Source organism: Elephas maximus, chromosome X, assembly GCF_024166365.1.
Source record: "Elephas maximus indicus isolate mEleMax1 chromosome X, mEleMax1 primary haplotype, whole genome shotgun sequence".
NCBI classification, from domain to species: Eukaryota; Metazoa; Chordata; class Mammalia; order Proboscidea; family Elephantidae; genus Elephas; species Elephas maximus.
In genome coordinates this window covers 48,713,499-48,785,587 of record NC_064846.1, presented here as the reverse complement: position 1 = coordinate 48,785,587, position 72,089 = coordinate 48,713,499, and positions in this window count along the sequence as shown.

Sequence of the window (72,089 nt, the reverse complement as noted above, 5' to 3'; positions counted from 1 at the left end):
CTTCTTTTGCAGCTAACTATTTGTTGTAGTTGTAGAGATAATTTTTTTTGTTTTAATTTTGGCCTTTTTTTCTTTTTGGATATGTGCATTTATTGCTACAAATTGACCTCTGAGCACCGCTTTTGCTGTGTCCAGAGGATCTGGTAGGAGGTGTTTTCATTCTCATTTGAGTCTATGAATTTCTTTATTCCATCCTTAATTTCTTCTATAACCCAATAGTTTTTGAACAAGGTGTTCAGTTTCCATATGTTAATTTTTTTTCCTTGTATTTTGTTACTGATTTCTACTTTTATGGCATTATGGTCAGAAAAGTTGCTTTGTAGTATTTCGATGTTTTGGATTCTGTTAAGCCTTGCTTTATGACCTAATATGTGGTCTATCCTGGAGAATGTTCCATGTGCATTAGAGAAGAAAGTATACTTGACTGCTGTTGGGTGGAGTGTTCTGTATATGTCTGTGAGGTCAAGTTGGTTGATTGTGGCATTTAGATCTTCTGAGTCTTTATTAAGCTTTTTTCTGTATGTTCTGTCCTTCACCAAAAGTGCTGTGTTGAAGTCTCCTACTATTATTGTGGAGCTGTCTATTTCTCTTTTCAATGCTGTTAGAGTTTGTTTTATGTATTTTGGAGCCCTGTCGTTGGATGTGTGAATATTTATTATGGGTGTATTCTCCTGGTTTATTGGCCCTTCAATCATTACATAGCATCCTTCCTTATTCTTTGTGGTAGATTTTACTTTAAAGTCTATTTTGTGAGAAATTAACATTGCCACTCCTACTCTTTTTTTTATTGCTTTTTGCTTAATACATTTTTTTACATCCTTGGAGTTTTTGTTTGTGTCTTTAAGTCTTAGGTTTGTCTCTTGTGGCAGCGTATAGACAGATTGTGTTTTTTAAATCCATTCTGCCAATCTCTGTCTCTTTATTGGTGCATTTAGTCCGTTTACATTCAGGGTAGTTATTGATAGGTATGAGTTTAGTGCTGTCATTTTGATGTCTTTTTTTGTGCGTTGTTGGATGTTTCTTTGTTCCACTTAATTTTCTGTGCTGAGTTGTTTTTCTTTATATATTTTCTTTTCCTCTTTTTCATTGTTGTTGATTTTGTATTTGCTGAGTCTTTACGTTTTTCTTGTTTATTTTGATGTGCAGGATTGTTAGTTTCCTTTGTGGTTACCTTAATATTTACTCCTATTTTCCTACCTTTAAACCAATCTTTTCTTTATATCGCCTTCACTTCCTTTCCATATGAAAGATCCATGACTACATTTTTTAGTCCCTCTTTATTGATTTAATGTTGTCATCTTTTACATAATGACATCTCCATCTCCCTGTTTTGAACATTTTAGCTTTAATTTATTTTTGTCATTTCCCTATCTGGGCTGATATCTGCTTGCTCTGTCCTGTGTTCTAGTCTTGGGTTGTTATCTGATGTTACTGACTTTCTAACTGGAGGGCTCTGTTTAGTATTTCTTGTAATTTTGGTTTGGTTTTTGCAAATTCCCTAAACTTTTGTTTTTCTGGAAAAGTCCTAATTTCACCTTTATATTTGAGAGACAGTTTTGCTGGATATATAATTCTTGGCTGGCAATTTTTTTCCTTCAAGGCTTTATATATGTCATCCCATTGCCTTCTTGCTTGCTTGCATGGTTTCTGCTGAGTAGTCTGAGCTTAATCTTTTTAATTTCCCTTTGTAGGTGACTTTTCATTTATCCCTAGCCACTCTTAAAATTCTCTTTGTCTTTGGTTTTGGCAAGTTTGATTATAGTATGTCTTGGTGACTTTCTCTTGGGATCTACCTTGAGTGGGGTTTGATAAGCATCTTGGATTGATATTTTCTCATCTTTCACAATATCAGGGAAATTTTCTGCCAACATATCTTCAACGATCCTCTCTGTATTTTCTGTTACCCCCTCGCCCCGTTCTGGTACTCCAGTTACTCATAGGTTATTTCTCTTGATGGATTCTCACATAATTCTTAGTGTTTCTTCATTTTTTAAATTCTTACATTTGATTTTTCCTCAAATAAGTTGGTGTCAAGTGTTTTATCTTCAGTGTCACTAATTCTGACTTCCATTTCTTCAGTTCTGCTCCTATGATTTTCTATTGAGTCGTTTAATTCTGAAATTTTATTGTTAGTCTCCTGGATTTCCATTTCCTGTCTCTGTATGGATTCTTATAGACTATTAAATTTGTCATTGTGTTTTTCTCTAATTTTCTTAAGTTACTCTAATGCCATGTCTGTGGGTTCTTTGGCTTGTTCTGCATTTCGCCTGATATTTTTCTCAATCTCTTGAAGAGTTCTGTATATTAATCTTTTGTATTCTACCTCTGGTAGTTCCAGGACGTTCTCCTCATTCAGAAGAGTCCTTTATTCATTGTTTTGGGAGCTCGCTGAAGCCATCATGGTCTGCTTCTTTATGTGATTTGATATTGACTGTTGTCTCCGAGCCATCAATAAGTTATTGTATTAATTTATTTTATGTTTGTGTACTGTGTCCTAGCTTCTTGTTTTGTTTTGTTTTGATATGCCCAAATAGGCTGCTTGAGTGAGCCAGTTTGATTATTTGTTCCTTTGAAGCTCTAACATCCTGTCACCAGGTGGTTAAAGCTATTACTAGGTATGAGTCCAGGAGTCTGTTTACTTTCCTTGTATGGATTCAGCTCTGGTGTCCAGTAGCCTGTCACCACTTCTGTGGTGCAGGGTGTCACCTACAGTCTCAGATGAGCAGGGGTGATTGGTGTAGGTGCAGGCTTCTGGCTGCAGTAGGGGGTCATGTGCTGAGCAAGATAGGGAACTAACAACCACCCCTGAGTGTCTGTGAGGAAAGTGTCCCTGTTTCCTAGGGTGTCTAGGTGGATGGATTTTGCAGCTGGACTATGGGGACCCAGTGCTGTTGGTTGTAAGGACTGGGAGGCACCACTTATCATCTGACCCTTGCTGTGGGTGGCTAAGTGACATGGGTGAACCACCAGTCCCCAGGCCCCTGGTGTGGGTAGATGAGGACCCTCCTTAATAGGCAGAGCAATGTCAAATATCGCAAACTTGCCTCTCTCCACCATATAGCTGAAACAGTTGAAGTTAGACTTTAAGTATATATCCTGTTGTACTGTGCTAATGAGGGCATAAGCTGTTTAAATGGGCCTACACAGGCCTATGCAGTGGTGAAAGGCATTCAAAGTCTGTGGACTGCTTATGCGTGTGCCTAGGCAACGGAGCCTTTTCTGCCCTGAGTTCCCACCTTAGGGGAGACAGCAGATTATTTTTCCCCCTAGTTTGTTGCTTTGTTCCTTCTCCAAGGCTGGGAGGATTGCTCAGGGTATGTGACCAGCCCTACTTCCAGCCCAGGGAAAGTGGCTATCACTGGAGGTAGCTCAGGACCCAGTGCAGAGCAGGGAGGGGTCAGTTAAATGGGAGTTTTTTTCCCGAAGGGGTGTTTTTTTCTTCACACTGTAGATTAGATGCAAGTACTTATCTTTTGCTGAGAGTGCCACTGTCTTAATCATCTCATGCTGCTCTAAAAGAAATAGTACAAGTGGATTGCTTTAACAAAGGTAAGTTTATTCTCTCACAGTCCAGTAAGCTAGAAGTCTGAATTCAGGGCACCGGCTCCAGGGGAAATCTTTCTCTGTCTGTCGGCTCTGGAGGAAGGTCATCGTCATCAGCCTTCCCTTGGTCTGGAGGCATCTCAGCTCAGGAACCTAAGATGCAAAGGACTCACTCTGCTCCAGCACTGCTTTCTTGGTGGTATGAGGTCCCCACTCTCTGCTTGCTTCCCTTTCCTTTTATCTCTTGTAAGATAAAAGGTGGTGCAGGCCACACTCCAGGGAAACGCCCTTTACATTGGATCAGGGATATGACCTTAGTAAGGGTGTTACAATCCCACGATAATTCTCTTTAACATGATGTCTTCAATTGCCTCATATGCACATGAAAGCTGGAGGATTGAAAAAGAATCGACACCTTTGAATTGTGGTGTTGGCAAAGAATATTGCTAGAAGACCAAACGAATCTGTCTTGGAAGAAGTACAATAGGAATGCTCCTCAGAAGCAAAAATGGTGAGACTGTGTCTCACATACTTTGGACATGTTATCAGGAGGGATCAGTCCCTGGAGAAGGGCATCATGCTTGGTAAAGTAGAGGGTGAGTGAAAAAGAGGAAGATTCTCAATCTGATGGATTGACGCAGTGGCTGCAACAATGGGTTCAAGCATAGCAACAATTGTGAGGATGGCACAGGACTGGGCATTGTTTCATTGTTTTTCATAGGGTCGCAATGAGTTGGAACTGACTCAACAGCACCTAACAATGACAACAGCAAACTCAGATCTATGGAGCCCTGGTGACATGGTGGTTAAGTGCTTGGCCACTAACTGAAAAGTTGGTGGTTCGAACCTGCCAGCCACTCTGCAGGAGAAAGAAGTGACAGTTTGCTTCTGTAAAGATTAGGTACAGCCTTGGAAACCCCAGGGGGCAGTTTTACTCTGTCGTATGAGGTCTCTATGACTTGGAATTGACTTGATTGCAATGGGTTTGGTTTTGGTTTTGTTTGACTCTATATCTATTGAATCATTCTCTGTTGAGGTGAGGCCCAGGAATCTGTAATTTTAGTAAGCTACCCAGTTGTTTCTGGGGCACACAAAAGTTGATGAACCACCAGCCTCTATGACAACAGTGGCAGCAAAATTAAGGAGAATAAAGGGAGAGAAAAAGTATCTTCTTCTCAAAAATTGGTCATAATTTAGAAATTTATTAGATGTGTGGAGCAAGGGGTTAAATGAGCTGAACATTACCCTAAGTTACCTCACTTGGGATGTAGAAAAATGATGAAATTTCCCACTTAGGACAGAAAAGTATAGCCTGGAAGAAGACACATAGGATAAATGTATGCTCATGCTGATGGCGACACTGAAAGGCATCTGCTAGATATCTTCTCAGTAAAGTAAATTCATTAAAAGTACAACTAAATGTGACTGAATTTTTCTGTCCTTGCCAGTCTTTATATGAATAATTCACAGATCAGAAAAAAACAATTCTTTTTCAGGCTATGCATGTGTCTCCTGATTTTTGGTGCAGAAAATATGGTTGCCTTAGTTATACAGGACTGAACTCAGGGATTAAGCTCAGAGCAGACAAGTAGTTTTGTGTGTCATCCACAGAGACGATAATTGAATCTAGGAGACAGATTGTATTGAACCTGGTACAGTAAACCCACCACATTCATAATTGTGCAATTTGGTGGTTTTAGAATTTCAGCAGAAGCTAATGCTATGGGCAATCAGCACGTAGCTGCTAATCTCTCTTGATAGCACTTTCAGCTTGGCCAATTTATTAACTCAGTGAAGGAAGAGGTACCTCTATCTCTCTTGTTGACATCTTTTAGAATAACTAATTTTTCTCCTCTTACCATAGTAAAAAGGTCTATAAGTACCTTTGATTTGGGGCTCTCTAACAGTCCCTCCAGGAACAGGCAGGGCCTCACTTGTATAGTAATAAAAAAGCCAAAATGGGAGTCTTAAGGCCAGTGGGAAATGCTTTGATGTGCAATTATGGACACAGATATTATAGAAGAAGCCAAAGATATGAGATGCAAACCAGATGAAGGCTGATATTTCTGAGGCCAGATTAGTGAGTGTGTTTAGGATTACGTAGTGATTCATGGTATTCATAGCAGCAAAAAAGTAGATGGTGATAAGGAGCAACTGTCCTTTGATGTGGCACTAAGATTTTCAATGACTTTATCGAGTCACATTGAGGGTAGGTAAAACCAAGGGTTTTAAATACATTGTATTAATAACTCACTCTAGAAATTTGGTGCTGAAAAATAGAAAAGGAATGAATGTTTATTGATGCTTACTATGTACCTGCCACTTTATATTTGTTATCTCATTCTCCCCTCACAATGAAGGAAGGTGAGGAAACTAAGGCCCCAGTAAGCTAAGTAACTAATACAAGGTTAGAACAGCTTGTTAGTGACAGAATTGGATTTGAACCTAATTCCTACTCCAAACCCTGCGTGCTTTTCCACTACGAGAGGCTGGTCACACAACATTTAACAGGATTTTGTGACTCAACAACTTTTTATCCTTTAGATCGTTAGTTTGGGCACAAGAGTAACAAACATCATCAGGGTCAAGGATAGCAGTCATGGGGGGTTGACTGACTGTAGGTTGGAGAAGGGTATGGAAAACCTTTACTTGTATTAACTCATTTTAGTCTCACAACAATCCTATGATATAGGTACTGTTATCACCCATTTTGCAGCTGAGGAAAAATGAAGTACAGAGCCTTGAAATAACTTATGCAAAGTCATCCAGCTAATACATACTTGGATTCAAACCAAGTTTGTTTGGCTCTAAAGCTCCTGTGTTTGTGCTATGCCATATTGCCTCAGAGAAATGAAGATGGAGGTCAGATGTTTACACGTTGAAAAAGAGGAATTAAAAGAGAATGAGGGCGAAAGATCCATTTCATTCCAAACTAATATCCCTCCTTGTGGTCATGAATCCATTCTCTTGTTTTCCCTGCCTGCCTGACTCTTGATCTTTATTGTATAATTCAATAAAATCCTTCCATCATCCCTCCCTGCATGCTATTGGCCCTATTCCCAACCTCACATTTCTGCAGCCCTCTCTTTAAGTCTAGTACCCTCACAGCATTCTCTTGCTACATCCCTTAAACCATCTCAGGTGGCTCATCATCTATCTTTGCTCCAATTCATTATGTAGAACAACCTCAAATCCCTTCCAAACCATGGAACCTATTTCATTTTACCTTTCCACTTCATCTTGCCAGATTAGACCTCTGGTTTGCTCCTGCAAACACAGATTTCTCTGCTGACTGACCAAGTAGGTCTTTTCAACTCAGTGGAAGTGAAGAAGAGGTGTGCCAGTGGCATACCCAGAGCTTCACCATAGTATGAACCATGAAATATCAGAGCTGAATGGGGACCTTACTGATAATTCATCCAGTCCTCCACCCTGCTCCATTCTTCAGATGATAAAAAGCAAGGTCAAGAGAATTTTCCTTAAGCTGCGTAGATCTCAAGGTTCATTCATGTACTAATGACTGTGATAGTCCAGACCCACTTCTCTCCTTGCCACCCCTTTATCACCTTCTCTTTTGTGGGTAACTAGCACCTACATGACCTTTTCCTCTCCACTTCTTCCTTTGCCATTTTTTCAGCAACATCAATGTTGAGCAGTCTATTAATAAATATTTTTGTTGGTGACCATCCAGATGCTAGAGATAGAGGAGTCATTGCTCTTCTAAACTTTGTTAATGTTTGCCTTCACACTACATTTGTCACTCACCAACAGTGATAGACCTTCCTTCAGCTCAGCTTAGTTTCAAAACATAATCTTCTTACAAGCACCCTGATTTCACTAGGACACTCAATTGCTCTGACTCCACTCACTTCATTCAGATCACTGATTCTCTTCATGCCATGCTAGGTGCCCTCTCTGGCCAGACCTCCTTCACTCATTCCTTTAACTTTTATAAAGTAATTGACTGCTAACTGAAAGGTCAGCAGTTTGAAACCACCAGCAGCTCTGGGGGATAAAGATGTGGCAGTCTGCTTCCATTGAGAGTTATAGCCTTGGAAAACCTATGGGGTCACTATGAGTTGGAATTGACTTGACGGCAGCGGGCTTGGTAGTGGGTTTTTTTTTTCTAGTTCTTGAGTCTTGTAACCCCCACTTCTTGTCTCAGTTACAAACTCTTGTCTCAAGGATCTTCTATAACAACCTCTACCTAAATACTATGCTCTTACCTGTTTGATTCTTCCTATCTGTGACCTCCTTCAACCTTGCCTGCCATGGTAATGTATCTCTGCTTATGTTTCTGATTTTTCCTGCTGGCTAAGCCTCTATGTAGGCCTTCATCCCTTTATTATCTGTTTGATGCTTGCCTGCCCACAAAGGGCCCATTGCCCCTAATTTGGGCAGGTATGCCACCTATCTGCCTAGAGTCTGCCCCATAGCAAAGTCCTGTAACCATCCAGATTATACTCTATACCAACTCTGCTACTTCCCTTGTCATCTTTTAAATATTATTTTATTGTGTTTTCAATGAAAGTTTAGCTAGTCATTTTTTTGTATTCTCTTACCCTACACATCTGCTTCTTTCGAGAGAAGAAAAAGAGTGGAAATGGTTAACATATTCTGGTTTAATATTGGCAATTTAATGGAGGAAACTGATGTCTGATAACAAAAGTCCTAATTGCTACTCATACGAATAATTTATATTCCATATAGTGTGCAGAGAAGTGAGGAAGATACTGCTAGTGATAAAATTTGTATTTATTGTCAGTTTGGCAGGTCAACCTAGACTAAGGAGTATTTGGTTTGGTGATAGCCAGATGACAGGCATGGACTGTTATGAATAGCCGTTAATGTCTTCCGTAGGGAGGAACAACTAGTAAATTCATGATTTGGACTTGAGGTTATGCTTGTAGTGTGAGAAATAATTATTTACTAGCTAAAGTTAATCGTTATGCCTTGATTAAAATCATCAATATATAAAATTGTTGACGAAACTTCTTATTCCTACTATGAAATAAAGGCACGTGAACTTCAAATATCGATGTAAATTTCAGAGATGCTTAATCATGGGAAGGAGTGACTTATATGAAGGCAAGTTCTCTTACTAAAATCAAACAAATAGGGGGCCAAGATGGCTGACTGGGTAGAAGCAACCTCGGATCCCACTTGCAACAAAAACTCGGAAAAACAAGTGAATCGATCACGTACATGGCAGTCTACGAACCCTGACCATCAAACACAGATCTAGAAAGTTGACCCAAGTGACAGGTGAGCGAAAAGCTGCACCCTGAACCACTGACCACTTCTGGAATGCGCGACCCACTCCACAGCCTTGAGCCCTCGCGGTTCCCTGGTGCCGAGCGGTGGGGCTGATAGCGGCTTGCTGAGGTGGGGCAGGCACGGGACGCAACCCTAACCCCTAGCCCCGTGGGGTAACCTCCGTACAGACTCAGCCAGCGCAAGCAGGCTGCACACTAACAGGGCTAACGAGAGAATGAGCCACCACGGGGAAGCAGCGACTGTTTTCGGAGCCTGGAGCCAGTGTCCCAGTCAGAAAACCTTGGTGCCGGGCTTTGGACTGGGCACAGGGGAGCTGAGCATGGCATCGTGAGACGGCACAAACACGGGACGCAACCCTAGCCCCCAGAAGTGACCTCAGGGGAAGCACAGCCAGTGCACGCAACCAGCACAGCGACACAGCTGACAGGAGGAGAAGTCACCGGGAGGCAGCGACTGGTTTTGGAGCCTGGATTGCGGCACCCCAGCCGGGGAAACTTGGTGCTGGGCTTTGGATTGGGAGTGGAGGAACTGACCATGGCTTCTGAGACAGCACATGCACAGGACGCGGGCCTGACCCTTGGGGGCAATCTTGACCCAGCCAATGCACACAGGCTACATGCCCCTCGGGAATCTCAGATAAAACAGTCCTCACCAAGCAAGATAAGTAACTTTGTCTATATTCCTGGGTGCTACTCTCCCTATCTATCTGATCCCTCCTCTCCCCTTCCCAGGTGGCTTCATTAATGTTGGAATTTCCGGGGCCAGAGAGTGAAGTGCTCTGCGTTTTTTTTGTTTTGTTTTGTTTTGTCTTTTCCTAACCCATTCTCCTGGCCTGAGAGAAGCAGCTACAAAAAACCCAGGGACCAAGAATCCTTCCCTGACTTCCCAGAATTGGAATAAAAATACAGAACCAGCTCCAGCCAAGCATATGAGATCCACAGTCTTGGGGATTCATCCCTACAGGGAACAAGGTGGCTATTATAATGCAAAGGCAATTCTGATAGTGATCTGACTGTAATTGTTTTAGCAGGTTACTGGAAAGACAAGTTTCCCAGGTCTGATATCTCTAGCTATTAAACAGAGCCCTCACTGACTCACAACAGGGAACTGAGGGCTGAAGCTCCACCCAAACCACCTAACCTCCTGCCATAGGGGTCTGAGGATAGTGACATCCTCCAGTCTGTAGAGGTACATGCATTGGGTGCCTCAGGTACAGCTGCAGAGCCCACCCGCCAAAGTGCGTTGGGAATAGAGACACACCTCACTGGCACTTGGGGGAAGCCTGTCAGCATTCTGCTGCCCCTGGAGTGTGACCCCCTGCTGCTACTAGAATCTGGTGCACACAACTATCACCACTACTCCTCTAAGTGAATAGGTGACAGTCTACCCCACACACTTGGTGACCCAAAATCAGATTATACTCAAGAATAGTCAATGGACTCTTAGGCTTATATTTCTGGTAACAGCCCAAACCAGCTGGTAAGAGGACATAAGTGATTCAAAGGCTAAAACAATCAAGACAGCACAATCTAGTAGCCCATCTACGTATACTGAAAGAAAACAAAACAAGATAAGACTCAGTGAGCAAATATAAAATAAATCATTACAATATCTTAGAGATGGCTTAGAGACAGCAGTCGCTATCAAACCACATAAAGAAGCAGACCATGATTACTTCTACAACTCCCCAAATTAAAGAATCAAAATCTTTCCCAAATGAAGGTACAATCCTGGAATTGCCAGATACAGAATATAAAAAAATAATTTACAGAATGCTTCAAGACATCAGGGATGACCTCAAAAATGAAATAAGGCAATCTACAGAAAAAGCCAAGGAACACACTGATAAAGCAGTTGAAGAAATCAAAAAGATTATTCAAGAGCATAATGGAAAAATTAATAAACTGCAAGAATCCATAGAGAGACAATATTCAGAAATCCAAAAGATTAACAGTAAAATTACAGAATTAGCTCAATAGGAAGTCAGAGGAGCAGAATTGAGCAATTGGAATGCAGGGTGGGGGAGCTGGAGGATAAGGCAACTGACACCAATAGAATTGAAGAAAAATCAGATAAAAGAATTAAAAAAAATGAAGAAACCCTAAGAATCATGTGGGACTCTATCAAGAAGAATAACTTGCGTGCGATTGGAGTTCCAGAACAAGGAGGGATAACAGAAAATACACAGAGAATAGTTGAAGATCTGTTGGCAGAAAACTTCCCTGACATCATGAAAGATGAAAGGATATCTATCCAAGATGCTCATCGAACCCCATATAAGATTGATCCAAAAAGAAAATCACCGAGACATATTATCATCAAACTTGCCAAAACCAAAGATAAAGAGAAAATTTTAAAAGCAGCCAGGGATAAAAGAAAGGTCTCCTACAAAGGAGAATCAATAAGAATAAGTTCAGACTACTCAGCAGAAACCATGCAGTCAAGAAGGCAATGGGATGACATATATAGAGCACTGAAGGAGAAAAACTGCCAGCCAAGGATCATATATCCAGCAAAACTCTCTCTCAAATATGAAGGCGAAATTAAAACATTTACAGATAAACACAAGCTTAGAGAATTTGTAAAAACCAAACCAAAGCTACAACAAATACTAAAGGAAATTGGTCAGAAAATCAATAACATCAGATACCAACACAACACAAGGTCACAGAACAGAACACCCTGATATCAACTCAAATAAGGAAATCACAAAAACAAAGTAAGATCAATTTTAAAAAGAAAAAATGCTTAAAACAGGGAATCATTGAAGGCATTACGTACAAGATCACAATAATCAAAAAGAGGAACTAAATACAGGAGGCATAGAACTGCCATATGGAGAGGAAAACAGGGCAATATAGGATGATACAAGTTAGGTTTTTACTTAGAAAAATAGGGGTAAATATTATGGTAACCACAAAGAGGTCTAACAATTTCATAACTCAAAATAAAAACCAAGAAAAACATAACAACTCAGCAAACATAAATTCAACTACTATGAAAATGAGGAACACACAATTTACAAAGAAAAAGTCTCAGCACAAAAAAGTTAGCGGAAAAATGAAATTGTCAACAACACACAAAAAGGCATCAAAATGACAGCAATAAATACATACTTATCTATAATTACGCTGAATCTAAATAGACTAAATGCACCAATAAAGAGAGAGAGAGTCTGAGACTGGATAAAGAAACACGATCCGTCTATATGCTGCCTACAAGAGACACGCTTTAGACTTAGAGACACAAACAAATGAAAACTCAAAGGATGGAAAAAGTATATCAAGCAAACAACAATCAAAAAACAGCAGGAGTGGCAATATTAATTTCTGACAAAATAGACTTTGAAGTTAAATCCTACATAATGATTAAAGGGACAATTGACCTTGAAGGCATAACCATATTAAATATTTATGCCCCCAGTGACAGGGCTGCAAGATACATAAAACAAACATTAACAGAACTGAAAAGTGAGATAGAAACCTCTACAATTATAGTAGGAGACTTCAACACACCACTTTCGGAGAAGGATAGGACTTCCAGTAAGTAGCTCAATGGAGACACAGAAGACCTAATTGCTACAGTCAACCAACTTGATCTCATAGACTTATACTGAACACTCCACCCAACAGCTGCAAAGTATACTTTTTTTTTCTAGCGCACATGGAACATTCTCTAGAATACATCACATATTAGGTCATAAAACAAATCTTTGGAGAATCCAAAACATCGAAATATTACAAAGCATCTTCTCAGACCATAAGGCCATAAAAGTGGAAATCAATAAGAGAAAAATCAGGGAAAAGAAATCAAATATTTGGAAACTGAACAGTACCCTGCTCAAAAAAGACTGGGTTATAGTAGACATTAAGGAAGGAATAAAGAAATTCATAGAATGCAACGAGAATGAAAACACTTCCTATCAAAACCTCTGGGACACAGCAAAAGCAGTTTATATCAATAAATGTACACATACATAAAGAAGAAAGAGCCAAAATCAGAGAACTGTCCCTACAACTTGAACAAATAGAAAGCGAGTAACAAAAGAATCCATCAGGCACCAGAAGAAAACAAATAATAAAAATTAGAGCTGAACTAAATGAATTGTTTTTCTCTAGAAGAGAAAAACAATAGAAAGAATTAACAAAGCCAAAAGCTGGTTCTTTGAAAAAATTAACAAAATCGATAAACCATTGGCAAGACTGACTAAAGAAATACAGGAAGGGAAACAAATAACCTGAATAAGAAATGAGATGGGCCATACCACAACAGACCCAACTGAAATTAAAAGAATCATATTAGATTATTATGAAAAGTTGTACTCTAACAAATTTGCAAACACAGAAGAAATGGATGAATTCCTAGGAAAACACTACCTACCTAAACTAACACAATCAGAAGTAGAACAACTAAATAGACCCATAACAAAAAAAGAGATTGAAATGGTAATCAAAAAACTCCCAACAAAAAAAGCCCTGGCCCGGACGGCTTCACTGCAAAGTTCTACCAAACTTTCAGAGAAGAGTTAACACCACTACTACTACAGGTATTTCAAAGCATAGAAAATGATGGAATACTACCTAACTCATTCTATGAAGCCACCATATCCCTGATACCAAAGCCAGGTAAAGACACCACAAAAAAAGAAAATTACAGACCTATATCCCTCATGAACATAGATGCAAAAATCCTCAACAAAATTCTACACAGTAGAATTCAACAACATATCAAAAAAAAAAATCCACCATGACCAAGTGGGATTTATACCAGGTATGCAAGGCTGGTTTAATATTAGAAAAACCATTAATGTAACCCACCATATAAATAAAACAAAAGACAAAAACCACACGATCTTATCAGTTGATGCAGAAAAGGCATTTGACAAAATCCAACACCCATTCATGATAAAAACTCTCAGCAAAATAGGAATTGAAGGAAAATTCCTCAACATAATAAAAGGCATCTATACAAAGCCAACAGCCAACATCATTCTAAATGGAGAGAGTCTGAAACCATTTCCCTTGAGAACGGGAACCAGACAAGGATGCCCTTTATCACCGCTCTTATTCAACATTGTGCTAGATGTCCTAGCCAGAGCAATTAGGCTAGACAAAGAAATAAATGGCATCCGGATTGGCAAGGAAGAATTAAAAGTATCTCTATTTGCAGATGACATGATCTTATACACAGAAAACCCTAAGGAATCCTCCAGAAAACTACTGAAACTAATAGAAGAGTTCGGCAGTCTCAGGTTACAAGATAAACATACAAAAATCACTTGGATTCCTCTACGTCAACAAAAAGAACATTGAAGAGGAAATAACCAAATCAATACCATTCATAGTAGCCCCCAAGAAGATAAAATACTTAGGAATAAATCTTACCAAAGATGTAAAAGACCTATACAAAGAAAACTACAAAATACTAGTGCAAGAAACTAAAAGGGACCTAAAAAAGTAGAAAAACATACCTTGCTCATGGATAGGAAGACTTAACGTACTAAAAATGTCTATTCTACCAAAAGCCATCTATACATACAATGCACTTCCGATCCAAATTCCAATGTTATTTTTTAAAGTGATGGAGAAACAAATCACCAACTTCATATGGAAGGGAAAGAAGCCCCCGATAAGTAAAGCATCATTGAAAAAGAAGAAGAAAGTGGGAGGCCTCACTCTACCTGATTTTAGAACCTATTATACAGCCACAGTAGTCAAAACAGCCTGGTACTGGCACAGCAACAGCACATAGACCAATGGAACAGAATTGAGAACCCAGATATAAATCCATCCACATATGAGCAGCTGATATTTGACAAAGGCCCAGTGTCAGTTAATTGGGGAAAAGATAGTCTTTTTAACAAATGGTGCTCGCATAACTGGATATCCATTTGCAAAAAAATGAAACAGGACCCATACCTCACACCATGCACAAAAACTAACTCCAAGTGGATCAAAGACCTAAACATAAAGACTAAAATGATAATGATCATGGAAGAAAAAATAGGGACAACATTAGGAGTCCTAATACAAGGCATAAACAGAATATAAAACATTACTAAAAATAATGAAGGGAAACCAGATAACTGGGAGCTCCTACAAATCAAACACCTATGCTCATCTAAAGACTTCACCAAAAGAGTAAAAAGACCACCTACAGACTGGGAAAAAATTGTCAGCTATGACATCTCTGACCAGCACCTGATCTCTAAAATCTATATGATTCTGTTAAAACTCAAACACAAAAAGACAAACAACCCAATCAAAAAGTCGGCAAAAGATATGAACACGCACTTCACTAAAGAAGATATTCAGGTAGCTTTAACAGGTACATGAGAAAATGCTCTCTCGATCATTAGCCATTAGAGAAATGCAAATTAAAACTACGATGAGATTCCATCTCGCTCCAACAAGGCTGGCATTAATCCAAAAACAGAAAATAATAAATGTTGGAGAGGCTGCGGAGAGATTGGAACTCTCATACACTGCTGGTGGGAATGGAAAATGGTACAACCACTTTGGAAATCTATCTGGCGTTTTCTTAAAAAGCTAGAAATAGAACTACCATACAACCTACAAATCCCGCTCCTCGGAATATACCCTAGAGAAATAAGAGCCTTGACACAAACAGATATATGCACAACCATGTTTATTGCGGCACTGTTTACAATAGCAAAAAGCTGGAAGCAACCAAGGTGTCCATCAACGGATGAATGGTTAAATAAATTATGGTATATTCACACAATGGAATACTACACATCGATAAAGAACAGTGACGAATCTGTGAAACATTTCATAACATGGAGGAACCTGGAAGGCATTATGCTGAGTGAAATTAGATGCAAAAGGACAAATACTATATAAGACCACTATTATAAGATCTTGAGAAATAGTATAAACTGAGAAGAACACATTCTTTTGTGGTTACGAGAGGGGGGAGGGAAGAAGGGTGGGAGAGGGTTATTTACTGATTAGTTAGTAGATAAGAACTACTTTAGGTGAAGGGAAGGACAATACTCAATACACGGAAGGCCAGCTCAACTGGACTGGACCAAAAGCAAAGAAGTTTCCTGAAGAAACTGAATGCTTCGAAGGTCAGCGGAGCAAGGGCAGGGGTTTGGGGACTATGGCTTAAGGGGACTTCTAAGTCAATTGGCAAAATAAATTGTATTATGAAAATATTCTGCATCCCACTTTGAAATGTGGCGTCTGGGGTCTTAAATGCTAACAAGGGGCCATCTAAGATGCATCAATTGGTCTCAACCCACCTGGGTCAAAGGAGAATGAAGAACACCAAGGTCACGCGATAACTCTGAGCCCGAGACAGAAAGGGCTCCATGAACTAGAGACTTACATCATCCTGAGACCAGAAGAACTAGATGGTTCCTGGCCACAACCGATGACTGCCCTGACAGGGAGCACAACAGAGAACCCCTGAGGGAGCAGGAGAACAGTGGGATGCAGACCCCAAATTCTCATAAAAAGACCAGACTTAATAGTCTGACTGAGACTAGAAGAATCCCAGCGGTCATGGTCCCCAAACCTTCTATTGGCCCACGACAGGAACCATTCCCGAAGACAACTCGTCAGACATGGAAGGGACTGGACAATGGGTTAGAGAGAGATGCTGATGAGGAGTGAGCTACTTGTATCAGGTGGACACTTGAGACTGTGTTGGCATCTCCTGTCTAGAGGGGAGATGGGAGGGTAGAGAGGGTTAGAAACTGGAAAAATGGTCATGAAATGAGAGACTGGAAGGAGGGAGCGGGCTGACTCATTAGGGGGAGAGTAAATGGTAGTATGCAGTAAGGTGTATATAAGCTTATATGTGACAGACTGACTTGATTTGTAAACTTTCACTTAAAGCACAATAAAAATTATTTTAAAAAAATCAAACAAATAAATGATCTTGGTAGTAAAAAGGGAGGCCCACCCTTGTGTATAAATTCATTAATCGCCCTTCAGTGGGAGGTGTGGTGATGGTTAACTGCATTGAAAGTCTCACCTCCTGTCATTTCTACTAAGGAAAAGAATATTATGTTTCTTAGCCCCCCATGCTTGAATGCTTCTGCCAAACTGAACCAATCCTTTGCCATTTCCTATAAAACCCAGAATTTTATTTCCTATACATGTATTTTTTTGTCTCTTATACGTATACATATAGGAAATATGTATTTCCTATACATATGCTTTAATATAGGTAGACCTTGGGAAGATTTCAGAGCTCCCATTTGTTCTCAAAAGCCACTTCAAAAAAATCCAATCTGTGGAACAAGGATGTGTTTTCTATGAAAAGGTAGCTTTGTCAGTTTAAGAGAAGTCACCTAGACCGTCCTTTCATCTGCATTGTTGTTGTTGTGAGGTGCTGTGAAGTCCACAACTCATAGCCTCATAGCGACCCTATAGGACAGAGTAGAACTGCCCCATAGGGTTACCACATTTTTCTCCCACAGAGCTGCTGGATGGGTTCAAACCGCCAACCTTTCCGTTAGCAGCTGAGTCCTTAACTGCTGCACCACCAGGGCTCCTTTTCCATCTAAATAACCCCCTAAATTCCTCCTGTATAAAATGTGTGGACCTGCCACTGCTTCTAGCAATGCTGATTCTATGATTTCAATAATCCCCCACTCCCAGCACAACCTGACCAACTTCTGCTCTTCGGTCAAGGACCACCTCAGGTGTTATTTTCTCTGAGACGTCTTCTTTGACCTTATAAACCCCTAAAAGTGAATTTTTATTTTTGTGATTTCATAATGTTTTGTTCAAGTTATAGCATCTCTAAATTTACATTACAATGATTTATTTACACAAATATAACCCACACTAGATTGTCAGCTTTCCATGTGAAAGGATGATGTATCTTATATCGTGAGCCCCTAGCATTCTAGCACAATGTCTGACATAGGTACTTCATTAATTATTTGATACTTGAATACGTTATAGTGTCAGTTTTGAAATCAATAATTGTAAAATCTATTAATAAGCACATTCTATTTAATGTAAATCATTTTTAAGTGCTCACAGTACTGAGTGGTGCACAGAATACATTACGAACTACTCAGGCATGAGGTACTCCATATAATCGAGACATGTAAAATCTCATGACTTCTGATTATACTAATTCAGAAACTGAGACAATCCAAATGCACCAGCCTCAAGATTATCTTGGTTAGAAATTCCTTTCTTCATTTTTGCAAATTAAGCTAACTTCATTCAAGCACCCTAGTACAATTTTAAGCATTTTATATAAAAATAATTGATATACTAATAGTCATTCTTGTCTATTTTTATTAAAGCAGATTCCCCCAAGGGCTTCTTTTAGGATACTTTCCTGAGACTAGATTTGGATGAGGGAAAATGTGGGCAAGAAAGCAACAAGTTTTGTTAGCCTACATTGAATTACAAATATGCTTGAGGGTAATGACACTTGAGAAAATAACTGGAAGCAGGAAAAGAGTGTAGAATTGAATTCGGACCATACCTGGAAGGAGGGTAGACACAGATCAAATTACATTTAGGCCAAGATTTACTGAAATCCCTTTCTTCAGTTTAAGTTCCAATATCTTAAAGACCTCTGTCTTAGTTACCTAGTGCTGCCATAATAGAAATACTAAAAGTGGGTGGCTTTAAATACCAGAAATTAATTTTCTCACAGTTCTGGGGGCTAGAAGTCCAAATTCAGGCATCAGCTCTAGGGGAAGGTCCTTCTTTATTTCTTTCAGCTTCTAGTAGCTGCCGACAATTCTTGGCATTCCTGGGCCTGTAGACACATCTGCCTGTGTAGCCATGTGACGTCTTCCCCCTGCGTGAGTGTGCCTGTGTCTATTCTGCTCTTTTTATAAGATACTACTCATAGAAGATTAGATTTAGGACCCACCCTACTCTGGTATGATCTCATTAAAATAACAAAAGAAAACCCTTGTTTCCCAACAGCGTCATATTTACAGGTACGGGGGTTAGGATGTCAACATAATTTTTTTGAAGGGGGGATGCAATTTAATCCATAACAACCACCAACACATTTGTTGCTTTCTTGCCCACATTTTCTCTCATACAAATCTATTCTCAAGGAAGTATATACAATAGTTTTAAAGAATGTTCCACATACCAGATCCCCACACTCTCAAATTTAATTTTAGTAGAGATCAGAACTTTAAAGTACAAAAATAAAGTTTTGGGTGTGTTTTCCAGTCAGATGATGAGGAAATACTTGGGTGAGGTGCAATAGGCCTTCCTTAGATCTGTGAAATCCCCCAATCATGGCTGTTGCTTTCTAACTCAACTGTGACTTTTCCTAGCCTTGCACTAGATGAAGGACAAAGGGCATCAGAATAGCAGGTTCACCTCCTTGAGGTGGTATACATATTTCTTTCCTGCTCTGACAAAAACTTGTGTCAAAGTTTCAGGTTTCATCCTTTATTATGAAGTGGGTAAACGTGTATTGTGCTGAAACCCTGTAGGCCTCCAGGACCTCTCCAGAAAAAAAACAAACTTTTATTTTCTAACATTTGACAAATATTGAGTGAGCATCTGCAATGAAATTTTTCCCAGAAATAGGCCTTCTGAGTAGCTTAGTCTCTTGGCTCAGCTAACCTTAAAATTTCAATGTGAATTTTCTGCTATTGAATAGGAGTCACTGTGCTTTTAATGTATGGTGCACCTTTCTGCCAGTGCTCCAGTTTAACCTTAATATAAATATATCTAATTGGTGACTGGTTTAACGATTGTGTAGTCCCTCTGGATTGGAGTAGAGAGCCAAAAACCCATTTTGGTTGTGGTTGACATCAAGATTGATCTTCCTCCAAGAGGAAACCAAATGTTAATTTTTTTAAGTATTTCATTGCATTTTAGGTGAAAGTTTACAGAGAAAATTAGTTGCTCATTCAGCAAACTGTACGCAAAGTGTTCCTTGACATTGGTTACAATTTCTACACTGTCAGCACTCTCCCCATTTCTGCCCTGGGTTCCCCATTTTCTTTCATCTGGTTTTCCTACCCCTTCCTGCCTTCTCAGCTTTACTTGGGAAAATGTTGCCTTTTTGGTTTCGTATAATTGTTTGTTCTATGAGGCACGTGATTTTCGAGTGTTATTGTTTATTTTATAGGCCTGTCTATTGTTTGGCTGGAAGGTGGTTTCTGGGAATGGCTTCAGTTCCAAGTCAGAAGGATGTCTCAAGGCCGTAGCCTCAGGGTTCCTCCAGTCACTATCAGGCCATTAGGTCTAGTCTTTTGCTGTGAATTTGATTTTTCATTCTACATTTTTCTCCCCCTCTGTCTGGGACCCTAAATTGTAATCCAGGTCAGAGCAGTTGATACTGGTAGCCAGGCACCATCTAGTTCTGGTCTTGGGATGGTGTTGGCTGTGGTACATGTGGTCCTTCAGTCCTTTGGACTAATTGCTCCCTTGAGTCTTTGGTTTTCTTCACTTCCCTTTACTCTGGATAGGAAGAGACCACCAGTTGTATCTCAGATGGCCTCTAGTAAGCTCTTAAGACCCAAGATGCTACTCACCAAAGTAGGATGTAGAACATTGTTTTTATGCAATATGTTATGCCGGTTGACATAGATGTCCCCCAACCTATGGTCCTTAGACTTCAAGCCTAGTATCTTTGTCCTGGGAGGTGTTTGATCCAAATGTTAATTTGCAGTCAAATTATATATAGACATGTGGTGGTTGGAGAGGATGGGGAAGGTGTGGAAGAGAGAGGAATTCACAGTAGAATCTGATATTAATGGAACACCAACAAAATCAGGGTAACGAGATTTAATTTCAGCTTTACTCTCTTAACTTGATTCATTGGTGTCCCTATGTGTTATAATTTTCTTCCCCTGCCTATCTGAAGGGGCTAGATGAGGATAAATGAGATATTTAGAGTATCGCCTTTAAAATGGCACTATTAAAATGTGTAAAGAATAACTGTCACTGTAAAGAAAAGACACAGAATAAAAGAGTTATTTGCAATTCATATACCTAACTTGCATGCAAAAGGTGGATGAAGAATAAGGAAGATAGAAGAAGAATTGACGACTTTGAATTGTGGTGTTGGCGAAGAATATTGAATATACCATGGACTGCCAAAGGAACAAACAAATCTGTCTTGGAAGAAGTACAGCCGGAAATGTTCCTTAGAAGTAAGGATGGCGAGACTATGTCTCACGTACTTTGGACATGTTATCAGGAGGACTCAGTCCCTGGAGAAGGACGTCATGCTTGGTAAAGTAGAGGGTCACCGAAAAAGAGGAAGACATTCAATGAGATGAATTGACACAGTGGCTGTAACCATGGGCTCAAGCATAGCAACGATTTTGAGTATGGTGAAGGACTGGGCAGTGTTTCGTTCTGTTGTACATAGGGTTGCTATGGGTCGGGACCAACTAGACGACACCTAGCAACAATAACATAGCTAACTAGGGACACATCCAGAATGTATAAAAAACACCTACAAATCAACAAAAAAGACAGTATGCCTAATAGAAAAATGGGTAAAAGATTTGAATAGGCACATCACAAAAGAGGCTATCTAAACAGTCAGTAAGTATATGAAAGATGCTCAATCTCATTAGTCATCAGAGAAATGCAAATGAAACCTGCAACTAGATACCACCACACACCTACCCAGAATGGCTAAAATGAGAAAGTCAGCAAATACCAAGAGCAATTGGAACTCCCATACAGTGCCGATAGGACTATAAATTGAGACAACAATTCTGGAAAACTCTGTCATAGTATCTACTAAAGTTGACCATTTTGCATACAGTATAGCCCAGCAATTTCACTGCTAGGTACTTAAAAAAAAAAAAGGTACTTACCCAACATAAATGCTCTTATATGATCAACAGAGATGTGTACAAGAATGCTCATAGCAGCACTATTCATAACAGCTTTAAAAAACTGGATTCAAATGCCCATCAACATTATGGATAAATACATTGCTATAAGCCAAAAGAGTACACGCTGTATGTGTACATACTGTATGATTCCATTATGTGAAGTACAAACATAGGCAAAACTAATATATGATGTTTTGAGTCAGTATAGTAGTTATCCTTTATGAAGGAATGACTGGAAGGAGACATGAAGGGGGCTTCTGGGATGCTAGTAATGTTTTAATCTGGGTGCTGTTACATGGGGACATTCAATTAATGAAAATTTACTGATCTGTTGTTGTTAGGTGCCATCAAGTTGGTTCTGATTCATAGCGACCCCATGCACAACAGAGCAAAACACTGTCTGGTCCTGTGCCATTCTCAAAATTGTTGCTATGTTTGAGACTATTGTTGCAGCCACTGTGTCAATCCATCTCGTTGAGGGTCTTCCTCTTTTTTGCTGGCCCTCTGCTTTACTAAGCATGAGGTCCTTCTCCAGGGACTGATTCCTCCTGATAACATGTACAAAGTAAGCAAGACAAAGTCTCACTACCCTCGCTTCTAAGGAGCACTCTGGTTGTACTTCTTCCAAGACAGATGTTTGTTCTACTGGCAGTCCATGGTATATTCAGTATTCTTTGCCAACACCATAATTCAAAGGCATCAATTCTTCTTCAGTCTTCCTTATTCATTGTCTAGCTTTCGTGTGCATATGAGGTGATTGAAAACATCATGGCTTGGGTCAGGCGCACCTTAGTCCTCAAAGTGACATCTTTGCTTTTTAACACCTTAAAGAGTTCTTTTGCACATTTGCCCAATGAAGTACATCTTTTGATTTCTTGACTGCTGCTTCTATGGGCATTGATCGTGGATCCCAGTAAAATCAAATCCTTGACAACATCAATATTTTCTCCATTTATCGCGATGTTGCTCATTGGTCCAGTTGTGAGGGTTTTTGTTTTCTTTATGTTGAGGTGTAGCCCATACTGAAGGCTGTGGCCTTTGACCTTCATCAGTAAGTGCTTCAAGTCCTCTTCACTTTCAGCGAGCAAGGCTGCGTCATCTGCATATCTCAGGTTGTTAATTAGTCTTCCTCCAATCCTGGTACCCTGTTCTTCATATAGTCCAGCTTCTCAGATTATTTGCTTAGTGTACAGATTGAATAAGTATGGTGAAAGGATACAACCCTGATGCACACCTTTCCTGATTTTAAATCAAGCAGTATCCTGTTGTTTTGTTCAAATGACTGCCTCTTGGTCTATGTACAGGTTCCTCATGAGCACAGTTAAGTGTTGTGAAATTCCCATTCTTCCCAATGTTATCCGTAATTTGTTATGATCCACGCAGTTGAATGCCTTTGTGTAGTCAATAAAACACAGGTAAACATCTTTCTGGTATTCTCTGCTTTCAGCCAAGATCCATCTCACATCACCAATGATATCCTTCATTCTGTGTCCTCTTCTGAATCCGGCTTGAATTTCTGGCAATTCCCTGTCGATGTACTGCTGCAACCATTTGTGCTTTATCTTCGACATAATTTTACTTGCATGTGATATTAATGATATTGTTTGATAATTTGTGCATTCCGTTGGATCTCCTTTCTTTGGAATGGACACAGATATGGGTCTCTTCCAGTCAATTTGCCAGGTAGCTGTCTTCTAAATTTCTTGGCATAGAGGAGTAAGCACTTCCAGCATTACAACTATTTGTTGAAACATTTCAATTAGTATTCTGTCAATTCCTGGAGCCTTATTTTTCACCAGTGCCTTCAGTGCAGGTTGGACTCCTTCCTTTAGTACCATCCGTTCTTGATCATACGCTACTTCCTGAAATGGTTGAATGTTGACCAGTTCTTTTTGGTACAGTTACCCTGTGTATTCCTTCCATCTTCTTTTGATGTTTCCTGCATCATTCAATTTTTTGCCCATAGAATCCTTCAATATTGCAACTTGAGGCTTGAATTTTTCCTTCAGTTTATTCCACTTGAGAAATGCCAAGCATGTTTTTCTCTTTTGGTTTCCTAAACCTTTTGCTTTGGTCTTCACACATTTCATTACAATACTTTTTCTTCTGGAGCCCCTCTTTGAAATCTTCTGTCCAGCTCTTTTACTTCCTTATTTCTTCCTTTTGCTTTAGCTACTGTACATTCAAAAGCAAGTTTCAGAGTCTTTTCTGTCATCCATTTTGTTGTTTTCTTTTCTATGTTTTTAATGACCTTTTTTATTCTTCATATCATTCCACAACTAGTCTGGTCTTCAGTTGTTAGTGTTCAAGGCATCAAATGTGTTCTTGAAATGGTCTCTAAATTCAAGTGGAATATACTTGTCCTATTTATCTAGTAGTGCTGCTATAACAGAAATACAATGAGTGGATGGCTTTAACAAATAGAAATTTATTCTCTCACAGTGTAGGAGACTAGAAGTCCAAAATCATGAAGCCAGCTCTAGGAGAAGGCTTTCTTCTCTGTTTGCTGGGGGGAAGGTCCTCATCAATCTTCCCGTGAGTCTAAGAGGGTCTCAGCACAGGGGCTCCAGGTCCAAAGGATGCACTCCGCACCCAGCTCTTCTTTCTTGGTGGTAGTAAGTCCCCATTCCAAGTTCCAGGATCCCATTTTCCCTATCAATGCCCTCACTTTAACTTCAGACACCATTTGAGGTTGGAAATTCATTGGCACTGGAATTCAGCCATTCTTATGATAAGAATCTGGGTATCAGCTCTGTTATTACAAGAAATAAGGCTTTCTTTCAGGGCCACAAGTGGCAACTTTGAGGTCATTTATGCAGCTCTTGAGCTGTGACTCTGAAGCCTGAGCTCATCTCTTTCTTTCACCACTTTGTCTAGCGAAAGTAGGACCAACCAACCAGCTTCCTTACACTTCTCATTCTGACAAAATTGTAGAAAAGTATCAAACATGCGATCACCCAGAGACTTGCCTCCACTGATGCTTGATCTATTGGTGGTGATATTTTGTGTATTTCTATTGCCATTTCACACAATGGATTAGCAGTGCCCTCTTTACTACTGGAAGCAGAGTCACCAACATCTTTAAGACTAACTAGACTTGAGAACCCATTTAGAAAACTCATCCTTACAATTTTGTTTCTTTAGAACCACTCTGGAAACCCTGGTGGCCTAGTGGTTAAGAGCTATGGCTCCTAATCAAAAGGTTGGCAGTTTAAATCCACCAGGCGCTCCTTGGAAACCCTATGGGGCAGTTCTACTCTGTTTTCTATAGGGTCACTATGAGTTAGAATCAACTTGATGACAACGGGTTTGGTTTTTTGGTTTGGTATTACATCTGGCAAGGTCTGTGAGTATGGTTGCCATTTATGTCTTTGAAAATAGGTAATTGCGATGAATAAATCATTAGTCTTGCAAAATTCTATCATTCTATCTCCCTTGTCATTTCTATCACCAAGGGAATATTTTCCAACTACCAATCCTTCTGTTTCCAACTTTCTAATTCCAATCACCGGTAATTATCAATGCATCTTGATTGCGTGCTTGATCAGTTTTAGACCACAGAAGTTGGTAGAAATCTTCAGTTTCTTCATCTTTGGCCTTAGTGGTTGGTGCATGAATTTGAATAATAGTCGTATTAACTGGTCTTCCTTGTCGGTGTATAGGTGTTATCCTATCACTGACAGAGTTGTACTTCATGATAGATTTCGAAATGTTCTTTTTGGTGATGAAACAATGCTATTCCTCTTCAATTTGTCATTCCTGGGATAATAGACCATATGATTATCCAATTCAAAATGGCCAATACCAGTCCATTTCAGCTCACTAGGATATTAATTTTTATGTGTTCCATTTTATTTTCAACAACTTCCAATTTCCCTTGATTCATACTTCATACCCTCCATGTTTCAATTACTAATGGATGTTTACAGATGTTTCTTCTCATTTTGAGTTGTGCCACATCAGCAAATGAAGGTCCCAAAAGCTTGACTCCATCCACGTCATTAAGGTCGACTCTACTTTGAGGAGGCAGCTTTTTCCCAGTGGTATTTTGAGTGCCTTCCAACCTGAGGGGCTCATTTTCTAGCACTATATGAGACAATGTTCTGCTGCTATTCATTAGGTTTTCACTGGCTAATTTTTTTCAGAAATAGACTGCCAGGTCCTTCTTCCCAGCCAGCCTTAGCCTGGAAGCACCACTGAAACTTGTCCACCATGGGTGACCCTGGTGTTTGGTATTTGAAATACTGGTGGCATAGCTTCCAGCACCACAGCAACATGTAAACCACCACGGTGTGACACATTGACAGATGAGTGGTGGTCATTGATCTGTACACTTAAGCTTTCTTCACTCTTCTGTCTGTTACATGTCGGTTAAACACAAAAAAGAATTAGTGACCTGCTTTATTAGGGCTCTGAGGTCCCTGGTTGGCTCTGATACTAGTTTGTTGTGTGCTAGAAAGTAGATTAATGTTTGCCTAGGGCTGGTGATCAGAGGTGGAGTGGGAGATGGGAGGGCTTATAGGGGAACTGGGAGAGTAATGGCTAAGGGGTGTGCAGTTTATTTTTGGGGTGATGAAATGTTCTCAGGTTGATTGTAGTGATTGATGGTTGTACAAATCTCTGAATATGCTAAAAGCCATTGTATTTTGCACATAAAAATGGATGAATTGTATGGTTTTTATATATCTCAATAAAATTGTTTAAAAATGATCTCTAATAAAGCAGAGAATACCAGAAAGATGTTTACCTGTGTTCTGTTGACCATGCAAAGGCACTCTAGCGTGTGCATCATAGCAAATTATGGATAACATTGCAAAGAATAGGAATTCCAGAACACTTAATTGTGCTATGCGGAACTTGTACATAGACCAAGAGGCAGTCGTTCAGCAAAGCAAAGGAATACTGTATGGTTTAAAATAGGGAAAGGTGTGCTTCAGGGTAGTATCCTTTAACTGTTCTTACTCAATCTGTATACTGAGCAAATAATCCAATATGCAGATGACACAACTTCGCTTGCTGAAAGTGAAGAGGACTTGAAGCACTTACTGATGAAGATCAAAGACTACAGCCTTCAGTATGGATTACACCTCAATATAAAGAAAACAAAAATACAACTGGACCAATAAGCAACATCATGATAAACGGAGAAAAGATGAACTTGCCAAGGACGTCATTTTACTTGGATCCACAATCAACACCCGTGGAAGCAGGAGTCAAGAAATCAAATGACGCATTGCATCAGGGAAATCTGCTATAAAATAACTTTTTAATGTGTTAAAAAGCAAAGATGTCACTTTGAGGACTAAGGTGCGCCTGACCTAAGCCATGGTGTTTTTATTCACCTCATATGCATGTGAAAGCTGTACAATGAATAAGGAAGACCAAAGGAGAATTGATGATTCGAATTATGGTATTTGCAAAGAATATGAATATTCTGTGGACTGCTGGAAGAACGAACAAGCCTGTCTTGGAAGAAATACAGCCAGATTGCTCCTTGGAAGCGAGAATAGCTAGACTACGTCTCATGTGCTTTGGACACGTGATCAGGAGAGACCAGTCCTTGGAGAAGAACATTGTGCTTGGTAGACTAGTGGGTCACCAAAAAAGAGGAAGACCCTCAAGGAGATGGATTAACACAGTGGCTGCAACAGTGGTCTCAAACATAGCAACGATTATGAAGATGATGCAGGACTGGGCAGTGTTTCGTTTCATTGTACACGTGGTCGGTATGAGTCGGAACTGACTCAACGACACCTAACAACAACAAAAAACATTGTTATTCAAATATGCACTTTCCTGATTGCTAATGTTACTAAAGATCCTTTTTTTAATTGTTGTTGAAAATATACACAGCAAAACATATAACAATTCAGCAATTTCTACGTGTACAATTCAGTGACATCGATTACAAAAATTGATGCCTTTGAGTTACGGAGTTGGCAAAGAATATTGAATACACCGTGGACTTCCAGAAGAACAAAAGAATCTGTCTTGGAAGAAGTATAGCGAGAATGCTCCTTAGAAGCAAGGATGGCAAGACTTTGTCTCATATACATTGGACATGTTATCAGGAGGGACCAGTCCCTGGAGAAGGACATCATGCATGGTAAAGTAGAGGGTCAGTGAAAAAGAGGAAGACCCTCAAGGAGATGGATTGATGCAGTGGCTGCAATAATGGGCTCAAGAACAATAACAATTGTGAGGATGGCGCAGGATCAGGCAGTGTTTGGTTCCGTTGTACATAGGGTCACTATGAGTTGGAACCAACTCTATGGTGCCTAACAACAACAGCAGTCCCTTATTTATGACGTATTTGAGTTAGGAACATCTGGGGCTTTTTTTTGCACATCTTATCGCCAGTAATATATGTCAAAAAATATCTGTAAGTTTATATGTAATATTTCCAACCCCAAAAGACATATGAAAGCTCGATTTTTAAAGAAACTGGTAATAAAAGGCAACAATAATGAAAACTAAAAAATAAATGAAATATTCAGGTTACGTTAGAACTGACTTATGATGGAGTCTTCAGAACAGAACCCCTTCGTAACTATATTCTTCAAGTTGCACAACCATTCTCATCCTCCTTTTCCTAATTGTTCCTTCTCCATTAACATCAGTTCACTGCTGCCCAAGCTTCCTATCTAACCTTTCTAGTTGCTGTTGTCAATTTTATCTCATATAGATAGTTCTTTAAAAGAGCACAATGCTCAAAGCAGAAATTATTTACTAATTAAGTTAAACTATTGTTTGTTTTAAAGAAAACTTCAGGGAATATTTTTGTTTTAGGGTTTAAAACTTATCTCAGTACAATACTTTCTGGGTTTCTTCTAGCCTCATTGGCTCCAGAAAGACTGGATTCCGTGAGAATTTGAAATTCTGTTCTGCATTTTTCTCCCTTTTTGTGAGGATTAGTCTATAGAATTTTTGATCAAAATGCTCAGTAATGGTAGCCAGGCACTATCCAGTTCTTCTGGTCTCATGGCAAAGAGGCAGTAGTTCATAGGGGCAATTAACCACACATTCCATTTCCTCCTCCTGTTTCTGACTCTCCTTCTTCTTCTGTTTCCTCAGGAGAATAAAACCAAACAAACCAAACCCACTGCCGTAGACTTGATTCTGACTCATAGCGACCCTGTAGGACAAAGTAGAACTGTCCCACAGAATTTCTAAGGCTGTAAATCTTTATGGAAGCAGACTGCCACTTCTTTCTACCGTGACCCACTGCCGTAGACTTGATTCTGACTCATAGCAACCCTGTAGGACAAAGTAGAACTGCCCCACAGGATTTCTAAGGCTGTAAATCTTTATGGAAGCAGACTGCCACTTCTTTCTACCGTGGAGTGGCTGGTAGGTTTGAACATGCAACCTTTCGGTTAGCAGCCTGAGTGCTTTAGTCATTGTTCCACAGGGCTCCTTTTCAGGAGAATGAAGACCAATTTTTGTACGTTGGGTGGCTGCTTGCAAGCTTTTAAGACCCCAGGCACTACACAGTGAACTAGGAGGTAGAACAGGAGCACTAAAAAATATATTAGGCCAATTAATTGGGATCTCCCATGAAACCATGACTCTAAACCTCCCGACTAAAAATCAAATCCCATGAGGTATTTGGTTGTAATTTTTTTAAGCAGCCTCAGCAGCTTCCTTCCTCCTTTTTTTTTTTTGTAAAAATATATATCACACAACACTTGCCAGTTAAACTTTTTATAGTCCCTGAGTGGCACAAATGGTTAAGCATTCAACTACTAACCAAAAGGTTGGCAGTTCAAACCCACCCAGTGGTTCCTTAGAAGACAGGCCTAGCAACCTGCTTCCAAAAGGTCAGTCTTGAAAACACTATGGAGCAGTTCTGCTCTGCACACGTGGTGCTGTCATGAGCTCAAATTGACTCCATGCAACTGAAGATCTTTCTTTACATGTGCATTGGTTGTTTGTATTTCATCTTCTATGAATAGTCTGTTCATCTCCTTTGATCATTTATCCTGTTTTTTAAATTACTGATTTGTAGGAGTTAAAAGAAACGTACTCTGAATACTATAATTTATGTTATTATTTTGGCAGATGTCTTCTGTCAGCCTGTTCCTTATCTTTTAATCTTGTTTATAGTGCTTTTTCTCCAACCAAAAGTTTGAAATTTTGATGAAGTTATATTTGATGAAGTTATATATAAATATATTTATACCTGGAAATAATGAAAGTACTCTGCAAAAATTTCCTTTAATAGTTTTAGATTCTATTTTTACCTTCAGTCTTTAATTCACCTGGAATTTATTTTTGTTTATGTTAATAGCCAATTGGCACATTTTTTGAATATAAAAATTATAACACACAGTACATGTTAAACTTGCTTTTATTTTACTCAAGAATATATTTGAGATTTTTTCATCATATACATAGAATTGCAACTTCATCTTTTCAGTTGTTAGAGTAGTCATAATATAGATATGCTGTGGCATTTTTAGCCATTCTGTTGTTTGTAAATATTTAGATTTTGCCAATTTTTCCACAATTATAGACAGTGATACAAGGAACATCCTTGTACATTCCTGCTTGTGTATGTATCTATTTCTCTTCTGTAACTATTGAGAAATGGAATTGAATATTCAGACTTTAAATTTTATTTGCCAGATTGCCCTGCAAAATGGTGGTACAATTTGCACTTCCACCTACAGTGTATGACAGTATTTCCCTCACATCATTGTCAACACTGGATAATATAAAATTTTAAAATATTTGTCCATCTGATAGAAAAATATCATTTCATTGTTGGCTTTTTGAAATCAACTTTGTTGAAATGTAATTTACAGACAGTAAAACTCACCAGCTTTAAGTGTACAGATTGATCCATTTTGGCAAATGTATCCAGTCACATAACTATCATCACAATCAAGATATAAAGTGTTTATATCACTTCAAAAATTCCGTTGTACCCATTTGCAATCAATCATCTCCTACAGCCCCTAAACCCTAGTAATCACTTGTCGTCTTTATGTCACTATATGTTTGCCTTTTCTAGAGTTGCATATAAAGAGAATCATGCAGTAAGTACTTTTTTGTGTCTGGTTTCTTTTGCTCAGCATAATGTTCTGACAGTCATCCATGTCATTGCATGTATCAGTAGCTCAATCCTTTTTACTGCTGAATGGTATTCCATTCTATGAATATACTATAATTTGTTTATCCATTTTTATGTTGATGGACATTTGGATTGATTCCAGTGTGGAGCTATTATGAGTAAAGCTACTATGAACATGAGCATTAAAGTAATTTTGAGGGCATATATTTTTATCTTTCTTGAGTAAATATCTAAGAAAGGAATTGCTAGGTCATCATGCAGATATATATTTATAAGAAACCCCCAAACTGTTTTCTAAAATGGCTGTACAATTTTACACTCCCACCAGCAATGTATGATAGTTCTTGTAGCTCCATATATTCAGCATTGTTTGGTGAATGTCAGTCGTTTTAATTTTAGCCCTTCTAAAAAACCCAAAAAAACCTTTGTCATCAATTCAATTCCAAGTCATGGAGAACCCATGTGTTACAAAATAGAACTACTGCGTCTGGTTTTCTTGGCTGTAATCTTTATGGAAACAGATCTCCGGGTCTTTCTTCCATAGCATCGCTGGGTGTGTTGTTAGTTGTCTGCCGTGGAGTCTATTCAGACTGGTGGTGACCCCACGTATGCAGAGTAGAACTGCTCCATACAGTTTTCGAGGTTGTGATCTTTTGGAAGCAGATTGCTAGGCCAGTCTTCCGAGGTACTTCTGGGTGGTTTCGAAAGACCAACCTTTCGGCTAGTAGTAAAACACAAACAGTATGTGCCACCCGGGGACCTTCACACTCTAGTAAGTGTGAAATGGCAACTCACGGTGGCTTTATGTTTCATTGTCTTGATGACTAGTGATACTAAGCATCTTTTAGTGTGTTCGTTATCCATTTACATATCTTATTCTGTGAAATGTGTGTTCCAGTTTTTGCCCATTTTGTTATTGGGTTGTTTATCTCTTTAGTATTGATTTGTAGTAGTTATTAATATATTCTGGTTACAAGTCATTTGTTAGATATGTAGAGTGGGAATTTTTTCACCCAGTCTATGGCTTACTTTTTCATTTTTTAAAAAATGGTGTCTATTGATGAGACGAATGTCTTAATTTTGACGATGTCCAATTTCAATTTTCTCATGCTTTATATATATATATTTTTCATTACTTTTTATATCATCTCCAGGAAGCCTTTGCCTACCCCAAATTTGTGAAGATACACTCCAGTATTTTCTTCCAGAAGCATTATAGTTTTAGCTTTTACATTTAGGTTTATAATCAGTTACAAATTAGGGAATGGTCAAGAACCATTATTTCATGCAGTCCTTGAGTTTTTCCACCACTGTTTTATGAAAACATTTCTTTCCTCATTGAATTGCCTTGGTGCCTTTGTTAAATATTGATTTACCATATATATGTGTGTGTATATATATATATATGGGTTTAGTTCTGGACTCTGTATTATGTTTCATTCATCTTTTTGCCTTTCCTTATGCTGATACCACAATGCCTTGATTACTGACACTTTATAGTAAGCATTTAATTCAAGTAGTTGGAGTTCTACAACTCTGTTTTTTTTTTCCAGATTGTTTTGGCTATTCTAGGTCTTTCATATTTCAATATAAATTTCAGTATTAACTTGTCAATTATTTACAAAAATGCCTACTTAATTTCAAGACTTACTATAAAGTTACAGTAGTCAGGACGTTGTGGTATAACCATAATTATAAACCTATTAGGTAAATGTGATAGAAGACACAGTCCATAGATAGAACCACATGTAGGTTTTCAAAAAAGTCACCAAAGTAATTCAATTGGAAAAAGACAGTATTTCAACAAATGGTATGAAAACAACTGAATATTCATAATAAAAAATGATCTTCAACCTCCCACATCACACAACACAAAAAAATTATTTGGAAATTAATCATGAACCGAAACAAAAAGGCTAAAGGTATAAAGCTTATAGAAGAGAATTTTGTCTCAGTAAAACCTTTTGCTTTAAAGACAGATTTATCTGGTATTAGTATACCTGTCGTTAGTGTTGTTAGGTGCCATCGAGTTGGTTCTGACTCATAGCAACACTATGCACAACAGAACGAAACACTGCCCAGTCCTGCGCCATCCTTACAATCGTGGTTATGCTTGAGCTCATTGTTGCAGCCACTGTATCAGTCCAACTCGTTGAGAGTCTTCCTCTTTTCCGCTGACCCTGTACTTTGCCAAGCATGATGTCCTTTTCCAGGGACTGATCCCTCCTGACAACATGTCCAAAGTATGTAAGATGCAGTCTCGCCGTTCTTGCTTCTAAGGAGCATTCTGGTTGTACTTCTTCTAAGGTAGATTTGTTCGTTCCTTTGGCAGTCCATGGTATATTCAATATTCTTCGCCAACACCACAATTCAAAGGCGTCAATTCTTCTTCGGTCTTCCTTATTCATTGTCCAGCTTTCACATGCATATGATGCAATTGAAAATACCATGGCTTGGGTCAGGTGCACCTTAGTCTTCAAGGTGACATCTTTGCTTTTCAACACTTTAAAGAGGTCCTTTGCAACAGATTTGCCCAATGCAATGTGTCGTTGTATTTCTTGACTGCTGCTTCCATGGCTGTTGATTGTGGATCCAAGTAAAATGAAATCCTTGACAACTTCAATCTTTTCTCCATTTATCATGATGTTGTTTATTGGTCCAGTTGTGAGGATTTTTGTTTTCTTCATGTAGAGGTGCAATCTGTACTGAAGGCTGTGGTCTCTGATCTTCATTAGTAAGTGATTCAAGTCCTCTTACTTTCAGCAAGCAAGGTTGTGTCATCTGCATAATGCAGGTTGTTAACGAGTCTTCCTCCAGTCCTGATGCCCCGTTCTTCTTCACATAGTCCAACTTCTCGGATTATTTGCTCAGCGTGCAGATTGAATAGGTGTGGTGAAAGAGTACAACCCTGACCCACACTGTTCCTGGCTTTAAACCAATCAGTATCCCCTTGTTCTGTTCGAACAACTGCCTCTTGATCTATGTGAGGGTTCCTCATGAGCACAATTAAGTGTTGTGGAATTCCCATTCTTCCCAATGTTATCCATAATTTGTTATCCATAATATGATCCACACAGTCGAATGCCTTTGCATAGTCAATAAAACACAGGTAAACATCCTTCTTGTATCTTCTGCTTTCAGCCAGGATCCACCTGACATTAGCAATGGTATCGCTGGTTCCACGTCCTCTTCTGAAACCAGCCTGAATTTCTGGCAGTTCCCTGTCGATATACTGCTGCAGCCATTTCTGAATGATCTTCAGCAAAATTTTGCTTGCAAGTGATTCTATAATTTCTGCATTTGGTTGGATCACCTTTCTTGGGAATAGGCATAAATATGGATCTCTTCCAGTCAGTTGGCCAGGAAGCTGTCTTCCATATTTCTCGGCATAGATGAGTGAGCACCTCCAGCCCTGCATCCATTTGTTGAAACATCTCAATTGATAATTCGTCACTTCCTGGAGGCTTGTTTTTTGCCAATGCCTTCAGAGCAGCTTGGGCTTCTTCCTTTAGTACCATCGGTTCCTGATCATATGCTACCTCTTGAAATGGTTGAACATCGACTAATTCTTTTTGGTATAATGACTGTGTGTATTCTTTCCATCTTCTTTTGATGTTTCCTGCGTCGTTTAATATTTTCCCCATAGAATCCTTCACTATTGCAACTCGAGGCTTGAATTTTTTCCTCAGTTCTTTCAGCTTGAGAAACCCCGAGTGTGTTCTTCCCTTTTGGTTTTCCATCTCCAGCTCTTTGCACACGTCGTTATAATACTTTGTCTTCTTAAGCCGTCCTTTGAAATCTTCTGTTCAGTTCTTTTACTTCACCATTTCTTCCTTTTGCTTTAGCTGCTTGACGTTCGTGAGCAAGTTTCAGTGTCTCCTCTGACATCCATCTTGGTCTTTTTTTCTTTCCTGTCTTTTCAATAACCTTTTGCTTTCTTAATGTGTGATATCCTTGATGTCATTCCACAATTCCTCTGGTCTTCGGTCACTAGTGTTCAATGTGTCAAGTCTGTTCTTGAGATGGTCTCTAAATTCAGGTGGGATGTACTCAAGGCCATATTTTGGCTCTTGTGGACTTGCTCTGATTTTCTTCAGTTTCAGCTTGAAATTGCATATGAGTAATTGGTGATCTGTTCCACAGTTAGCCCCTGGCCTTGTTCTGAGTGATGATATTGAGTTTTTCCATCATCTCTTTCCACAGATGTAGTCAATTTGATTCCTGCCTGTTCCATCTGATGAGGTCCATGTGTATAGTTGCTGTTTATGTTGGTGAAAGAAGGTATTTGCAATGAAGAAGTCGTTGGTCTTGCAAGATTCTATCATTCGATCTCTGGAATTGTTTCTGTCACCAAGGCCATGTTTTCCAACTACTGATCCTTCTTCATGGTTTCCAACTTTTGCATTCCAATCACCAGTAATTATCAATGCATCCTGATTGCATGTTCGATCAATTTCAGACTGCAGCAGCTTATAAAACTCTTCAATTTCTTCATCTTTGGCCTTAGCGGTTGGTGCGTAAATTTGAATAATAGTTGTATCAACTGGTCTTCCTTGTAGACGTATGGATATTATCCTATCACTGACAGCATTGTACTTCAGGATAGATCTTGAAAAGTTCTTTTTGATGATGAATGCAACTCCATTCCTCTTCAAGCTGTCATTCCCAGCATAGTAGACTATGTGATTGTCTGATTCAAAATGGCCAATACCAGTCCATTTCAGCTCACTAATGCCTAGGATATTGATGTTTGTGCGTTCCTTTTCATTTTTGATGATTTCCAGGTTTCCTAGATTCATACTTCGTACATTCCCGGTTGCAATTATTAATGGATGTTTGCAGCTGTTTCTTCTCATTTTGAGTCATGCCACATCAGCAAATGTAGGTCTTGAAAGCTTTACTCCATCCACATCATTAAGGTCTCCTCTACTTTGAGGAGGCAGCTCTTCCGCAGTCGTCTTTTGAGTGCCTTTCAACCTGAGGGGGCTCATCTTCCAGCATTATATCAGACAATGTTCTACTGCTATCATGAGGTTTTCACTGGCTAATGCTTTTCAGAAGTAGACTTCTGGGTCCTTCTTCCTAGTCTGTCTTTTTCTGGAAACTCAGCTGAAACCTGTCCTCCATGTGTGACCCTGCTGGTGTCTGAATGCCAGGGGCATAGCTTCCAACATCATGGCAACACGCAAGCCCACACAGTATGACAAACTGACAGACACGTGGGGGATTAGTATACCTATAACAGTTTAATTTGGTTAGTATTTGCATGATATATCTTTTTCCACTTTTTTGTTTTAACTTGTTTAAAGTATGTCTCTTGTAAGCTGATATGGTTTGATTTTGTTTGCAAACTACTATTGGGCATTTGTCTTTTATTTTGAGTTTTTATTCGCCATACATTTCATATATTTACTAATATATATTTGGGTTTAAATCTACCGTGTAACTATTGATCCCACCTGTTCTATGTTTCTTTTTTTTCTCTTTTCTTGTCTTTTGAATTAATCAAGTATTTTCATTATTTCATTTTCTTTTAAATTAGCTTGTTACATTAGAGATTATAGCATACATCCAGAACACATTAGGTTCTAAGATAAAATTGGTACTCTTAACACTTCCCAGAAAATGCAAGAACCTTAGTCCCCTTTAACTGTATTTGTTCCTTTCTTTGCCTTTTGTGTTTTTGTCATTATGAATTTTTATTCTCCATGTATTTCTAACCCCAAAAGATATTATTATTGTTTTGTACAAGCATGATTTATGTAGATTTAGTCCATATTTACCCTTTCATTTGCTGCTCACTCTCCACTGCATTTCTGAACTTACTTCTGTTGTCATTTTCCTTCCACCTGAAGTATATTTTTGGTATTTCTTTAATAACTTTCACCAATGTTTAAAAATTTTTTTTTGTTTTAGAGATCTTGTGCATCTTTTCTTAAACTTATTCCTAGCTCTTTTATGTTTTCCTATGTTATTGCAATGGTATTTAAATTTTTTTTTATGTCCCAATTGCTTGTTGGTAGTATATTGAAATAAAGTACATTTTTGTTCATTGACCTTAATTCCAGCAACCTTTAATTTATTTATTAATTATAATAGTTTGTAGGTTTTTTAGTTTTTCTATGTGCACGATCATGTCATCTAAAAATAACACTTTTATCTTTTCCAATCATTATACATTCTAATTCTTTTTTTTTCTTTTCTTTTTTTCCTGTGTTAACACTCTTAAACCGGCTAGAACCTTTAGCATAATAACATTGTAGGGTGTGTGTGTGTGTGTGTGTGTGTGTGTTAAAATGATGATTTTATACTAATACAGGTTTCACCCACTATCTGAAAGTAGAGCATTCCTATGAAACTTTTCATAAGCCAAAATGGCATAAAGTGAAGAAGCAATTATCATTAATTTATATGGGAAAATGTTTTGAGCATTCCCAGACCCCCCCAAAAAATAGCCTATCAGATAACACATAAAACCGTTATGAGCTCTCTTAGGCTTTTCTGATACCTTAGGACACATCTTGCTAATGGATGCATGAAATAAATCGAGATATAAAGCACAGATGCTCACAGACACAGTTCAAAGCTATGATGGCTTGATGTTGAGATGCTCAGTGTGACACCATTCTCGTTGCTCAGGGTGTGCACTGCCTCTTTAACAGCTTGCTGCAAAACAGATGCTGAATGCTATTTCTGCTTTCCCCCTTTTTTTGTAAAAGCGAAAGTCCTCTTCAGATTTTTTTCTGTTAGCAAAACCAGGTACTAATGCAGGTCTTTCATAAAAGTGAAGTATCGTGAAGTGAACTTTTTTTTTTATTGTACTTTAGATGAAGGTTTACAGAACAAATTAGTTTCTCATTAAATAGTTAGTACATATATTGTTTTATGACATTGGTCACCTTGGGTTGCCTATTACCAGCTTTCCTGTCCCCTCCTGCCTCCTACTCCTTGCCCCAGGGCTGGTGTGCCCCTTTACTCTCCTTTATGGGCCTGTCTAATCTTTGGCAGAAGGGTGAACCTTGAGAGTGACTTCATTGCTGAGCTAAAAGGGTGTCTGGGGACCATAGTCTTGGAGTTTCTCCCGTCTCTGTCAGACCAGTAAGTCTGGTCTTTTTTTTTTATGTGAGTTAGAGTTTTTTTCTCCATTTTTCTCCAGCTTTGCCCAGGACCCTCTATTGTGATCTCTGTCAGAACAGTCAGTGGTGGTAGCCGGGCACTATATAGTTGTACTAGACTCACCCTGGTGGATACCGTCGTAATTGTGGTCCATTAGTCCTTTAGACTAATCTTTCCCTTGTGCCTTTGGTTTTCTTCATTCTCCTTTGCTCCAGCCAGGATGCGACCAGTAGATGTATCTTAGATGGCCACTCACAAGCTTTTAAAACGCCAGACGCTACTCACCAAAGTAGGATGTAGAACATTTTCTTTATAAACTATGTTATGCCAGTTGAGCCAGATATTCCCCGCGACCATGGTCCCCAAGCCCTCAGCCCAGGAATTAGGTACCTCAGGGAGTTTGGATGTGTCTGTGGAACTTCCATGATCTTGCCTTGGGTAAAGCGAACTTTTGAAAAGCAGAGGATACCTGTACCTCGAATTTCAGCCCAACCACACAGGGTTATTCCTTGCCTTTACCTCTTAGATATTTCCATATTTATATTTCCCCCTCCCACATTGAGAAGTCTGGCTCCCAGCACATCATCAGTATATCAGTATATTTACTCATTTGCTCAACCCTACAGTGCATAAAAATAATGTTCTCAGAATTCTTGGACAAAATAAATCTACCATGTAAAGTTCAAGATTCCATTGCAGTTCTTTTTGTCTTTAGACCAAGGATATATAATTATAGTATTATGTTCAAAAGTTTTTTGGACTAGTTATTTTTTTCCATTGTGTGGTTATGGCATCAATTTAATAAACAGTTAAGTTCAGTTGTTTCTGTTTATATTCTATTTTAGTTTATTTTCCATCCTTGTTGATTTAATTTATTTCTGGACTATATAAACCATTAACACAGTTCAAAATGTCAAAACTATACAAAAAGGTATATTCAGAGAAGTCTCACTTTCTCTGTTCATTCCACCCAGTTCCCACCTACCCTTGTATGTAACCAATTTCATTAGTTTCTGTTTTTATATTTCCTGTTTTTCTTTTTACAAAATTCAGGGTATCATAAAAAAAAATGTATATATAAAACCAATTCCATTGCTGTCTAGTTGATTCTGACTCACAGCAACCCTATAGGTCAGAGTAGAACTGTCCCATAGGTTTTCCAAGGCTGTAAATCTTTAGAGAAGCAGGCTGTGACATCTTTCTCCCATGGAGTGGCTGGTGGGTTCGAACCACTGACCTTTTGGTAGCAGCTGAGCACTTTAACCACTGCACCACCAGAGTTCATATATACGACGCATAGCGACCCTAGTGGATTTGAACTGTCGACCTTTTGATTAGCAGCCGTAGGTGTTAACCCCTATGCCACCAGGGTTTCCATATATATATATATATATACACACACATACATACATAAAGCAAAGAAAACCAAACCCACTGCTGTTGAGTCAATTCTGTAAGGGCAGAGTAGAACTGCCCTGTAGAGTTTTCAAGGAGCACCTGGCAGATTCGAACTGCTGACCTTTTGGTTAGCAGCCATAGCACTTAACCACTACGCCACCAGGGTTTTCATATATATATGGAAACCTGTGTAGGACAGAAGGGGAAATTTTTTTTTGTATAGATGTATCGACTCGACGGCAGCGGGGTAAACGGGATATATATATATATATCCCCGCTGTCCTCTAGTCGATATATAAATAAATTTTCCCTTCTGTCCTACATAAAAGATAGGATACTATACATGCTTGCGTTTTGCTTTCTTAAAAAAATTAACAATGTATTCTGGAAATCATACCATATCAGTTCATAGAGATCTTTCTCATTCTTTATTTTTAAAAGCTACATAATACTCTATTGTGTGGATATACCATATTTTATTGAACCAGTTTCCATTATATGAAAATTTAGTTATTTTTTCTGATACCTTACATTCATAAATAATGCCTTCAAAAGAAAACTGCTTATTTGTACTTTTGGAGGAATATCTTCACAGTAAATTCCTAGAAGTGAAATTGCTGGGTCAAAAGTGTATGTAGTTTTGTTAAATAATACCAAGCCTCCCCCCTCCACCAAAGAGTTGTACCATTTTGTATTCAGTCCAGCAATATATAAGAGTGACTTTTACGCACAGCCTCTTCAATAGTGTTTAATTATCCCTTTGAACTTTCGCCAATCTGATAGATTGAAATGATTTCTTGGATTGCTTTTAATCTGCATTTCTTTTACTATGAGTAAAGTTGAATATCTTTTCATGTCTTCAAAGGCCATTTTATGTCACATAAAAATTATCTGTTGATGTCTTTTACCATTTTTAAAAAATTGAGTTTTGGTCTTTTTTCCTTCTTAATTTATGAGTTCTTTATATAATAGAAATACTGTGATATATGCTGGAAATACTTTATCTCAGTTCGTAATTGTCTTTGGAATTTTCTTATGTTGTTTCATGTTATGCATTTTAAAAACAATTTATATAGTTCAACTTATTGGTCTTTTATTGCATCTGGATTTTGAGTCATAGGTAAATGACTGTGCACACAAGTTGTATAATTTTACTTTTTTACATCAAATCTGTCTGATCCATTAGAGTTTATTCTTCTGTATGGTGTGAGGCATGCGTCTAACTTTTTGAAATGGTTATCCCATTGTCTCCAGACTATTTATTAAAAAGCCCACCTTTATCCCTGAGATTTAAAATGCCATCTTTATCATATACAATATTTCCACATGAGCTTGAGTCTATTTCTAGAGCTTCTCTTCTATTCCATTGGTCTGTCTCTCTATGACTTTTAAATATTATATACTTGAAAACCCCTGTGGTGTAGTGGTTAAGAGCTATGGCTGCTAACAAAAAAGGTCGGCAGTTCAGATCTACCAGGTGCTCCTTGGAAACCCTATGGGGCCGTTCTACTCTGTCCTGTAGGGTTGCTATGAGTTGGAATCAACTTGACAGCAACAGGTTTGTTTTCTTTGGTATATGAAGATTAATTTCTATATGTCAATGTTATATCTACCTCCTTTCTGAGCTTCTATTTAGCTGTATTAGCTTATCAATTTTTAACTTTTGGGTTTTTTAAAAATGTAGATAATATTTCTGCAAATAATGAAAAATTTTCCTCTTTTTAAAGAGTGTTTCATGCTCATTTTTCTCTTTCTTGCCAAACTTTATGCCTTTCGTTTCTCTTAACTCTCATTGCATTAGCTAAGACGCCAGTGATATATTGAATAGTAGCAGTAATGTAACATCCTTGTTTTGTTTCTGATTTTAGTGGGGAGAGTTATAGTGATTCACAGTTAAGTACGATGCTTGATATAGGTTTCTGGCAGACATCCTTTGTTAAATTAAGGAAGGTATATAATTTTCTAGGATTTTTAACAAAATTATGCAAAGATATTGAATTTTATTAATTTTTTTCAAAGTCTATCAATGATTATATGGCTTTTTGTTTTTGTGTGATCTGTTAATATGTAAAATCAGTTGTTGGATTTTCTAGGATTGGTCTACCCTTTATTATGAGATACTATATTGTTTTAATCCTGGATTCTATTTTCCAATATTTTATTTGGGATTTTCCCATCTAAATTCACAGGTGATATTGGCCTATAGTTTCCTTTCCTCGTCCTAACTTTTTTTTTCCAGTTATGTAAAATGGGAAAAATAAGTTAGATAGTGTCCTTTTTTTTTTCCAATGCAACAACAGTTTGTGTAAGATGGAAATTATCTCTTCCTTGAATGTTTGCCCATAATACCACCTGGGCCTCCTGTGATTTTTAGGGAATGTATGTTTGATTTCTGTTTCAATTTCTTCCATAATTATTGGTTTATTCACATTTTCTGTTTCTTCCAGACTGATTTGGGTCATCTTATTTATATTTCCATTTCATCTAGGTTTTCAAATTATATAGTTATATATAGTATTACAATTTTAAAATTTCATCTATATTTGCAGTTTTTCCTCTTTTGGTTTGTGGCTTATTTATTTGTGTCTTTTATTTTTCTTGATGATGCTTGTTAAAAGTTAGTTTGTTTCATGTAGGATTTTTGCATCTATGTTCTCAAGTGTTTAGAAGACTCTTATTAATGGCATATGAAGACTCTATGGTGCAACTCACAGGGCTAATATGGAAGCTTGTAGATAAACAGTGAGGAATATCCCACAGAGATAGAAAGAGAGGGTCATTTGGGATGAGACAGGAAGCTTGCAAAATAAAAATAAGGGAAAGAGTGAGTTGAGAGTTCGAGAACAAGGTAAAGTCCTGAGGACTGTGGAAGATCACTGAGTCACGTAACTCATGGCAGGGAAAACACAGGGCCACACAAGGGCAGGGTCTGCTTCTCAGGGAGCAGAGGGGGACAGTGAAGAACATGAGATATATAGGAGGCATTGCAAGGTGAAGCAGGGATCCAATGGTGGGAAGGTACAAAGCCTGGAGAAGTTTGTAAGTTAATGAATAAATTGAGGAAGAAAAGGAGGGGACTTAGAAGGTCCATGCAGAAGTCTGTAGGCAGTGAAGATTTTGCCTGTTCTGCCCCGCCAGAGAATAGTAAAAGTAGAAATTACTGCTACTGTAGGAGTCCCTGGCGGCTCAATTGATTAAGTGCTAGGCTACTAACAGAAAGGTCAGCAGTTCAAACCCATCCAGAGGCACCTCAGAAGAAAGGCCTGGTGATCTGCTTCCAAAAGATCACAGCCTTGAAAATCCTATGAAGCACAGTTCTACTCTGTAACATGTGGGATCATTATGTAGAACACATGAGGTTGCCATGAACCTGAATCAACTTGATGGCAATTGGTTTGATTTATTGGTTTAGTGCTACTCTAAACTTGTATTTTTGTCTTAGCCAGAGTGAAATCAAAGAATTGGTGGTGTGGGAAAATAGTAATAAAAGTTACCAGTTAGTGAAGAATTAACACTGTTCTGTATGCTTTACATATATGACTCACTTGACCCTCTCAGCAACTCTATGGTATAGGTACTATTATTGTCTATATGTTATAACTGAGTAAACTGAGTTTTAGTGAGGTTACCCCAGGTCACTCAGCTAGTCAAGTGGCAAAGCTGGGATCTGAGCCTGTGATTCTAACCTGGGGACTGTTTTACCCTATAACCCACGTGCTATATTGTTTCCATCCTCACAGTTCTGCCTTTTCCTATGAACCCTCTCATGTGCTCAATTTTGCTCTTGTAATACTACAGAAATGTCTCAATCATTTTGTTAAATCCAAAGAATATGAAGAGAGTGGCGAATTCTTACACAGTGACTTATGTTTATGCTTCTGGTATAATGGTTAAGCTCTCAGCTGCTGAACAAAACGTTGATGGTTTGAACCCACCAGTGGTTCTGCAGGAGAAAAGACCTGGCAATCTGTCCCTGTAAAGATTACAGCCTAGGAAACCCTATGGGGCAGCTCTGCTTTGTCCTGTAGAGTCACTATGAGTCAGAATTGACTTGATGGTATCCAACAACAGAGGTGCCTCAGAAGATAGACCTGGTGATCTGTTTTCGAAATGTCACAGCCTTGAAAACCCTATGGAGCAATTGTACTCTGACACATATGGGGCCGCTGTGAGTTGGAATTGACCCAATGGCAACTAACAACAATAATGTGTGCCATTGGGTGGCAGGTGTCAATGATGAACAGGGTTACGTAGGTCTATTATGGTTCTGACCAGTTCCTGGTTTCTGATTCTGTACTATAGATTTATAAAAGCTGTTGTACAGTGATTTTGATTTAGAAGTCTGGTAATATAGAAATGGGATAGAAATCCTTTTGGAATTAACCTCATTAACTGTATTTTCACTAGGTTTCTTGCACAGGAAATTCCCCATTGCATCCCCATTCATCAAAATACAGAATTTTGATATCAAGTAGTTGCTATTGCATGCACAGAAAGGAGGCATACAGCTGGAGAGTCAGGCCTTTAGTGTGTAACAGTGAGGAAAAGCCCAGTGTTCTCCAGGACATGGTATCCATGGCAACCTGCCCAGCAGCTTTTTAACTTTTCAACCTCTCAAAAGATGATTTCTTTAGTTTTCCTTCAATTTTCTTCCTCTGATTTCTTGGTCTGTAGTCATAACCATTCCCAATTCACATAATGTTATTTCTCACTATACAGAAAAAAGTGTTGAGCTATCATATTTGATTGTCATTAGTGTTTTTGTCCAGGATAAATATGTAAAACTTCACAGTCCAGATGCCGTTAATTCGCCATCTTTGAGTGCTTGGATAGGACAGGGCTGGACTAAGGGAAAAAACAAAAAAACAAGCTTTGCTAAGCTAAGGTGCTATTTTTTAATTGTGTTCATATACATGTAAACAATTGTCAGGTTTGTTGCAGCCAAGCTGTGATTACTTACACTGCTCATGGATGGGAGGTTGTAATTGATTCGCTTTCCTGGTTAACTGAGAGTTAAGCAGAAAACCTTTATATTTTCAACCCATGTTACCAATTCCTGTGAAAGGTGCTAGTTTACTTTCCTGCTTTAGCAATACAGTCTGCTGAAGATAACTGGCTCTTTCTTCGATGCCAGAGGATCCTGCAGTCCCTGAGGCTCAAGCCTCTGAAAGTCAGTGATCTTTCTTTGGAACCACATATGTAGCTGCAGAGACGGAGGATGTAGAAGAGAGGGTTCAGTGTGTGCTGATGCCAAAACATACTCTGAAAGTTTCTTTCGTTTTGAAAATAAATCCCTGATATCAGATTTTTTACCTGAGGCAAAAAGTTGTTTATCGAGGCAGCACAGTACGCTAGTTAATAGCACAGGCTCTGGAGTCGGCCTATTTGGGATCAAATCTGGGCTCTGTGTCTTACTAACTGTATGATTTTGAGCAAGGTACTTAGCCTCACTAAGTCTCAGTTTCCTAATCAGTAAAATGGGGATAATCACTGAGTCTACTTCCTAAAGTAATTTTGAGGAATAAATGTGACAATCCATGCAAACAGCTTAGAACAGTGCCTGTCTGGTACACAGGAAAAAAACAGGAAGCACACAGTAAACATTACCTATTGCTATTTCTCTGAAAGATGGAGCCCACCGAGGGGGGATTTGCTTCATTGAAAAACTCTATAGCTGAGTTCAGAGTAATTGCCATTTGTGCTGAGCAATGCATTTGGAACCCTTTGTGGAAAGCAAATCCTTTACCAGGCAGAATTTTCTTAACATAGTTGGAGTAACTCTCTGCATTTGAAAGTAATAAAAATTCGTGTCTTTAAAAGCACTGTGTATTTCAGATTTTCCACTACTTCAGCCTAGCCCTGCCTCCAGTGACTCACAATAGTGAGACTATACTGGGCATCGATTTAGCAGTCTGTATGTGTGCCTTCAAATGTGTGCCAAACACTGAAAACAATTCAAAAAGAAAAAAGGTAGTTTTTAAAAAAAATTCCCTTTTGTCTGTCTGACTTCCACTTTTTCAATGGTTAGAAGATGCTCTCAATTTTATAAGGGATTATTTTTTGTTTCTCAGATAGCCATAGTTGTTTTGCATTTGGCTTTTTGCCTTTCTGTCACCTGAGGTATATACACATTTCCTTAGACACATGTTTCCTACACAGGTTTGAATTATTTAAATAAAGTCTATACATATATACTAATATGACCATTTGGTATTTCTGTGATTTTTCTAGGAAGTGAATCTACTGGAATATGTGGAAAAAGTGATTATACTTTATTTTAGTGTGGGGAATGCAAAAGCTTGACAGAAAATCCAAGCTTTGAAACACTAGCATTTGGGGCGGGGATTTGTGTCTCATTCTGTTCTAATCCAGCCTTAGGTGAAGTTTCTGTGGAATCAGACTAACTCATTTACCCTGTCTCTCTCACAATTTACAGCTAAGCCAGTCTCTTACCTCCACCCCTGTCTCTCCCACCTCCTATGGCTTTCCTTACTCTTTCTTTCATGTCTTTACATCTATGTAATCTTTTCAGGGCTTGAAAAATGTCTGTTTTTCTGGATGTATCCCTTTGTTTCTGCCGTAGAGTGTGCACGTGTCATCGTAGCTGCGGAGGTCTCTGTTTACCATTGTGTATATACATGGGTGGGCGACTGTGTGTGTCTCCCACTGAAGAATAGGGGCTTGTGTATAATAGGCTGCCTCTACTCTGTAAATGGTCCTTAAACAGAGATGTAAGAACATCCTCGCTCCCTGTTGCCTTCTTTCTCAGAGCTACCTAAAATTTCCTGGCAGGATTCCTAAATAAGGAGGCCTGCCTCTGAGAGAGGGGTGCAGAAGCTTGGGTTTTCCCACTCTTGTTTCTTTCTTTTTGTCTGTTTTGAGAGCAGTGGCCCCTGGTAACTTGCCCTTTAACTCCCCCTTTTCCTACCCGTTTCCCTCCTCCCTTTTCTAGACTGTGCCAAAATCTCCCCAGCAACATCTAAAGGGAAGGGGGTGGTACGAGGAGAGGTGGACACAACCAATCATTGGTTTGGGAAAAATATACAAGTTAATGAAATGTTGGCTCAGATATTGTTCCTGGGTTTGTGGATGAATGTGAGTCTTCTATGTACTAAATGGACAGATTAGCAGTATTAAGCAATTGCATATTGATAAGAGGAAAAAATGCTACCAAACTTAAAACATGCTTTAAACATCCAGGAGCCCCAAGTTTATTTGATTATACTGAAATCCCTCCCAAGGGTGTGTTAAAATTGAACAGAACACAGAATCCTCCAACAGCAGGCTTACCTTTCAGTAACCTGCAGTGAATTCTGATCACCCTATGGAACTGCACGGAAGACTGTTTCTTCCAACAGAGAGCTTTCCCTTAATCATTTGACTGAAAAGACAGACATCCGGATTCTAATCCTACCTCTGCCATTGACATACTGTGTGACCTGAGACAAGTTGCTTAATCTTCTCTCTTTCAGCTATTCAACCTATAAAGGAAAACTCACTCTGCTTGCTCCTTACGCATATATTCAACTAATAAGTGGGGGAAATGGGAAAATTATGTTATTTACTTTTGGGGGAATATTTTAAACCTTTTATGAGCATACCATTGAACAAATATGAAAGTTATCTCCTCAAATAATCGGCTCCCAGTGGCTTGACATAAGGAAGGGGCCTCAAAAACACTAATTAAGAAACAAGGTAACCCTGCTTAACGGATTTATTTGCCATCGGTCTATCTTCTTTGGTGAAGTGTCTGTTTAAGTCTTTTCCTAATAAGACCAGGCCTACTAAAAGAAAAACAAGAAAGCTTTATTGGGGTATAATTGACATACAGTAAACTTCAGAATGGTAGAAAGTCAGCAAAAATGAGGAAGACCCTCAACAAGATGGATTTACACAGCGGCTGCAACAATGGGCTCAAACATACTGTTTAAAGGATGGCGCAGGACTAGGCAATATTTAGGTACTGTTATACATGAGGTCACTATGAGTCTGAACTGACTCAACAGCACCTAACAACAATAAACTTCAGGTATTTAAAGTGTACAATTTGATGTTTTGACAATGTGTACATCCATGAAATCATGAGAATCAAAATAATGAACATACCTATCACTTCCAAAAGTTTTCTTGTGCCCCTCTATAACATTTCCCTCATGCTGTTTCCTCCCCTTCCCCATTACCTTACTGTGGTGGCTCGTGCATTGCTGTGAGCTGGAAGCTATGCTACCAATATTTCAAATACTAGCAGAGTCACCCATGGTGGACAGGTTTCAGTGGATCTTCCAGACTAAGACAGGCTAGGAAGAGGGACCTCGAGATCTACTGCTAAAAAAAATTGACCAGTGAAGACCTTATGAATAGCAGTACAACATTGTCTGATACAGTGCTGGAAGATGAGCTGCTGAGACGGAAAGGCACTCAAAATACAATTGGGGAAAAGCTGACTTCTCAAAGTAGAGTCAACCTTAATGATGTGGATGGAGTCAAGCTTTCGGGACCTTCATTTGCTGATGTGGCATGACTCAATATGAGAAGAAATAGCTGCAAACATCCATTAATAATTGGAATGTAGAATGTATGAAGTATGAACCTAGGAAAATTGGAAGTCATCAAAGATAAAATGGAATGCATAAAGATCGATATCCTAGGTATTAGTGAGCTGAAATGGACTGGTATTGGCCATTTTGACCAGACAATAATATGGTCTACTATTTCGGGAATGAAAAATTGAATATGAATGGCACAACATTCATTGTCAAAAAGGACATTTCAAGATCTATCCTGAAGTATGACGTTAGTGATAGGATTATATCCATATGCCTGCAAAAAAGACAGGTTAATACCACTATTATTCAAATTTACACACCAGTCACTAAGGACAGAGATAAACAAATTGAAGATTTTTACCAACATCTGCAGTCTGAAAGTAATCAAACATGCAATCAAAATACATTGATAACTACTTGTGATTAGAATGTGAAAGCTGGAAACAAAGAAGAAGGACCAGTAGTTGGGAAATATGGCCTAGATGATGGATGCGGGAGATCACATGATAGAATTTTGCAAGACCAATGAGTTATTCATTGCCAATACCTTTTTTTCAACAACATACACTGCAACTATACACATGGACCTCGCGGACAGGCATACACAGGAATCAAATCAACTACATCTGTGGAAAGAGGCAATGGAAGAGCTCAGTGTCAACAGTTAGAACAAGGCCAGGGGCTGATTATGGAACAGACCATCAATTGCTCCTATGCAAGTTCAAGTTGAAGCTGAAGAAAATTAGAACAAGTCCGTGAGAGCCAAAATACAACCTTGAGTATATCCCACCTGAGTTTGGAGACCATCTTAAGAATAGATTTGACACATTAAACACTAATAGCCAAAGACCAGATGAGTTGTGGGATGACATCAAGGACATCATCCATGAAGAAAGCAAAACATCATTAAAAAGATAGGGAAGAAGGAAAAGATCAAAATGGATGTCAGAAAAGACTCTGAAACTTGCTCTTGAATGTAGAATAGCTAAAGCACATGGAAGAAATGATGAAGTAAAAGACCTGAACAGAAGATTTGTAAGGGTGGCTCGAAAAGACAAAATATTTATAATGAAATGGGAAACCCTGCTGGCATAGTGGTTAAGTGCTATGGCTGCTAACCAAAAGACCGGCAGTTCAAATCCACCAGGCGCTCTTTGGAAACTCTATGGGGCAGTTCTACTCTGTCCTATAGGGTCACTATGAGTCAAAATTGACTTGATGGCAGTGGGTATATATATATATATATATATATATATATAGTGAAATTGCAAAGACCTGGAGTTAGAATTACAGAAGAGAAGAACACAGTTGGCGTTCCTCAAACTGAAAGAACTGAAGAAAAAATTCAAGTCTCCAGTTACAATATTGAAGGATTCTATGGGCAAAATGTTGACTGACACAGGAAACGGCAAAAGAAGATGGAAGGAATACACAGAGTCACTGTACCAAAAAGAACTTGTTGATGTTCTGCCATTTCAGCAGGTAGCGTATGATCAAGAACCAATGTTATTGAAGGAAGAAGTCCAAGCTGCACTGAAGGCATTGGTGAAAAACAAAGCTTCAGGAATACTAATTGAGATGTTTCAATAAGTGGATGCAGCACTGGAGGTGCTCACTCATCTATGTCAAGAAGTTTGGAAGACAGCTACATAGCCAACCAACTGGAAGAGATCCATATTCATGCCCATTCCAAAGAAAGGTGATCCAACTGTTTGTGGAAATTATCGAACAATATCAGTAACATCACAGGAAAGTAAAATTTTGCTGAAGATCATTCAAAAGCGGTTGTAGCAATACATCAATGGGCAACTTCCAGAAATTCAAGCCAGATTCAGAAGAGGACATGGAACGAGTGATATCATTACTGATCTTAGATGGATCTTGGCTAAAAGCAGAGAATACCAGAAAAATGTTTACCTGTGTTTTATTGACTATGCAAATGCATTTGACTGTGTGAATCATAACAAATTATGGATAACATTGCAAAAAATGGGAATTCAAGAACGCTCAATTGTACTCATGAGGAACCTGTATGTAGATCCAGAGGCAGTTGTTTCAACAGAACAAGGGGATGCTGTGTGGTTCAAAGTCAGGAAAGGTGTGCATCAGGGTTGTATCCTTTCACCATACTTATCCAATCTGTATGCTAAGCAAATAATCGAAGAAGCTGGACAATATGAAGAAGAACTTGGCATCAGGACTGGAGAAAGACTCATTAACAACCTGTGATATGAGGATGACACAACCTTGCTTGCTGAAAGGGAAGAGAATTTGAAGCACTTACTGATGAAGATCAAAGACTACAGCCTTCTATATGGGTTATACCTCAACATAAAGAAAATAAAAATCCTTGCAACTGGACCAATAAGCAACATCATGATGGAGAAATGATTGAAGTGGTCAAGAATTTCATTTTACGTGGACCCACAATCAATGCCCATGGAAGCAGCAGTCAAGAAATCAAATGATGTACTGAATTGGGCAAATCTGCTACAAAAGACCTCTTTAAAGTGTTGAAAAGCAAAGAAGTCACTTTGAGGACTAAGGTGTACCTGACGCAAGCATGGTATTTTCAATCTCCTCATACACATGGGAAAACTCGGCAATGAATAAGGAAAGCCAAAGAAGAATTGATGCCTTTAAATTATGGTGTTGGCAAAGAATATTGAATATACTATGAATTGACAGGAGAATGAACAAATCTGTCTAGGAAGAAGTACAGCCAGAATGGTCCTTTGAAGCGAGGATGGCGAGACTTCATCTCATGTACTTTGGGTATGTTATCAGGAGAGACTAATCCCTGGAGAAGGACATCATGCTTGGTAAAGTAGAGGGTCAGAGAAAAAAAGGAAGACGCTCAAGGAGATGGTTGACTCAGTGGCAGCAACAATGTGCTCAAACATATCGATTATTGTGAGGATGGCATAGGACCAGGCAGTATTTTGTCTGTGGTTCATAGGGTTGCTATGAGTCAAAATCAACTCAAAGTCACCTAAAAACAACAACAACAATCACTAATCTGCTTTATACCACTGTCAACTAATTTTTACTTTGTAGAATTTTCTGTAAGTTGAATCAGACGGTATGTATTCTCTTTTTTTGACTACTTTCTTTCATTCCTCATAATTATTGTAAGATCCATTCAATCTGTTTTGTTTTTCAGTATTTTAATCCTTCTTATTACTGAGTAGTATTCCATTATATGGATATACCACAATTTGTTTGCCCATTCACCTGTTGATGCACACTTGGATTGTGTCCAGTTTGGGGATATTGCAGATAAAGCTGCTATAAACATTTCTGCACAAGTCTTTGTGTGGACACATGCTTTCATTTCTCTTGGGTAAATACCTAGGACTGCAATAGTTGGGTCATATGGTTTGTTGTTGTTGTTAGGTGCTGTAAAGTCGGTTCTGACTCATAACAACCCAACACACAGAGTAGAACTGCTTCATAGGGTTTCCAGTGAACAACTGATGGATTCAAACTGCCAGCCTTTTGGTTAGCAGCCGTAGCTCTTAAACCACTGTACCACTGGGGCTTCAACACTTGGTATAATCAGTGTTTTAGCCATTCTTGTGTACATGCAGTAGTATTTCATTGTGGTTTTAATTTTTATATTCCTAATGAATAATGCCCCCACGTGTCTGTCAGTTTGTTGTACTGTGGGGGCTTGCGTGTTGCTGTGATGCTGGAAGCTATGCCACTGGTATTCAGGTACCAGCAGGGTCACACATGGAGGACAGGTTTCAGCTGAGCTTCCAAACTAAGACAGACTGGGAAGAAGGACCTGGCAGTCTACTTCAGAAAAGAATCAGCCAGTGAAAACCTTATGAATAGCAGCGGAACATTGTCTGATATAATGCTGGAAGATGAGCCCCCCAGGTTGGAAGGCACTCAAAAGATGACTAGGGAAGAGCTGCCTCCTTAAAGTAGAGTTGACTTTAATGATGTGGATAGAGTCAAGCTTCTGGGACCTTCGTTTGCTGATGTGGCGTGACTCAAAATGAGAAGAGACAGCAGCAACCATCCATTAGTAATTGGAACTTGGAATGTACGAAGTATCAGTCTAGGAAAATTGGACCTAAGGAGTCCATGGATAGAATTCAGGTTTTTTTTTTTTTTAACTTTTTTTGAGAAAAAGGCATCTTTATTTTTACTAACCTGTAAATGAAATTTAGCATTTATTTTGATCATAAATGTACTGTAAAAACATGGTATTTATTAGACCCACTGCTAGATCTTGTTACTTAATACCCTAATAAAGGGCACATGTATTACTGTTATCATGAACTTTAAAAAATTTTTTTTTCGTTAGGCATTTTTTATAGTACTTTAGATTTTTTTTTAAATGAAGGCTTAGAGAGCAAATTAGTTTCTCATCAAATAATTAATACACATATTGTTTTATGACATTGGCTACCGACCACACGACATGTCAATACTCTCCCCTTCTTGACCTTGGGTTCCCCGTTACCAGCTTTCCTGTCCCTTCCTGCCTTCTCATCCTTGCCCCTGGGCTGTTGTACCCATTTAGTCTCCTTTTGTTTTATGGGCCTGTCTAATCTTTGGCTGAAGGGTGATTCTCAGGAGTTACTTTAGTTACTTTAGGGCGTCCAAGGGGCCATACTCGGGTTTCTTCAGTCTCTGTTAGACCAGTAAGTCTGATCTTTTTTTGTGAGTTAGAATTTAGTTCTTCATTTTTCTCCAGCTCTGTCTGGGATCCTCTATTGTGATCCCTGTCAGAGCAGTCACTGTTGGTAGCCAGGTACCATCTAGTTGTGCTGGATTCAGTCTGGTGAAAGCTGTGGTAGTTGTGGTCCATTAGTCCTTGTGTCTTTGATTTTCTTCATTTGCCATTGCTCCAGCCGGGGTGAGCCAGTGGAGTATCTTAGATGGCCGCTCACAAGCTTTTAAGATCCCTAAAAATATTTTGTTAACTGATTTTTAGTTTAGTAGGTTTTCTTAGTAATCCTATATATTCTCTTTTATGCATTTTAATGCCTTTATAAGCTTCTCCAGTTTCCATGGCACACACACACACACAAATGCTAGAACTCTGATAAGGGATTCCAGGTGAATGGGTAGCATCCCTGTTCTTAGATAGCTTCCAGGATAGACATGCTACAGTCCCCTTGCTTAGCTCACTACCAGAAATTTCTACCTCTTTCTTGTTACTTAGATGCCTTGTGGTATAATGGAGTTTTCAAGTCACGTGAATGTTCATGCCAAGCCCCATCTCTGCTATTTATTGGCTGCATTCTTTGAGAAATTTAATTTGGCTCTTTGTGTCTCATTTTTTCAGCTGCAAAGCAGGGGTAATAATGCTTGCCTTAAAGGGTTATGATGAGGATAAAATGAGTGCCTGGCATGCATTAGGTGCTCAATAAATGTTTCTTCTCTTTTATTTCAGTACTCAAAGAGAGAGAATCACTGACCTACTCCAGATTGTCAACCACCTGGATTCATTATAATTATTTTTTGAGAGGGAGAGGACTCCCTGAGTCTGAAGAGAAAATGATGCCCCTTCTTGATTTCAGTACCAGTCACTGGAGTCTAGAGGAGTCAGCTTTCCTGTGTTTGTCTCAGCTCCAGGTTGGAGACCAGGAGGGTTTTTGGGGAGAGGATGCTAGAGTCTTACTATTCAAGCTTTGGTTGTTAGCTGCTTTAATCTGCCCCTGACTCTAGTTCTTTACTGACTCTAATTAAGCATCACCTCACCCAAATACACAGTCACTTCTTTAACTAAACCCCAAGGCCAGGACATGGCTTCCAGGACGTTGATGTAGTAGCTCTCCATCTTTTTCAGTCTGGTGGACCTCATCCAGTGGGCAAAAACTCTGTGGATTACCTGCACCTCCAACTCTCACTTGCCACAGGCAAAAAACAAAACCCAAACTTCTTAAAACTAATGGGAAGCCTAGCACCACTTTAAATGAGACACCCATGAGATTATGTCTGGTTTAAATGTCATAAGTGAGTTATTTATTCATGCCAGAAACCAACGTATAGGCCTTGCTGTAGTACAAAATGTTAACACATACAAGAGATTCATCTATGGACCTGCTCAAGATGAACTTTGGAGAACTCCCGTGGTCCTACTTGGAAGCTTCATTTTTGTAAATGTTGCTTTCCAAGAGTGCTTCATGTTCATTTGATCACATAGTAAATTCACTTACAAATTTTCTTCTTTTTTGGTAGAGGGACAACAGGAATAGTGGAAACAACACTGAATTTGCAGTTAGATTTGAATTTAAACACTATCTGTGCTAGGAACTAGCTGCAGGACCTTCAGCAAGTTTTATCAAACTCTTGGAACCTCAGTTGTGTCCTCTGTAAAATGGATAGCTACTCCATAGGATAGTTGTAAAGGTTAACCAAAATAATATGTTCTGTATAGCTGGGAGAGTATATAACACACAGATGGCCCTCCTGTTCATTTGTTTCCTTCCTCTTCCTAACCCACAAATCTAATGTGATATAAACCAAGAAGAAAGCAATACTACACAAATGTCACATTTATAAATTTCAGAGGATGAATTTGTCCAATACTGGAAACTCCAGGCTCTTTCATGGCTTCAGTTCCTTCCCTCTTGAGTCTGACCCCATAATGCTTCACTGAAACCGCTCTATGGATAAACAGTTTCCTCGTCCTCCACTTCTTTTCTTTCTGCCATATCCACCTTCCTAAAGCCCAGTCTTAGATCATTCCAACTGTCTGCTTCTCAACTTCTACAACCAAGAATGCTGAGTACACTGGAAGAAATCACACAGTTGTGTAAATTGGTATTGAGGCAAATTTGTGTTCTCCAATCTTAGGTGACTCTCAGCTTTATGCTCTTGGTTGCCTCCCTTGTCCAAATCCCAAAGTGACAATTCCAAAACTTCCAACCCCACTCACTCTCTTTCTTTATTTTTATGAAACTGTAATTTCTTTTTTTTTAATTGTACTTTAGATGCAGGTTTACAGAACAAACTAGCTTCTTATTAAACAATTAGTACACATATTGTTTTGTAACATTGGTTACCAGCCCCACGATATGTCAACACTCTCCTTTCTCGACCATGGGTTCCCTATTACCAGCTTTCCTGCCCCTCCTGCCTTCTAGTCCTTGCGTCTGAATTGGTGTGCCCTTTTAGTCTTGTTTTGTTTTATGGGCCTGTCTAATCTTTGGCTGAAGGGTGAACCTCAGGAGTGACTTCATGACTGAGCTAAAAGGATGTCCGGGGGCCATACTCTCAGGGTTTCTCCAGTCTCTGTCAGGCCAGTAAGTCTGGTCTTTTTTTGTGAGTTAGAATTTTGTTCTGCATTATTCTCCAGCTCTGTCTGGGACCCTCTATTGTGATCCCTGTCAGAGCAGTCAGTGGTGGTAGCCGGGCACCATCTAGTTGTGCTGGACTCAGTCTGGTGGAGGCTGTGGTAGTTTTGGTCCATTAGTTCTTTGGACTAATCTTTCCCTTGTGTCTTAGGCTGGGTTCTCCAGAAAGCAAAACATATATATATATATATATATATATATTAAGAGAGATTTATATCAAAGAAATGGCTCACGTGGCCCCTAGAAGCTGTGTGCCCCAATTCCATGAGACAGGAAAGAGGGTTCTCCTGATCCACATAGCCACAGGGGCTGGCTAACCCAAGATTGGCAGGCCGGAGAGCAGTGCTGCTGCAGGCCGTGAAGATAGACGAATCTGAAGACCAGCAGGCAAGACTGCCAGGAAGCCACCAACCCAGGTCCCAAGAACCAGAGGCCAGATGAACAGGAGTAAGCTGCAGAACCTGGAACAAGCAAAAGCTCCAGCAAGGTAAGGAGGAAGGAAGTAGGCAGAGGAGAGCAGAAAGATGAATGCTGAGGGGGTGGTGAGCCACCACATACCCCACCCCCACCAGTACCACTCAGCAGATCCCATCATGGGAGTAATCGTGGATGAAATTTCAACAGGGAAGTGATCGCAACATTATACAACTGCCATACACTGAGAATCACGGCCCAACCAAGTTGACACAGTCCTAACCATCACACCCTGTGTCTTTGGTTTTCTTCATTCTACATTGCTCCAGATGGGATGAGACCAGTGGAGTATCTTAGATGGCCACTCACAAGCTTTTAAGACCCCAGATACTACTCACCAAAGTAGAATGTAGAACATTTTTTTCATAAACTGTGTTATGCAAATTGAGCTAGATGTTCCCCAAGACCATGGTATCCACAGCCCTCAGCCCAGTAATTCGATCCCTTAGGGAGTTTGGATGTGTCTATGGAGCTTCCGTGACCTTGCCTTGGACAAGTTGTGCTGGCTTCCCCAGTATTTTGTACTGTCTTACCCTTCATTAAAAAAAAAAATTTTTTTTACTTTTTTTTTACCCTTCATTAAAGTTACCACTGATCTATTGTCTATTTAGTGTTTTTCCATCCCAACCCCTCCCCTCCCTGGTAACCATCAAAGATTGTGTCTTTTTGTGTGTAAACCTTTTCATGAATTTTTATAGTAGTGGTCTCATGTAATATTTGTCCTTTTGTGATTGACTTATTTCAGTGAGCATAATGCCCTCCAGATTCATCCATGTTGTGAGATGCTTCAGAGATTTATCATTGTTCTTTATCTTTGCATACTACTCCATTGTGTGTATGTACCAGAGTTTGTTTATCCATTCATCTGTCGATGGGCATCTAGGTTGTTTCCAGGTTTTTGCTATTGTCAACAATGCTGCAGTGAATATGGGTGTGCATATGTCTATTCATGTGACAGCTCTTATTAGGATATATTAGGGAGTATATCTTAGGATGGAAACCCTGTCTGTGGGGGCAGTTCTTCTCTGTCCTATAGGGTCTCTATGAGTCAGAATTGACTCGACGGCACTGGTTTTTTTTTTTTTTTATATCTTAGGATATATTCCCAGGAGTGGGATTGCTCGATCATATGGTATTTCTATTTGTAGCTTTCTAAGGAAGTGCCATATCATTTTCCGAAATGGTTGTACCATTTTGCATTCCCACCAGCAGCGCATTCGAGTTCCAATCTCCCCTCAGCCTCTCCAACATTTGTTATTTTCTGTTTTTTATTTATTTTAGTTTTTTTATTTGTGCCAGTAATGTCGGGGTGAGATGGTATCTCATTGTGGTTTTGATTTGCATTTCTCTAATGGTTGGTGATTGTGAGCATTTCCTTATATGTCTGTTAGCTGCTTAAATGTCTTCTTTGGTGAAGTGTCTGTTCATTTCCTTTGCCAATTTTTTAATTGGATTATTTGTATTTTTGTTGTAGAGGTGTTGGATTTTCCTGTAGATTTTAGAGATTAGACCTCTGTAGGATTTGTAATAGCCGAATGTTTTTTCCCAGTCTGTAGGCTCTCTTTATACTCTTTTGGTGAAGTCTTTTGATGAGCATAACTGTTTAATTTTTAGAAGATCCCTGTTATCTAGCTTATCTTCTGAAGTTTGTGTGTTGTTTGTTATGGTTTTTATGCTGTTAAGGCCGTGTATCAGGGCCTCTAGCATTGATCCTACTTTTTCTTCTATGATCTTTATAGTTTTTTGGTTTTATATTTAGGTCTTTGATCCATTTTGAAGTAGTTTTTGTGTATGGTGTGAGGTATGGGTCCTGTTTCATTTATTTGCAGATGGATATTCAGTTTTGCTAGTACCACTTGTTAAAAAAATTCTTTCCCCCATTTGATGGACTTTGGGCCCTTGTTAAAGATCAGGTAACCATAGGTGAATGAATTTACATCTGGGTTCTCAGTTCTGTTCCATTGGTCAATGTATCTGTTGTTGTACCAGTACCAGGCTGTTTTGACTACTGTAGATGTATAGTAGGTTCTGAAGTCAGGTAGCGCGAGTCTTCCTACTTTATTCTTCTTCAAAAGTCCTTTACTTATCTGGGGCCTCTTCCCTTTCCATATAAAGTTAATGATTAGTTTTTCCATCTCTTTAAAGAATGCTCTTGGTATCTGGATGTGGACTGAGTTGTATTTGTATCTTGCTTTGGGTAGAATTGACATTTTCACAATGTCAAGTCTACCTATCCGTGAACATGTTATGTTTTTCCATTTATGGAAATCTCTTTTGGTTTCTTGCAGTAGTGTTTTGTAGTTTTCTTTGTATAGGTCTTTTACATCCCTGGTTATATTGATTCCTAATTATTTTAATTTTTTAGAGGCTATTATAAATGATATTGTTTTCCTGATTTCCTTTTCACTGTTCTCTTTATTGATGTGTAGGAATCCAACTGATTTTTGTATGTTTGTCTTGTATCCTGCTGCCCTGCTGAATCTTTCTATTAGTTCCAGTAGTTTTCTTGTGGAGTCTTTTGGGTTTTCTATCTATAAAAAGTATCATATCATCTGCAAATAAGGACAGTTCTACTTCTTCCTTACCAATTTGAATGCCCTTTATTTATTTATTTTTGCTTTATCAGCATAATTTTAAATAGGAGTGGTGATAAAAGGCATCCTTGTCTTTTTTTCATTATTGTACTTCAGATGAAGGTTTACAGAACAAACTAGTTTCTCATTAAACAGTTAGTACACATATTGTTTTATGACAATGGTTAACAACCCCATGACATGTCAACACTCTCCCTTCTCAAACTTGGGCTCCCTATTACCAGCTTTCCTGTCCCCTCCTGCCTTCTAGTCCTTGCCCCTGGGCTGGTGTGCCCCTTTAGTCTTGTTTTATTTTATGGGTCAGTCCAGTCTTTGGCTGAAGGGTGATCCTCAGGAATGACTTCATCACTGAGCTGAAAGGGTGGCCAGGGGCCATACTCTTGGGGTTTCTCCAATCTCTGCCAGGCCAGCAAGCCTTGTTTTTCTTTTTGAGTTAGAATTTTGTTCTACATTTTTCTCCAGCTCTGTCCAGGGCCTTCTATTGTGATCCCTGTCAGAGCAGTCAGTGGTGGTAGCCAGGCACCATCTAGTTGTACTGGACCCAGTCTGGTGGAGGCTGTGGTAGATGTGGCCCAAGGACATCCTTGTTTTGTTCCTGTTCTCAAGAATGTTTTCAGCCTCTCCATTAAGAATGATGTTGGCTGTTGGTTTTGTATAGATGCTGTCATGGATTGAAATGTGTCCCCCAATATATGAGTCAGCTTGGCTAGGCCATGATTCCTAGTGTCATGGATTGAATTGTGTCCCCCCAAAATGTCTGTCAACTTGGCTAGGTCATGATTCCCTTATATGATTGTCTACCATTTTATCTTTTAATATGATTTCCCTATATGTTGTAAATCCTATCACTGTGATGTAATAAGATGGATTAGCAGCAGTTATATTGATGAGGTCTACAACATTAGATAGTGTCTTAAGCCAATCTCTTTTGAGATATAAAAGAGGGAAGCAAGTGAAGAGACATGGGAACCTCATACCACCAAGAGAGCAGTACCGGGAGCAGAGTACGTCCTTTGGACCTGAGATTCCTGCACTGAGATGTTCCCGGACCAATGGAAGACTGATGACAAGGACCTTCATCCAGAGCCAACAGAGAGAGACAGCCTTTTCCTGGAGCTGATGCCCTGAATTTGGACTTTTAGCTACTAGACTGTGAGAAAATAAATTTCCCTTTGTTAAAGCCATCCACTTGTGGTATTTCTGTTATAGCAGCACTGGATGACTGAGACACCTTGTATTGTGTGATTGTCCAACATTTTGATATTTGATGTGATTTCCATATATGTTGTAAATTTTATCACTATGATATAATAAGATGGATTAGTGGCAGTTATATTGATGAGATCTACAAGATTAGACAGTGTCTTAAGCCAGTCTCTTTTGAGATATAAAAGAAGTAAGAGAGAGACATGGGGACCTCATACCACCAAGAAAGCAGTGCCAGGAGCAGAGCACGTCCTTTGAACCCAAGGTTCCTATGCTGAGATACTCCCAGACAAAGGGAAGATTGACGAGAAGGACCTTCCTCCAAAGCCAGCAGAGAAAGAAAGCCTTCCCCTGGAGCTGGCACCCTGAATTTGTACTTGTAGCCTACTACAATGTGAGGGAATAAACTTGTCTTTGTTAAAATCATCTACTTGTAGTATTTCTGTTATAGCAGCACTAGATGACTAAGACAGATGCTCTTTATTATGTTGAGGAATTTCCCTTCTGTATCTATTTTACTGAGAGTTTTTACCAGAAATGGGTGTTGGACTTTGTCCAATGCCTTTTCTGGGTTGATTGAAATGATCATGTGATTCTTTTATTTATGTGGTGGATTATGTTGATTGAACCATCCTTGCACACCTGCTATGAATCCCACTTGGTCGTGGTGTATTATTTCTTTGATATGATGCTGAATTCTATTGGCTAGAATGTGGTTGACAATTTTTGCATCTATATTCATGTTGTTTGTTTTTTATTCATGAGATAGTCTGTAATTTTCTTTTTTTTTGTGGTGACTTTGCCTGGTTTTGGTATCAGGGTTATACTGACTTCATAGAATGAATTTGGAAGTATCCCTTCCTTTTCTATGTTCTGAAATAGTTTGAGTAGTACTGGCATAAGCTCTTCCCTGAATGCTTGGTAGAATTCCCCAGTGAAGCCATCTGGGCCAGGGCTTTTTTATGCTGGGAGTTTTTTAAATTACCTTTTCAGTTTCTTCTCTTGTTATGGGTCTGTTCAGATTTTCAACATCATTTTATGCTAGTTTGGGTAGGTAGTGTGTTTCTAGAAATGTGTCCATTTCCTCTAGGTTTTTTAATTTGTTGGAGTATAGTTTTTCATAATACTCTGTTATGATCCTTTTTACTTCAGTTGTGTCTGTTGTAATGTCCCCCATTTCATTTCTTATTTGGGTTATTTCCCTTTTCTCTTGTTTTTCTTTTGTCAATTTGGCCAGTGGTTTCTTGATTTAGTTGATCCTTTCAAAGAACCAACTTTTGGTTTTGTTGGTTCTTTCTGTTGTTTTCCTATTCTTTATTTTATTTCTCCTCTGATCTTTATTATTTCCTTTCTTCTGGTGGCTGTGGGCTTCTTTTGCTGTTCTCTTTCTATTTCTTCAAGTTGCATAGCTGATATTTTGTTCCTTTCTTCTTTTTTTCATGTGTGCATCTATTACTGTAAATTGACCTCTGAGGACTGCCTTTGCTGTGTCCCAAAGATTTTGGTATGATGTGTTTTCATTCTTGTTTGACTCTAGGAATTTTTTTGATTCCTTCTTTGATTTCTCCTATTACCCAGTGGTTTTTAAGCAGGATGTTATTCAGTTTCCATGTAATTGATTCTTTTCCTTGCTCTTCCTGTTGTTAATTTCTACTTTGATGGTGTTGTGATCGGGGAAAATGTTTTGTATTATCTCAATGTTCTGGATTTTGTCGGAGGTTGTTTTGTGGCCTAAGATGTGGTCTATTCTGGAGAATGTTCCATGTGAGTTGGAAAAGAATGTGTACTTTGCAGCTGTTGGGTGGAGTGTTCTGTATATGTCTATGAGGTCAAGTTGGCTGATGGTGTCCTTTAGATGTTCTGTATCTTCGTTGACTTTCTAGATATTCTGTCCTTTACCCAGAGTGGTGTGTTGAAGTCTCCTGCTATTATTGTGGAACTGTCAATTTCTCTTTTCAGTGCTGTTAGAGTTTGCTTTATGTATTTTGAAGCCCTGTCATTGGGTGCGTAGATGTTAATTATGGTTATATCTTCATAATGGATCGTCCCTTTAATCATTATTCTTTGCCTTTTATGGTGGATTTTGTTCTAAAGTCTATTTTATCTGAGATTAGTATTGCCATTCCTGCTCTTTTTTGGTACCTGTTTGCTTGATATGTTTTTTTCTATCCTTTGATTTTTAATGAATTTACGTCTTTATTTCTAAGGTGTGTCTCTTGTAGGTAGCATACTGATGGGTCCTGTTTTTTTTTTTTTTTTAATCTATTCTGTCACTCTGTGTCTCTTTATGGGTGCATTTAGGCCACTTACATTCAGTGTAATTATTGATAGGTATGAATTTATTGCTGTCATTTTGTATTTTTTTTTTTGTGGTGCTGATGTTTTCTTTGTTCCTCTCACTCTCCTGAGCTGAATTCCTTTTGTTTGTGGATTTTTTTTTCATTTCTTTTCTTTTTGTAGATTTTGCTTTTACTGAGACTTTGTTTTCTTCTTTATTTTGATGAGTAGGTTTGTTAATTTTCTTTGTGGTTACCTTGAAATTACTCTTATCTTCCTACATTTGAACCAGTCTATTATTACTTGGTATTACCTTGCCTTCCTCTCCATTAGAAAGTTCTGTGCCTATACCTGTATTGTTTATTCCCTCTTTTATTGTTCTGACTTTGTTGTCATTTACAAATTAACCTCTCAGGTTCCCTGTTGTAATTGTTTTGGTTTTGGATAGTCCTTGAGAGTTCATTTCCTGCATTGGTATCTGGCTGGTACAATCTTGCGTCCAAGATCCAGGCTGTGGTCTGATGTTGTTTGTTCTTAGTTATCTGGTGCTGCTATAACAGAAATACCACAAGTAGATTGCTTTAAGAAATTGAAACTTATTCTCTCACAGTCTAGGAGGCTAGATTCCAAATTCATGGTGCCAGCTCCAGGGGAAGGCTTTCTCTCTGTGTCGGCTCTGGGGGAAGGTCCTTGTCATCATTCTTCCCCTGGTCTAGGAGCTTCTCAGCACAGGAACCCCAGGTCCAAGGGACACACTCTGCTCTCAGTGCTGCTTTCTTGGTGGCATGAGGATCCCCTCTCTGCTCATTTCTGTTTTTTATGTCTCAAGAGATTGACTTAAGACACGACTAATCTTGTAGACTGAATCCTGTCTCATTAACATAACTGCCTCTAATCCTGCCCCATAATGCATAGGAAAATCACATTGGGTGACAAACTGGTGGACAGTCATGCAATACTGGGAATCATGTCCTAGCCAAGTTGACACACATTTTGGGGGAACACAATTCTATCCATTTACACTACTTAACATCCGTCATATCCATTTGTACCTCCTAATACCAAACCAAACCCAGTGCCGTCAAGTCGATTCAGACTCATAGTGACCCTATAGGACAGAGTAGAACTGCCCCATAGAGTTTCCAAGGAGCGCCTGGCGGATTCGAACTGCTAACCTTTGGTTAGCAGCCGTAGGACTTATCCACTACACCACCAGGGTTTCCTACCTCCTAGTATCATAGCTATTTCCCTAGTTCAGGCTTACTGCAATACTCTCCTAACAAGTCTCCCTTTTATCATTCCATCTATCCTCCACACTACAGGCAGGTCGATCTCCCTAAATTATAAATCTGATAATTTTACTCCAGTGCCTAAAACCCTTCAGTAAACCACATACAGAAGTGTTTCCAAATATCAGTCATTTGCACGCTACCCTCATGATTTTTTGCTGTATCTATTGACCACATGTACTATTATTTAGGTAATATCTTTCTTTTAATTTATTAATTTTAAAATAATTTAGCTTTGTCCTCAGCAGTAATATCTGTGAAATCAAGGGTTTGAAGCTCTAATTTATTTTTACTGATACACATTAAAATAAATACCAAACTATTAAAAATAAAACCATTCATCCCAGGGGTGGATTAACCAGTAGGCAAGGTACACATGGGATTAATTGTGTTTACTTACTAATCTGCAGTGCATAATTTCACATGGGTTTCAAAGAGGTGGTTTAAAAAAAAACAGGTGAAATTGTGCACTACAGATTAGTATGCACAAGTAAGCCCATGCTACCTTGCTTTTATTGCGTAGTTTGTCCCTAATTCACTCACATACTACCTGAAATCAACCCTCATATTGTATAGCACACTTTGGGACACACTGGTCTACAGGATCAAGTCAAAACTTTTTAATGTGATTTGTAAGGCCTTTTATGATCTGACTGCTGATATCTCTTGAGCCTTAGTTCCCCATGGTTATCTGTTCATACCCTATACTCTGGCCAACCTGGATGACTTGTAATTACTCAAACATGTGAGGCATCCATTCATGCCTTTGCTTACGAGGCTTGTCCTCAACCCCTACCTCCCCGCCCTTATCTATCTGACAGGTGCTTGCTCATCTTTCCAGACTGGGCTCGAGCGGTAACTCCTCTAAGTGAACTTTTCCAACTGCCACCTTCTGTACCCCTAGTTCAAACTGATCACCTACTCCATCAATCTCTCCTCGATGCTATGTACAGAGAATTTTTTTTGCACTTGCCTATTTGTGTGTCTTTTTATCCCTATTAACTGTTTTAAGAAAATCATTGCTGACTGGTATCCATGATTAAAAAAAAAAAAACTCATTGCTGTCAAGTCAATTTCAACTCATTGTGACCCCATGTATTACAGAGTAGAACTTCTCTATAGGGTTTTCTTGACTGTACTCTTTTACAGAAGCAGATAGCCAGGCCTTTCTTCTGCAGTGCCGCTGGGTAGGTTCGAACTGCCAACCTTTGGCTTAGTAGTCAGGCTCAAACCGTTTGTGCCACTCAGGGACCTCCATGATAAATATGCCTGTTTTTTAATTCTGAGATACTAGGTGATAGTGACCCATTCTTTCCAAACATGTAACCTTTTCTTAAACAAGAATCAGATCAATATATATATACTGGGAAATACTCTTTTTATTTGTTATCAAGGTCAGCCTGAGTCATAACTATAAAGTGGTATTTTAATCTTCTCGGTTTTATTTAATATATGGACTCACCTTGGTCAAATTTGTTAGACTACCAAACATAGAAATTGTACTGGACCATAGGGATTAGAGTTTTTGCCCACATTAATTTCAATACTTATTTCTGTCTTTAAAGTATAATAAATTTTCCAAGAGAGGGGGGGTTACCTTGGTTTCTTAATTTTCCACTCAGCGGTATGGCTTGCAATGACTTCAGACTTTTTGATTTTCTGCTGAAGGAAGAAATAGGATAAAGTTGTTAGTTTTTACAAGCAGCATCACAGACTCATAGAGCTGAACGGTACCTTAGAGACCATCTAGTCCAACCACCTCATTTTACAGATGGGGAGTGAATGAAGTTTAGAGAAGGTAAATTCTAGTCTAAGTAAGGATTTTATTTTGTGAGCAGAAATGTGAAAAACTCTCATTTTGTGCTGTCTTATTTATTAGCACGTTTCACATATACAATTGTTTTGACTGCTTGTTTGTGCTAGGAAGGGGAGACCAGCATATAGGCCTGGGATCACTTATAACTGCCACACAAGACTGCAGGGTGACCTGTGTCCACATTTATGTTCCCATGGATAAAAAAATAGAGAAACTCTGTGGGTCACTAGTGGTCAGGCTGTCCCAGTGTAGTCTGCTGGAGTCAAAGCCTCCATGGAATACACCTCAGTGACTATAACTTTGATTCTGCGTTTCTTTTGTGTTTTTTTTTTAAACCAAATATGCTCTTTGGTCATTGTAATTTTTTCTTCAAGCCCACCTTGGAGTCATCTGGACAAATTCCTGTTTGAAAGATGAGAGATTGAAGCCTGGGAGTGGAAAGATTGCTCAGGAAGACAAGAGCAGTACTAGGACTGAAATTGCCTGTTTTGGTGGTTCTAGACTCCAGAAATACAGAGCTAGAGGCTATATTTCACACATCTGATACAATTCTGTATTTTAGTTTTTGTTTTCACCTCTGCTTTGTCCTTATGATTCCAGTTTGTGGTAGAGTCTTAATGATAAAACCCCAGAAACTTCAGGAAGAAACTAAGACTATATAATGAGCCAACATAGCCCACTCTTTCAGATCCAGTAACTGATTATCATATTAGTAGATAACACCTCCTCCCTTTTTCCCGCACCCTCCATTTTCCTGCTCATTAGACAAGGATAAGAAAGGAAGTGAGACACAAATCTCTACAATTAGTTAATTGCTAAGAGCTCTGATAAGACACGTGATTAGGAAGGAGGTTGAAGTTAATGGATAAAAATGAACTGTAGGACTCACCTGTAGAATTATACTTAATCCATACTTTGCCTATTCTCCATGACCCTTGTTAATTAAGAATTGACTGCACTGTGCAATGTTCTTTTCTGACAGAGGTGGTTGTCACGTGAGGGTATTGTGTTACCTCTCTATATTTGTCAGTCAAGAAAACATTTTCTCTGAGGAAAATATCCAGTGTAATGGAAGATAAGTGTTAATGCAGTACCAGTGACCCAATCTTATTTTTAAATTATCATCAATGATTGAATTTTGAAAAATAAAATAAATGGCAGTATGTATTTAAAATGACATCTGTATGGGCATCCTTCCCCCAGATGTAAAATAAAAGCAGGCTTGGGGGACTTTGTTGTTGTTGTTAGGTGCTGTTGAATTGGTTCCGACTCATAGCAACCCTATGTACAACAGAACAAAACACTGACAGGTCCTGCACCATCTTCACAATTGTTACTGTGTTTGAGCCCATTGTTGTAGCCACCATGTCAATCCATCTCGTTTAGGGTTTTCCTCTTTTTTGCTGACCCTCTATTTCACCAAGCATCATGTCCTTCTCCAGGGAATGGTCCCTCCAAGGTATGCGAGATGAAGTTACATACAGAGGAACTTTATGTATAGAAAGATGGTGTACTTTGGCTGTTTACAAGTTGTCTTTTTGGAGGAGTGGCTGAACAATGCCCACATACACTTTCAAAAGCTTACTAAGTAGACACAAAAATGGGAGATCTTAAGGTACCCACTTGACCTGCCTTTTCAAACAGAAAATAGAAACTACGGTTGATTTCCATTAGCAGGTCCTGCAGCTCACAGACCCATTTCCTCGCCTCATTGGCAACTCACTTTCGAAAGGACTGGGCTTTTCTAATAAACGTCTCATTTGGAGTTTGTTTGCCAAGCCATGGCTAGATTTTCAAGTTTGTTTTCTTAAGCCACTGCATTATTTCTCACATCTCATGCTTAAAAAATAAGTTAGGAAGACAATAAGGATTTTGAAGGGCAACCAGAGCAACAGACATTTGTGATTCTGACTCAAGGGAAAAAGTTAAGATGAACTGATGTTTTTAACCACTTTAAAGAGATTTGGAATGAAGGCAGGTAGTAATCATCTATTGGAAAACATGCTAATAAAAGAGATATCTGAACAGTGGCATCTAGAAACAGAGTCGTGTTCTAGTAGAGGAAAAATTAAAGTGAAAATTAAGGAAGGCTTTTAATGATTGAACTAAATTATCAAAGGATCTTTCCTTAGCAAAGAAATGACAGTGGTCAGCAACCCACTTATAACAGTTGAATGCAATCAGCAATCCCTTGCGGTGCCACTGGGGGCCAGTGGTAGGCCTAAGGCTTGGGTAAGAAAAAAGGAAAAAGAAAAAAAAAAGAGAACAAGTAGGATAGTTGAAAATAAGGGATGATGAAAAAGAAATAAGAAGGAAGGAGAGATATATATGGAGGGAATAGGCAGCAATAATTTTTCTGCTACCATCCTGTGGTAGCAGAACCATGAGTTTTACTACACAGTGACTGTCATAGGACTTCCCTTCCTTAGTATTCTGATTTAGTTCTACTTTTTCTTAGATCCCATTGCTTCCTTTTACTTTGTTTACTCTTTCGTTTTGCTTTAACTATTCTCAAGAAACTTCTAAGAAAGGATGCCTGGGAGGTCAGCTTTCTCAGTCCTTTCGTGTCTGAAAATGTCTTTATCATTTTATTTACTTGATATTTTTGCTTAAAAATATTTTTGGTTAAAAATTCTAGGCTGAAAATAATTATCCTCTGAACTTTGCAGGCATTGTTCCATCATCTTTTAGCATTTGGTATAAGTAAATTCTATGCCCATCTGAGTCTTCATTTGAGGGCAACCTAGCTTTTTTTTTTTCATTCTTTTTATTTCTGGTGTTCTTAAATTTCATGATTATGTCTCTGATACACATTTAAAAAACTTCATTGTGATGAGTAGCTCATAGGCCTTTTAATTTATTTTTAAAAAGTTTCTTTTATGTGCAGAGAAATTCTGTTTTTTCTATTCTGGGTTCTAGACTTCTGGAAAACTGTTCTAACTTTCTACCTACTTTTTCTCATTTTCCATGTCTATGTTATACAGACAAAACACAAGATATTTCCATCATGTTATGTTCCAACTCTTCTGTTTGATTTTTTATGTGAATTTACATTTTAATTTCCCATAGCCCAAGCCCAGTGCTATCAAGTCAGTTCCAACTCATTGCGACCTTGTAGGACAGAGTAGAACTGCCCCATAGAGTTTCCAAGGAGTGCTTGGCGGATTTGAACTGCCAACCCTTTGGTTAGCAGCCGTAGCACTTAACCACTACGCCACCTCTTGAATTGTGTCTTCATAGCATCTTTTTTTTTAATTGATGCAATATTTCTTGGATATCTTGGAGTGTAGTGAACTATTTTTGTTTTCATGGTGTTGTTGAGTTCTCATTAGTTCCATATAGTTTCTCTGTTCTCTACAAGATAATTTATTAATTTGGTCTTTTTCTTTCAGGCTACAGGCTTTTCTCACTTATTTTGTGGCTGTTGATCATCCAATCATATTTAAGAATGAGAAACTAGAAAGGATAAATAGAATGAAGTTCAACATAAGTGAGCAGGGCTTGTGGTTTGGCAAGCTTTACTTTACAGTGAGTAGGCAATGAATTAGCTGGTATGCCGGGCAACTCTAAATGCCAGAATGAGGAGGGTTTTATTCTGAGACACTTACTCTGCCATAGCTCTTTAGGTTCTCTCTAGGCAGTCTTTGAGTTATTTGTAATAATAATCCTCCAGTTTTTGCCTGATGGTAAATGCTTATTTTCATAGCATTCTATGTGTGGAAACGGGAAATGTGTGGGTAGGGGTCAACATTCCATATACAGACTTGCATTCATTGTTGCATTTTCAGCCCCACTTCTCACTCACTCTGTTCTTGGGGGAATATTGCCCAGTTCTAATTACTACAACCCCCCTTCAAGCTGTGGCATCCTTTTTTCTACTTTACCCGTTACCATTCTTTCATCTGCATTTTTGGCTTCCAGAAATTTCATCTACTGGTGGTCTGCAAGCATTTAATTACCTTTGCATACGCCACCCCTCCCAACAAATAACTATTGAGCATCTAGAAGATTCTACACCAGACACTATTCTAAGAAAAAGTGGTGGGGACAGGTACTGAGAACACAATAGAGAAGGGGCAAGCAATCTAGTAAGAGGAAACAGACAACAAATAGACAAGGTAATTTCTGGGAACGTTAAGTTCTATGAAGAAAAGAAACAGGATGATGTGATAATAGAGAACTGATGAGAGGCAGAGGTTTGCTTTAAATAAGGTAACAGGGAAGATGTCTGATTTGACCCTAAAATCATAGAATCCTAAATCAGGGAAGATCATTCTGATTTGAGCAAATATCAGGAGGATGATAAGGAGACAACCCACAGAAGGTCTGGGGAAGGGTGTTCCAGGTAAAGGGAACAGCCCTAAGGCAGGAAATCCAAGGGACAAAAAGAAAGTCCAAATGGCTGCAAATCAGTGAGGAAAAAAGAGACCAGTAGGAGTTTAGGTTGGAGAAGGAAGCAGAGGGTCTTGAAACCATAGTAAGAAGTTTGTATTTTATTGTAAATGTAAAGAGAGACCATTGGGGGATTTTGCCCAGGAGAGTGACACAGTTTGCCTTTTTGGTTTATACTTTCTTGTATACCGTCATGATCGTTTTCATAGATTTTAATGTGAGAGGTGGAATAGTGTAATGGTTAAGAGCATGGACTTTGGAATGCTTCTACTTGTGGAGAAATCCTGGCTCTGCCACTAACTAGCTGTGAGACCTTAGGCAAGATAGTTCAATTCTCTGTATCTCAATTTCTTCATCTGTAAAATGTAGATAATAATGGTACCTACCTGATAGAGGTGCTGTGAGAAATAATATAATTAAGTGTATGAAGTACTTAAAACAGTGTCTGCTATTGCTATATATTATGCACTATATAAATTGTTAGTTACTGTTATTATTATTACTATTATTGGAGGGAGAGAAGATAAATATGTGTAGCCAATCTACCCACTGGAACAGGAAGCCCAAATGTGTTGATTTGCTGAAACAAGTATAACCCATTGCCATCAAGTCAATTCCGACTCACAGGGAACATGTAGGGCAGAGTAGAACTACAGCAAGATTGTATCATCTGCATATCGCAAGTTGTTAATAAGTCTTCCACCAATCCTGATGCCCTGTTCTTCTTCATACAGTCCAGCTTCTTGGATTATTTGCTCAGCATAGAGATTGAATAAGTATGGTGAAAGGATACAACCCTGACGCACACCTTTCCTGATTTTAAACCACACAGTATCGCCTCACTCTGTTCTTGGTCATGAACACAATCAAGTTTTCCGGAATTTCCATTCTTCCCAATGTTATCTATAATTAGTTATGATCCACACAGTCGAATGCCTTTGCATAGTCAATAAAACACAACTAAACATCTTTCTGGTGTTCTCTGCTTTCAGCCAAGATCCATCTGACATCAACAATGATATCCCTTTCTCCACATCCTCTTCTGAATCCAGCTTGAATCTTTGGCGGTTCCCTGTTAATGTACTGCTGCAACAGTTTTTGAATTATCTTCAGCAAAATTTTATTTGCATGTGATGTTAATGATATTGTTCAATAATTTCTGCATTCTATTGGATCACCTTTCTTTGAAATGAGTATGGATATGGACCTCTTGCAGTCGGTTGGCCAGGTAGCTGCTGTCTTCCAAATTTCTTGGCATAGAGACAAGTAAGTTCTTTCCAGCATTGCATCCATTTATTGAAATATCTCAGTTGGTATTCTGTCAATTCCAATCTTGTTTTTTGCCAATGCCTTCAGTGCAGCTTGGACTTCTTTCTTCAATACCATTGGTTCTTGATCATATGCTACCTCTTGCAATGGTTGAACATCAACCAATTCTTTTTGGTACAGTGACTCTGTGTATTCCTTCCATCTTCTTTTTTTTCCCTATATTTCCTAATTTTCTTTCTTTTTTTTTCACATCTAAATGTCTTCCCCCTAAACAATCTTGCTTTTTTTCCCCGAATGATTCCTCATAACAGGTCTTCTATCCTGACCCCCTTTTCTTTCCAGGAGACATTCTCCTAAACCCTTTGACCAATTGCTTCAAACTGTGCTACTTGCTGTCTGTGGCTGTCATCCTTGACTGCTGTCCTCGGTTGGAGACTCCATTTGCTGAATCTCATGTCTTTGTTTCTTTGTTTACTCCTCCTTTTGCTAAAACTCATCCTCAGCTTACTTCCTAAGAAAAAGTGCATGGGAGGTAATCTGATTTGATAAATATTTTGGCTGGATATAGGATTTTAGGATGAAAATAGTGTTTCTGCAAAATTTTGAAAACAGTGCAGTATCATCTTCTAAGTATTCAAAACTGTAGAGAAAACTGAAGACAATCTAATTCTCATTTATTTGTAAATGACTTTTTATTTGAAAGTTTTTAGGAACTTCTCTCTACCTGGCATTCTGAAATTTTACCATCACAAGACAGTGTGTGTGTTTCTTTTTCATTTATTGTGCTGTGAACTTGATGGAACCTTTTAATCTGATAATTTATGTTCTGTAGTTCTAGAACATTTTCTTAAATAATTTTCTCCCCTACATTTTCAGTTTATTTTGTCTGGAAGTCCTGTTAGTCTGCTTTTAAGATCTGCTGGATTTATTTTACTATATAAAGAAATTAATATTCAGTAAAACTGATTTTTAAAAATGTTTCAGTCTTTTAAAATGTATTGATAATTGTTTTAGGACCTACATATGGTCTATTTTAGTGAATGTTCCTTATTCACTTGTAAAAGAATATATACTTTACAATTATTAGATGTAAAGTTCTATAAATGTCAATTAGATCAAGTTATTCAAATCTTCTGTAATCTTGCTAATATCTTGTCTTCTTGTCCTATCAATTGTTATTATGAGAATAGTGTTAAAATTTCCAACTATGATTATGGATTTATCTAATTTTTCTTTTAGTTAAGTCAGTTTTTGCTTTATTGTTTTTGGATATACAAACATTTAGGGTTGGTATGTCTTTTTGATAAACCCTTATCCTTATGATATGACTCTTTATCTCTGATAATACTCCTCTCCTTGAAGTCCACTTTATCTGCTACTCATAATTAGTATTTGCATTATATATCTTTTTTCATCTTTTTATTTTCAATATATTTATGTTCTTCTGTTTATAGTATGTCTCTTTTCAATGGCATATAGCTGGGTTTTTAAAAAACTAGTCTGAAAATTACTGTCTTTTAATTGAAATATTTAATCCATTTATATTTAATATAATTACTGATTTGGCTGGCTTTTAGGTCTATCATCTTGCTATTTGTTTTATAATTGCCCATTTGTACTTATTACTTTCTTCCTTTTTTTTAATTAATCAAGAATTTGTTAGTAACT